Below are 72,089 nucleotides of genomic sequence, written 5' to 3' on the forward strand. Positions count from 1 at the left end.
TTCTTCCGTGAATAAATTGGAGAAATAAGTAACTATCTGGTTTTTCACAAGCTCCTTATCATGAATCCACTGGCCATCATCATCTTTAATAGCAGTAATTTTGTTGCACCAGTTTCGTATCACCGTACTCAAATGAAAAAATCTGGTATTACGATCGCCATTTTTTAACCATTTGACTCTTGATTTTTGAAACCAGAAAGTCTCCTCCTCTTGTAGAACTTCTTCTAACTCTCTTCTCAATTTAGATTCTAGTTTTAGGAGCCCTCGATGGAATGAAAACCCCATATTCTTTTGCACACCTTCAATTCGAGCTAATAATTGTTGTTTTCTCTGGAATATGTTACTGAAGACACTCCTATTCCATTCTTGCAACTCCTCAGATAATGCGTGCAAAGAGTTCATAATTGGCTGCGTGCGTTTCCACTTACTTTGCACAAATTCTTGAAACTTTTCATGGTGAAGCCACATTTCTTGAAAACGAAATGGTTTGTTCACAGAATAAAGAGGGACAAAACCATTAGGTGAAATGAGAAGGGGACAATGGTCAGATGCAATATCAGGGAGGTGTTCACTCTTGCTTGTGTAAAATGAATGCCCCAGTCCGGGTTGCAAAGGGCACGATCAAGTTGTGCGCATAGTCTGGTTTCAGGAGTTAAACCGCGTGACCAGGTGTGGCTAGCACCAACAAATTCGATTTCAAGCAAATCCATGTCATCTATCCATTCATTAAATCGAGCAGACCTTCTTGTAGTTTCATAACAAGAGGTGTTCCTCTCACTTGGGAACCTAGTCTCATTAAAGTCTCCCGCGATCATTCAAGGTTTGTTGTGCTGCGCAGCGAATTCCTTTAACTAACGCCATAGATGTGTCTACGAGTCGGGTCTGGACTCGCGTACACTGCAGTAAAATACCATGGTTAGTCACCACGTTTCTTAATCTCCATCGTGATATATTACTCATGTTTGCGGATAGGTTCTACTGTCACACTCTCATTGTGCCGATAAATCCAAATGCCACCACTGAATCGACAGGCATCAACTCTTGTATGGCCTGAAAACTTGAGAATTGAGGCAATTTGTCGAGCTCTATCTCCACCCATATGCGTTTCTAATAAAGCTAGTACCTCAGGTTTATGAATCTGAACAAGTTCCTTTAACGAAGCAGCAAAGGAATTACTTCCAGCACCTTGGACATTCCATATCATGAGGGAGATTGGATTGGAGGCCACAGGGAAATTCGGTAGACGTTCTTCCATTAATACTGGAACTGAAGGAAGGGTAGTCAAAAAGACTAGACTAACTAATCTCAACAAGCGTGAGATTTCATTGGGTATCATCAGATTCATTACCAACTCCGGTGGTTTCGGACTCGGATCGATCCGTGTGTGTTTCCATTCGGACTTCCAATACATGAGTCAGGGGGGTCACCACAATAAGGTAAGGATTCTCCAATGGTCGTCCCACAAACAAGGTTTTCTCGGTCGGAACTTGTAGAGTTATCACATTGGGTGGCTGCAGGGGAATGGGAAAGGGCATCATGATGGCTTAGAACAATTGGAGTTGTAGAATGCAGGGTTATGTATGGTGGATCTGGGTGAGGGACGTTTGCGTTAGCTTGTTTCGAGGGTGTTGGGGAAGTTGATGGAGTCACACAATTTCCTTTTCCTTGATGATGAACGCTTTGTTTGACTCCAGAATCTCTCGTATTGCCAAAATTAATATTAACTTCCTGCAATACTTGGTTACCTTTAGCAACTTTTTCTTTTTTTGGAGAGTTTTACTGAGAGACGTAGAAGGTTTAGGAATCTTAGATTGCTTACCTAAATTGAAGGGGTTCAAACGAGTAACAGGATAGCAATCAGTTGAGAAGCATCTCCGAGATTCACGGTTGTGATAGGGGATAAGTCACTTGAAGAGAGCACGAACTTATTATCTTTAATCACGCAAATATTATCGGCGTCGAGCATGATATTATTATTCTGATTCAAAAGTTCATATCTTGAACCCGCGCCAAGATTCTCGCCCATATTTTGCGCAACTGTTGACATCCCAACCTTAGGCTCCAGAATTTTCCGATTCACACCAACTCACGGATCTTCGATCTCGGAACTCACTACCGGAATGTTACCTTTCTCTACCCTTGGAGGTCTCTTTCGGACTGGTTTCTAAACTAACATCCAAGAGCCAAAATCCTCACTCTCTTCTGGATTTAGTTGCTTATTTACATTTATCTCAGCATTAAAGGACTGATGAGCCTGAAACAAACTTGCCGCTTCATGAACATGTTGATGTCGCGGGTAATCTGAGTCTTGGTGTCCAATTTTACCACAATGAAAGCAAACCAATCAAATGCTTTCATATTGGATGCGCCAAATTATTCCTCTCAACAAGAACTTGGAGAGAAGGGGTTTAGATAAATCAATCTCCACACTCAGACGTGTGAATTACCCACGTTCAGCTTGTGTAGTAGTTTTATCAATGCGAATTACTCTACCTATTTTGTTGTCAATTTTGTTTAGAAAGTTGATATCAAAATATTCAACAGCAAGGTTTGGAATTCTAACCCAAGTTGTAAGAAACCGCATAGAGCTATCATCAGGAATAAAATTTGGCACCCACTTTCTTATAGTAAGATAATTATCATCAATCATCCATGGTCCTCCCTGGGTAAGCACGTAGTGGTAATCATCTGGATTTGTGAATCGAGCAATGAAAAATTTGTCCTATATCAGTAAGAGATAAGTCACCTTTCAAGCTCCATTTCCTCTTCAATTTGCGCATTAAACCCATGTAGCCAACACTGCCACTAAACATCTTAATGATTAATGCGTGTTTCCAAGGTTGACGCATTCTCCTTTTCTCTGCCTTTGTAAGCAAAATGCAGGGGCATCTTTCATCTTACACTAGTTCTGTAGGAACTTCATCATCATCGGAAATATCATCATCGTCCTCCACCTGAAATTCCTCGTTAATTAAACCATTCTGGAAATTAGAATGATTTTTGACTAGATCACTGAATAAACGAGCGCCCTGGGCACCTGAATTTTTGTTTGGCCCTGCAGATTTGTTAAGAGTAAAAGCCCACATGTGAGTTAGAAATAATTGTCCCACATTGAAGAATTAGAGAGAGAATGACTAACATATAGATTGGTGGGTTACTCCACCTATCACTAATTGGTTTTAGGATGGAACCCTGCCAACCTTGTATGTGGTCACTCTCTCCTCCAACATGGGCCTGTGTGTGGGCCCAATGAAATTTGTCATGGTATCAGAGCGGACGATCTTGGCCCGTTATGAAATGCAAGATGGAAGGTGTTGAAGATTTGTTTTGAGCAAAATAAGCCCAACAGAATTGTAATGGCCCCAAGAAGGGGCCCAGTTGACCTCATGTTGGAAGTCCGGAGAGAGCCCAACGAGGATGTTGTGACCTATCCAAATTGCAAGATTAAAGGTGGCTCACATGTGAGGGGGAGTGTTAAGAGTAAAAGCCCACATGTGAGTTAGAAATAATTGTCCCAATTGAAGAATTAGAGAGAGAATGACTAACATATAGATTGGTGGGTTACTCCACCTATCACCAATTGGTTTTAGGATGGAACCCTACCAACCTTGTATGTGGCCACTCTCTCCTCCAACATGGGCCTGTGTGTGGGCCCAATGAAATTTGTCAAGATTGAAAACCCTTATTCTGATTTTGAGGAAGAACGTCTGCCATGACAACATCCTGATAATCATCCTGGGAGGAGTGATCAAAGATCCAGTTTGTGATTTTGCGTTTGGTTTTCTTGTTCGAGCGAATCAATTGATCTTTTTCTTCTAGAGATTGCGAATTCTCATTCAGATTGACAGTGGGGGGTCTTGGGGGGTTTCATGCGTAGAGAGCATTTTGTGGACTGCAACTTATTAGTAACAATAACTATCATATTATCATTTGATATGGGAAGTTTGGGGTTTGGGGTTTGGGGGGTAAACACTTGTTAATTCTAGCATATAGTATACAATGCAATCAAACCCAACACATTTGCACTCTATAATCCATTAATATGACATTAAAGCCACATAACAACTAGCTTTGAGAAATAACATACGCTTTAATTAAGAATCTTGCTCTTTGTTTCTTAATTGATGTGTATACAAAGTTTGAACTATAGATCATAGTGTATGTTTACTGAATTATGAAAGTTTTCAATAGTTTTTCCTGTGTGACAAAAACTATTGAGTCAGTCTACTCATTACACAACCGTGTCATTGTTAAGATTATCTATATCAAGACTAATATGATGTTGTATCCGGGCAAAAAAAATCACAAGTACTGATTCTACTGAACATCACTCTATGCTAGAGATGGCTTTTGACTTGTATGCAGCATATTAACGCACATTTGTTTACCATTATATGTTGTAGAAAAAAGATAGCACAACTCTTCTAACCTTAATGTTTCCGACGAGACTTTTGGCTAGGAAGCAATGACAAGTGTTTCATATGATGATAGTTTTTTAATCGGAGAAGAATGAAAATTTTCATACAGATATTTATGGAGCAGGTAAAAAAATTGTTGTAATTTTGAAAAGAAATTTGGTGAATTTGTACATTGCTTATTTCTTTTCTTATCAAATCAAAATACATGCTCCGGGTGTATATGATATACAGTACATGTTGAGATTCAGGTGGATAGATGTAGTTAGATTTCAAAGTCATATATATAAGGGATAAATATACTATCATTGTAATTAATTCGAATAATTTAGTTAGATTTCAAAGTCATATATATAGATATACTATCATTGTAATTAATTCGAATAATGTGTTGCTTTATAGTTGAATTTCCATCATAAGACAAGTTAATAGTTGGATAACAAAACAATAATACTTCGTGTTATATATGTGATCAATGAGAGAACCGGATATCCACTCCAAGGCACGTAAACTACGCTTTCCTATTAGTTTAATTTCGCCCCTCTAGGATCACCGGGTTAACACGAAATAACTAATGAGATACAATGGAGAGAAACAATCCACTTAGATGATCTTCTAAGTGAATCAACAAGAACTTGTGTTTTGTGTTTGTGAAGAACACTCAAGAGAAGATTGCAAGTTTTCTCTTAAGCTAAGCAAGAAGTATTTGAGAGAGTATAGAATAGAAAATTCTGATTTTCTTCTAACCCTTCACTCATAGGAATCCCAAGGTTTATATAGGAATATAAACCTTTCATTGACTAGGTAGTAACAATCCATAACCCCCATTTTAATCACCCATCAAAGGCCTTTAATCAGCTGATTTAAGGACCTTAAAGGTCATTAAAATGAGGCCATAACATCACAACGGACATAAAACCGTCAAGGCATCTTTTCGCATTCCAAGGCAGAAGACACGTCGCGACTCGCGAAGAAGCTCGCGAGTCGCGAGGCGCTGGTCGCGACCCGCGACGCCTGTCGCGACTCGCGACGGGCCACTGGTCGCGACTCGCGACAACCGTCGCGACTCGCGGCCAGTCTTCTGTCTCCCTTGGTTTATCAATGCGTTTTGCCACTTGATGCACTCTAGCCTTTTGCATACTAGACCTCCTCCTCTTCTAGTACATACCCTTATGAGTTTCAAACCCATTACCCTATAAATGTTCCAACAATCCTCCTCCCATTTATAGGGTAATGTTGAAAAGTTTTTCAACTTGCTATAAATCGCAAACACACATGTTCATGCATCATGGAAATATCTAACGATTGAATTTCCATTTAGTAAAAGTAATCTTTACAATAATTTAGATCATAATGATAGACAAAGCTTTGAATCATATAACCATTACAAATTATTGAAGTTACTAATACACACAAACATAAACTAGGTTCTTAAAACCTCCGACACCTATGAAGCCTTGGTGTCCATATCCATTCATAAGCAATTCCAAGTCAAGCCTAAGACTTGATGAAGCGGCCAAACTTCTAGCTTACATAGGTAAATCTTTCCGGACATGCTCCTACAATTGAGCACCTTATCAAAGATTTATTAAGAATAAAATTCAACCTCTTTATCATTGTAGCAACAAGCACTAACCTTGGGATGTATTAAACAAGTGCTCCCAACCTCTTAGAGAAGTACTATCCTCCTTGAATTTGAGATCTAACGTTGTATTAGACATCAAATAGAGTTTTCCTTCACCATAGGTTGATCAATAGGCTTAAGACCCATCCCTTTGTTCATTTTGTTCACTAGTTCCCTTGACAACGGTTTTGTAAACGTATCCGCCAAGTTCAAACTAGACCGAACAAAATTAATAGTTATACAACTATTCCTTATCATTTCCCGCACATAGCTATGTCTAACTCCAATGTGCCTTGACTTGCCATTGTAGACTTCACTATATGCTTTAGCTATGGTTGATGCACTATCACAATGGATAGCAAGAGGTGACATTGGTTTCACCCATAAGTCCACCTCACTCAACACATTCCTTAGCCATTCCGCTTCTTGGCAACAAGAAGCCAAAGCAATGAATTCCGATGCCATAGTGGAATCCGTTATACATGTTTGCTTCTTGGATGCCCATGAAATGGCACCTCCTCCAAGAAGAAACACCCAACCACTAGTGGATGAATAATCTTCCTTATTCGAAATCCAACTAGCATCCGAGTAACCTTCTAAGATAGAAGGTTCTTTATTGTATGTTATGACATAATCCAAGGTCTTATTCAAGTACCTTAACACTCTTCTCAATGCTTGCCAATGCAACATACTAGGATTACTAGTATACCTACTGAGCTTGCCAATAGCAAAGGCTATATCCGGCCGAGTGCTAGTCATAGCATACATCAAGCTTCCAATTAAGCTTGCATACTCCAATTGTGAAATTGGAGTACCACTACTCGGAACCAAGTGAATACTAGGATCCATAGGAGTAGCAAAATGAGTCGAATTTGACTCATTATACCTCTTGACCACTTTCTCAATATAATGAGATTGTGATAAAGAAAACGACCCTTTCCCTCTTATTATTCTAATACCTAGAATAACATCCGCTTCACCCAAATCTTTCATGGAGAAGCTAGAGGAAAGGAAGACTTTGGTCTTTTCCACTTGTTCCAAATCAGTCCCAAAAATAAGCATATCATCAACATATAAGCAAATTATAACTCCTTTACCGTTATTATCAAATTTGCTATATACACACTTATCGGACTGATTTATTTTGAACCCACTAGACAACACAACTTCATCAAATTTTTGATGCCATTGCTTAGGTGCTTGTTTAAGACCATACAAAGATCTAACTAATTTGCAAACTTTAGTTTCTTGACCTTTAACCACAAACCCTTCAGGTTGATTCATGTACACTTCCTCCTCCAATTCACCATTAAGAAAAGCAGTTTTTACATCCATTTGGTGAATTACTAGACCATGAATCGCAGCTAATGCTATCAATAGTCTAATAGTAGCTATTCTAGCTACTGGAGCATAAGTATCAAAGTAATCGATACCATATCTTTGCCTAAAACCTTGGACCACTAACCGGGCCTTATGTTTTAGTATGGTTCCATCGATTTTCTTTTTCCTTACAAAAATCCATTTACAACCTAGGGGTTTGCAACCGGGAGGTAAATTAGCTAAAATCCAAGTGTGATTACCCATTATAGAATCCATTTCATCATTCACTGCCTCTTTCCAGAAAGCAGAATCATGAGACTTCATAGCCTCATCAAAGGACCTAGGATCCTCCTCCATATTGTAACAATATGAAATTTGAGTCGAAATTGACTCCCTTGACCCTTCAACTAAATATAGTTGAAAATCCGGTCCAAAAGATTTCTCTTTTCTAATTCGTTTACTTTTCCTAATTTCCGGTGTTGTAGTATCATGATCATTTGAAATGTCATCTACAACATTGGAACTAGTACTAGGTATCATGTCCTTTGGTCTTGGAATCGATGAGAATCTAGTCTCATCAAATATTGCATCCCTTGACTCTATCACGGAGTGAATAGAGACAAAGTCATTGGGCTCAATGACATAAAACCTATAGGCTTTGCTATGTACCGCATAGCCTATAAAAATGCAATCAATTCCTTTTTCACCTAAAGTTTTCCTTTTAGGTTCCGTCAATTTGACAATTGCCCTACAACCCCATACCTTAAGGTAATTGAGATTAGGCTTTTTATTACACCAAAGTTCATAAGGGGTAGTCTTATTCCTTTTATTAGGAACTCGATTTAAATGTAACATGCAGTTAAAATTGCATCACCCCAAAAACCGTCATTAAGACCCGAATTAGAAAGCATGGTATTAACCATTTCTTTTAGGACCCTATTTTTCCTTTCCGCTATACCATTACTTTGAGGTGAGTATGGGGCGGTTGTTTCATGAATTACACCAATGGAACTAAAATAACTTGGATTATAATATTCACCACCCCTATCCGTTCGAAGTCTTTTAATCTTTTGATTAAGTTGGAGTTCCACTTCGATTTTAAAGGTCTTAAACTTTTCTAGTGCTTCATCTTTAGTAAATAAAAATATATGTAACAAAACCTTGAAAAATCATCAATAAAAGTTACAATATATTTTTTATTTCCTAAAGAAGGTGAACTATGAAAGTCACACAAGTCACTATGCACCAATTCAAGCAATACCGTTTGTCTAGTCACACTAGGATAAGGATTTTTTGTAATTTTATTTAGCACGCAAGTGTGACACTTCTCTAACTTTAAATCGAAAGGAGGTATCAACCCCATTTTAGACATGTCATATAATCTACGATAATTCACATGACATAAACGATTGTGCCATAGAGAAGAAACATCAAGCATGTAAATAGAACTAGTACCAATTTTATTATCAATACTAAATTTAAACATTCCATTACAAAAGAAACCTTGTCCAACAAAAATACCACCCTTGGAAAGTACAAATTTATCCGACTCAAAAACAACTTTAAAACCATACTTATTCAAGAGACCTCCTGACAAGATTCTTCCTAACTTCCGGTACATACACAACATCCCGGAGAGTTAAAGTCTTTCCCGAGGTTAACAACAATTCTACTTGGCCTATGCCTCTAGCCTTTACCGTAGAATCATTCCCCATATACAAGATTGGACCATCATCCAAATCTTTCAAAGACTTGAAGAAATCCTTGTTATTGCACACATGTCTAGAGGCTCCCGAATCTATCCACCAAGAATCATCAACCTGCACACACATAATTTCAGAAATCATAGCAACAAAATGCATTTCTTCAATTACATTAACATGTGCATTGTTACCTTGGTTTTGAACAACACTAGGTTGTGTGTTCTTTGTCTTCTTCTTGTTGTTAGAAGGACAATCCCTCTTAAGATGAGGACCATTGCATATCCAACAAGAGAGGGTCTTCCTCTTCTTGTTTGCAACATTGGTTTTGTTTGTTGTTGTTGTTGTTGTTGGATTTCTTGGTCTTACTAGACCCACCAACCTCTACCAAATTAACGGTAGATTTAGGAATACTAGGAGTAGTATCCTTAACCCCATCTTGAGCCCGGATCCCCTCTTCAATACGAAGATGAGTTCCTAATTGCTCCATGGACATGTCTTCCTTTTTATGTTTTAAAAGATGTTTTGTATCTTTCCAAGAATTTGGTAATTTGTCAATGATTGAGGCAACCGCAATTGCCTCATCCATCACCATACCATGTGATCTTATTTGGTTCAAAATATGATGAACCTCATGGAATTGCTCCATAATAGGCCGATCATTAGTCATTTTAAAAGAATTAAAATTACTAACAAGGAATTTCTTACTTGAAGCATCTTCCGAAATGTACTTGGCCTCAAGAGCGTCCCAAAGTTCCTTTGCACTCTCCACATTTTGGTAGAGATCAAACAACGGGTCGGTGAGAGAGTTGAGAATATGACCACGACAAATGTAGTCATCATTCTCCCACTTGATCCTCTTCCTAGTAGTCTCAAGAGGCTCTTCCTCTCCATCTTCCGGGAGTGGTGGCATAGGAGTTGATAACACATACACCACATTCAAGGCGGTCAACAAGAAGTGCATCTTCTTTTGCCACCTCCGATAGCCCACCCCCTCAAACTTATCCAACTTTTGGAAGTTCATAGTCATGTCCTTGAGTGATTGAGCCATATCCGAAAAGAAAGAAAATTAAACTAATAGATTGTTATATATGTGATCAATGAGAGAACCGGATATCCACTCCAAGGCACGGAAACTACGCTTTCCTATTAGTTTAATTTCGCCCCTCTAGGATCACCGGGTTAACACGAAATAACTAATGAGATACAATGGAGAGAAACAATCCACTTAGATGATCTTCTAAGTGAATCAACAAGAACTTGTGTTTTGTGTTTGTTAAGAACACTCAAGAGAAGATTGCAATTTTCTCTTAAGCTAAGCAAGAAGTATTGAGAGAGTATAGAATAGAAAATTCTGATTTTCTTCTAACCCTTCACTCATAGGAATCCCAAGGTTTATATAGGAATCATAAACCTTTCATTGACTAGAGTAGACAATCCATAACCCCCATTTTAATCACCCATCAAAGGCCTTTAATCAGCTGATTTAAGGACCTTAAAGGTCATTAAAATGAGGCCATAACATCACAACGGACATAAAACCGTCAAGGCATCTTTTCGCATTCCAAGGCAGAAGACGCGTCGCGACTCGCGAAGAAGCTCGCGAGTCGCGAGGCGCTGGTCGCGACCCGCGACGCCTGTCGCGACTCGCGACGGGCCACTGGTCGGACTCGCGACTCTGTCGCGACTCGCGGCCAGTCTTCTGTCCCCTTGGTTTATCAATGCGTTTTGCCACTTGATGCACTCTAGTCTTTTGCATACTAGACCTCCTCCTCTTCTAGTACATACCCTTATGAGTTTCAAACCCATTACCCTATAAATGTTCCAACACTTCGTATATGAATCTCAACTTTTAAAGGTTGAGATATTAAAATCTTAAGTCGAAAACAAAAAATCGCCTAAACATTAAATTTCTCAAAAGTGAAAGTATTGAGTCAGACCGTCTGACCCAATATGTTTCGTCGGACGAAACCGCGACAACAGTACCGCTGCTCCTTCTTCATCTTCTTCCTCCGCCGCCGCCGCCGCGCCGCTGGACAGCACTTGAAAACATTCTAGAGGTAAAACACGAGTATAACTACCTTTGAGAGGCCATGGAGATGTTTGTCAACAACAAGGGAGAAGAAAACCTTAACATTAGAAAAAGATCGAGCCATTGAATGTATATAGTTTTGTTATACTTTTTTTTTATCTAACAAAGAAGAAAGAAATCAGCTAAGAGGAATGAAGAAGAAGGAGAAAGTGAGAGGAAATCAGAAGTTAGTGTTTTTTTTTTAATATTAGTTAGTTGTTAAATGAAAGAATAATAAAACTAAGAATCCCAAGTTACTTTCATTTAGACCTAACTTACTTTCATTTAGACCTAAGTTACTTTCATTTAGACCTAACTTACTTCCATTTAGACCTAAGTTACTTTCATTTAGACCTAAGTTACTTTCAGTTAGACCTAAGTTACTTTTAGTTAGAGGTAACTTACTTTCAGTTAAACCTAAGTTACTTTCATTTAGACCTAAGTTACTTTCAGTTAGACCTAAGTTACTTTCATTTAGACCTAAGTTACTTTTATTTAGACTAACTGAAAAAAATGAAGACTAACTGAAAACAAATTAACACTAACTGAAAAACAATGAAGACTAACCGAAAAAATTAAGACTAACTGAAAAAAATTAAGACTAACTGAAAAAAAATTAAGACTAACTGAAAAAAATTTAAAACCAACTGAATTTTTTTTGAAACCAACTGAAAAAAAATTGAAACTACCTAAAAGTCGTCTGACCAAAGATTATGATCGGACGAGTCCGACACAATACGTTCTCTTCTCAAAATCAAAATAAATTATTTTGGAGCAAATGATAACCGTAAGAGGATGAAGGATTAGGAAGAGAGAAATTCAGCAAAATGAGGATAGATTGATTGGAAGAGAGAGAAATTGAAGGGGGAAGCAGTAGAAAATAATGTCAGTAATTAAGGGGAAAAATAAAAATGAAATATGAACAAAATGTCAAATTTCTTACAAAACGGAGGGATTTGTTTCTTAAATAATTAATGAAAGATTTTACTTTTGATTCCCTTCCTTCCCTTTCCCTCACCTAAAGCTAGCAATACTCTCGAATCTCACTCTCAACCCAAATGTAGCGTAAGAATTAACACCCAAAAATTTCCCTTCACTTTATTTATATTGTACCTATACGGAGTCTTCACCAAAAGGAAGTGGGAATTACTCATTTTATCGACAATCAGATTTCAAGCTCATCCAAACACACTATTAAAGTATTTAAAGATAATAAATTATGAACACTTTTGTTTAAAAAAAAAAAAAACTCACATGCAGTTAGACTCGGGTTGGGTTGGTGGATATAATTGATCAAAACAATCAAAATTCACCAACTTTGTATTTCTTCTTCTTGGGGGGTTTGATCTTCTTTATCCAATCAACTGCACTATTGAGATTTTGCAGATTCTCCCAAATCCCCATTTTCGTGGCTACAACAAAGAATATTTAATATAAGTATAAAATAAAAATTCATAACTAAATACGAATATATATATATATAGATGTATGTATTTTTAGTGAAACTAGTGCGGGTAACTTACTAGGTAAATCAGCACCACCAACTAGGCGACTACGGAACAGGGCCGTATTTGGGCCTGGGCGAGAGGGGCAGGTGTTCAGGGCCCAAAACACATAGCCCAAATAACTAAAGGTAAAACAGGATAAAAGGAAAAATAGAAAAAACTGGAAAATAAAAGATCACTACAAAACTGCAAATGCGGCCGATAATAAAGCTTACTGCGAATTAAGTTTCTTATTTCAATTCTCCCACTTGTTTTCCAATTCAATGCCAAAAGCTCAAATTTTTTGTGTAATTTCTCTCTTTTCTCTGCAATTTTTGTTCTTTATTAGATTTTTTTAGGTTTTGCAAATTCTGAATTTTATTACTTCATTTCTCGACCAACAATTATTGTAATTATTTGAGAATTTCGATGACACACTGTATTTTTTTCATAGTAACTAAGTATTATACATTAAATCAATTTAATTTTTCTGAAAACTTGAATAAGTTTTGTAAAATCAGATTGTTGCTGATTAGTTTTAATGAACGACTGAGCTCAAAAATAGATTGAGCAATAGAAGTAGACAGATTAGGCTATGAAAATATGTTTTTACTTTCATGTCATGTTGTTGCTGATTAATTTTGATGAACGACAGAGCTCAAAAATAGATTGAGCAATAGAAGTAGACAGATTAGGTCATGAAAATATGTTTTTTTTCATGTCAGGTTGTAGACGCTTAAAGGTTGTTAATGTATATAAATTTCAATCTTTCTTTAGTTTTTAGTGTTATACTCCCACTTGTATTTTCATTTAATAAATTTTTTTGATATTTGTATATTATAGAGCTGCATAGTGAATCGGGGTAATAAAATGATAAATTTAATTTTACCACTATTATTTTTTGTTCCGAATAAGTATAAAAGAACAGACCCTTGATCCATAATTTTTTTAATAAAATTTTGATATTATCTAATATAAATTGCAAAAAATTTGTTATCACCTTATTTCGGCTCAGGTTAAATTTTCCGCCCTAGGTCCTTCTATAATGCATGGTTGCAACTTTTTTTACTTTATTTGTAATTTTTTTATTAATCATTTAATTGTGCATCTTTTCAATTTCATTTTTTTTTGGGTTTTCTGATTTACATATTAAATGATCAAGTACTTACATCCTTATTTTTATCCCACTATAAAATGCAGATTTGATTATCTATATTTTTCAATAATAGTCATTTGTGCATTCTAAGAAAGGTTATAAAACGTTGATCGAGTGACACATATTTTTTAAAATACGAAACTAATAATTATTTGAATATACTCCTTCCGTCTTTTATTAGTTTATCCCTTTTGACTTTTGACACTATTCACATACATGACTTTGACTATCTTTTGTAAGTTGTATTTAAGGAAAAATATAGTCATGTGAGATCTTGTTGGATTCGTCTCAATGTATATTATCCAAATATCAACTTTTTGTAATTTTTGCTTATCGAAAATTAAAGATATTAAGGTTCAAATTAGTATCTCGGCAAATGTGCCCCAAAGAAAGGGGTAAACTAATAAAAGACGGAGGGAGTATCTACCTAACAAATACCGTGTAATTAGTATCTGGTTCTCCACATTCAAGTTGGCAAGTTAATCTGGTCATTTAGAGATCTTCAAAGGTGAAACAAAATATGAGTTTTATTTTTGAAATGAAGTCTAACTAAGTAGCTTAAAAAAAAGAATTGGTGATAGTTCAATTATTTTTCACCCATATTAATCTTATCAACAATTACTATATAAGAGCAACAAATTGACAACATTGGATACCACTATTTCCTTTTTTGGCTATTAAAAGTATTTTATCGTGCCTTGATGATTTGAATCAAAAAATTTCAACCTAATAAGAAAAAAAATCATTACATGAAATGCTATTGGTGTTTATTATAGGTATGTTTTTTTATTAAACTATATTGAGGTTGTGGTTCATGAAACATAGAACGGATATGATCATTAGTCCAGGAGTTTTGAAAGTGTCAACACTTTGATAGTTTGTCGTTATCTAGTTATTTAGAGATACAACGCAATAAGTATTCGTTGTTGAGATAATTACAAAATGAGAAGGTATTTAGTCAGATCGTCCGACCATAATATTTGGTGGGACGATTTTTTTCAGTTGGTTCAAAAAAAATTCAGTTGGTTTCAATTTTTGTTCAGTTGGTTTCAATTTTTTTTCAGTTGGTTTCAATTTTTGTTCAGTTGGTCTGACACAATGGAATAAAGGAACCAACTGAAAGAATAAAGGAACCAACTGAATGAATAAAATAACTAAATGAAAGAATAAGGTAACCAACTGAAAGAATAAACCAACCAACTGAAAGAATAGACCAACGAACTGAAAGAATACTTTGACTAACTGAAAAAAAAAATTCGACTAAATAAAAGAAAAATAAAACCAACTGAAAACAAAACTTAAGTAAATGAAATAAAATAAATTCTAAAGGAAAGCAACTTAGTTTTTAGTTACTTATATTATCGTTTCAGTTAGTTTTCTTATTCTTTCATTTAACAACTAACTAATCAGGATATGAAATATAACTTCAATAACAGCTAATATAGAAGATCTTGGGAAGCTTAGCAGCATGAAATATAGACAGTTGAAATAAACTTTCCTCTTCCTGCACATCAATGCAAATGTACAGCTAATATAGAAGATCTTGGGAAGCTTAGCAGCATATGAAATATAGATAGTAGAAATAAACTTTCCTCTTCTTGCTCTTCCTGTGCCTTCTCATCAATGCAAATGGATAATCTTTCCAATACCTTCGCATGTTTCAGGATAAACTGCATAAACTCCACCACTCGCTCGCCTCCTCTAAGTGGTTGCACGTCGACGATCTTCACCGTCAGCCCGTCTGACATTAAACACTACGTCAGACGGTCTGACCCAATACTTTCACTTACAAAATAATGCTTATAATTTATATATAATATGCAAAATTATGTATACAATAATATAAAAACACAATTGCAAAATTTTATCATCTCTTCATTCTTTTTTTTAAATTCTCTTGTCCTCTCATCTCCTCTGATACATCAATTCTATATTGTTTCACTCACCTCTCTATTCTCTCTAATATATAAAAATATAGCTATTAATAATAATATAAAAATAAACTTATATAGGAGTTATCTAAAAGCCAACAAACAAATTATTTGCGGTCTGGACCGAAAATCAAACTTCAAAAATTTCGGACCAAAAAATTATTTATTTTTTTGGGTCTAGACCGAAAAATAAAACATTCAAAAAAACTTAAACTTAATCAGGGCCCCAATGTGTAGCTTCGCTCCAAAATATGAGAAACGGGACTGCTACGGAAAGAAGATAGGACTTGCCGTTCTTTCTTTGCTTCACAAAGAGACTTCTCCTAAGATCAACTAATTAGTTGTCACATTATTTGTCAAGAACTAATACATTTCGAGTTAGTGTTTTCTTAAGAAAGGATCTTCTAATGGTTCATTCATTGTTTAATTTATTAGTAAGGGTTTAATTGTTTTGTGTACCCATATGTCTAGTTTGTTGAAAATCACCAAACTTTAATTTAGAAAACACTAAAATTAGTGTAGTTTAATTAATGTTTGTTAAAAGTAGTGAGAGGTTGGAAATGAGAAGAATCCTCATCCTCTACATGTTTAGCAAATTAGATATCTAATATTTTTATTTTCAATATAAGAGAGAAATAAGACATCCTTAAAGGTATTGCACAAACATCGGCATCGAAGGCATACTCGCCGCCATGTCTGGTTTTCACCATAGCGTTGTTCACCGAGTAAAAACGAATGAAAGTAACAAAAGAGAGAGAATGTGAACTGGTTATCCGTAAAATGCGGCGGATACTATATAGTATTAACAATTTTTAATTGAGGGTTTTTTTACCGATATTGCAACACCCGTTGATGTAGATATTGTGAGTAGGGTGACCCAATGGAACAAGGATTAGGATTAAAATTAAAGGGCCCAATAACCAGGTCCACTCGTTAGTATCTTTTTTTTATATATATAATTACCTCCTACTCACCTATCTTAGTTACATCATATTCACTATCAATTTTTCTTATTTAGTTCAATTGATTTATTTAAAGTATAGTTATTACCTTTTCAATGACTTAAATTTCTGTTTACCAAGAAAAACGAACATATGAAATACAACTATGTTTTCTTTCCTTTGTACTAAAAATGAGTTAAGTTAAATGGTTAAAAAAAAGCCATTTCAAAATAATAATTGTACATCATTGTATGTCTATATATTTACCTTGACAATCTAGTCCATTTTTAATCGTTGGAGAATATCCAACCGTAAAGAAAAAAGTGGTTTACCAAAGTTACAGACAAAAAGATTGTGCAGATTTATATATAAATAAAATTATAATTATACAATGGAGGGTAGTAATTAATTTTTTAATCATGCTTAATTTGAAAGTTGTAAGTAATACTTTGTATAAGCAGCAAAAGAGTTTGATGATAATAATAATTGTTGCTTGAGTGGACTAGACATAAGTTGCATAAAAATGTAACTAATGAATAAATATTTTATATAGAAATACATGTTAGTGATAATAATATGAGAATTTGTAATGTCAATGATTTATGATATCAAATGTTTCTTAAAATTCTCTTAATTAATGAAGAATAAATTTAAAAATATAACAAATTTTAATTAAAATAAAAAAGAATTGAAATGTTAGTATGTCACATTAACACCCAAAAATTCCCTTCACTCTATTTATATTGTACGAACTCTTCACCAAAAGAAGGTGGGAATTACCCATTTTATAGACAATCAAATTTCAAGCTCATCCAAACACAATATTAAAGTATTTAAAGATAATAAATTATGAACACTTTCAATTAAAAAAACTCACATGCAGTTAGACTCTGGTTGGGTAGGTGGATATAATTGATCAAAACAATCAAAATCCACCAACTTTGTATTTCTTCTTGGGGTTTAATCTGTTTTATCCAATCAATTGCATCTTGAGATTTTGCAGATTCTCCCAAATCTCCATTTCCGTGGCTACAACAAAGAATATTTTATATAACTATAAGATAAAAATTCATAACTATATATATATATATATATATATATATTCAGTGAAACTAGTGCGGGATAACTTACTGGGTAAATCAGCACTACCGACTACGGAAAGAAGATAGGACTTGCCGTCCTCTCTTTGATTCACAAATCACTAAGAGACTTCTCCTAAGATCTTTACCGATATATTCCTTATTTTTATGGGAAGAATACAGCAACGATGCAATCCCCCTAACAAATCTCTGAAAACTTCCCAAGCTCTCAAATAGTTTTTGTTGCCATAAAATTGGTAGAGCTCTACATTATTCATTAGGAAAACCCCAAGGGGAACCCTAATATCACTCCTCAAGGTGATAATTGAGCGTGTTGACTGCCCTGTACCATCCTCAGTTTCATATTCGAATCCCAGAACATGTGAAAACTTTGATGATGTTCTCGGCACTCGGTTGAACGACAATGCATCATCAATGTTTTCATAGCCCAAAAAAGTTGCACTAGTCTCCTCAACTTCATCTCCTAGATCCGTAATAACCTTCCCAGAAAAAATTTTCTTGTCATGCCAAGTTTCAATTTGGCATACAAGTTGCAAAGAATGAAACGTGCCCGGTTAAAAAACAACAATATGGTTAGTGTCTTTATTTTGCTAAATTAAAAAATGTTACTCTATTTAGAAAAAGAAAAAACTCAAAAAATAAATTAATAAATAGATAAAAGTAGCAGTCCGTTTATGAGATTTTAGAGGCCCAAGGGCGAACCTACATATTAGGGCCCTGATTAAATCTAAGTTTTTTGAATGTTTTATTTTTTGGTCTAGACCAAAATAATAAACAATTTTTTGGTGAAATTTTTTTGAAGTTTTTTTCGGTCCAGATCGAAAATAATTTTCTTTGTTGACTTTTAGATAACTCGTATATAAATTTATTTTTATATTATTATTAATAGCTATATTTTTATATATTAGATAAAATTGAGAGGTGAGAGAAACAAATATAGATTTGATGTATCAGAGGAGATGAGAGGACAAGAGAATTAAAAAAAATGAAGAGATGATTAAATTTTGCAGTTGTGTTTTTATAGGAAAGCAACTTAGTTTTTAGTTACTTATATTATCGTTTCAGTTAGTTTTCTTATTCTTTCATTTAACAACTAACTAATCAGGATATGAAATATAACTTCAATAACAGCTAATATAGAAGATCTTGGGAAGCTTAGCAGCATGAAATATAGACAGTTGAAATAAACTTTCCTCTTCCTGCACATCAATGCAAATGTACAGCTAATATAGAAGATCTTGGGAAGCTTAGCAGCATATGAAATATAGATAGTAGAAATAAACTTTCCTCTTCTTGCTCTTCATCTGCCTTCTCATCAATGCAAATGGATAATCTTTCCAATACCTTCGCATGTTTCAGGATAAACTGCATAAACTCCACCACTCGCTCGCCTCCTCTAAGTGGTTGCACGTCGACGATCTTCACCGTCAGCCCGTCTGACAGTAAACACTACGTCAGACGGTCTGACCCAATACTTTCACTTACAAAATAATGCTTATAATTTATATATAATATGCAAAATTATGTATACAATAATATAAAAACACAATTGCAAAATTTTATCATCTCTTCATTCTTTTTTTTAAATTCTCTTGTCCTCTCATCTCCTCTGATACATCAATTCTATATTGTTTCACTCACCTCTCTATTCTCTCTAATATATAAAAATATAGCTATTAATAATAATATAAAAATAAACTTATATAGGAGTTATCTAAAAGCCAACAAACAAATTATTTGCGGTCTGGACCGAAAATCAAACTTCAAAAATTTCGGACCAAAAAATTATTTATTTTTTTGGGTCTAGACCGAAAAATAAAACATTCAAAAAAACTTAAACTTAATCAGGGCCCCAATGTGTAGCTTCGCTCCAAAATATGAGAAACGAGACTGCTACGGAAAGAAGATAGGACTTGCCGTTCTTTCTTTGCTTCACAAAGAGACTTCTCCTAAGATCAACTAATTAGTTGTCACATTATTTGTCAAGAACTAATACATTTCGAGTTAGTGTTTTCTTAAGAAAGGATCTTCTAATGGTTCATTCATTGTTTAATTTATTAGTAAGGGTTTAATTGTTTTGTGTACCCATATGTCTAGTTTGTTGAAAATCACCAAACTTTAATTTAGAAAACACTAAAATTAGTGTAGTTTGATTAATGTTTGTTAAAAGTAGTGAGAGGTTGGAAATGAGAAGAATCTTCATCCTCTACATGTTTAGCAAATTAGATATCTAATATTTTTATTTTCAATATAAGAGAGAAATAAGACATCCTTAAAGGTATTGCACAAACATCGGCATCGAAGGCATACTCGCCGCCATGTCTGGTTTTCACCATAGCGTTGTTCACCGAGTAAAAACGAATGAAAGTAACAAAAGAGAGAGAATGTGAACTGTTTATCCGTAAAATGCGGCGGATACTATATAGTATTAACAATTTTTAATTGAGGGTTTTTTTACCGATATTGCAACACCCGTTGATCTAGATATTGTGAGTAGGGTGACCCAATGGAACAAGGATTAGGATTAAAATTAAAGGGCCCAATAACCAGGTCCACTCGTTAGTATCTCTTTTTTTTATATATAATTACCTCCTACTCACCTATCTTAGTTACATCATATTCACTATCAATTTTTCTTATTTAGTTCAATTGATTTATTTAAAGTATAGTTATTACCTTTTCAATGACTTAAATTTCTGTTTATCAAGAAAAACGAACATATGAAATACAACTATGTTTTCTTTCCTTTGTACTAAAAATGAGTTAAGTTAAATGGTTAAAAAAAAAGCCATTTCAAAATAATAATTGTACATCATTGTATGTCTATATATTTACCTTGACAATCTAGTCCATTTTTAATCGTTGGAAAATATCCAACCGTAAAGAAAAAAGTGGTTTACCAAAGTTACAGACAAAAAGATTGTGCAGATTTATATATAAATAAAATTATAATTATACAATGGAGGGTAGTAATTAATTTTTTAATCATGCTTAATTTGAAAGTTGTAAGTAATACTTTGTATAAGCAGCAAAAGAGTTTGATGATAATAATAATTGTTGCTTGAGTGGACTAGACATAAGTTGCATAAAAATGTAACTAATGAATAATATATTTTATATAGAAATACATGTTAGTGATAATAATATGAGAATTTGTAATGTCAATGATTTATGATATCAAATGTTTCTTAAAATTCTCTTAATTAATGAAGAATAAATTTAAAAATATAACAAATTTTAATTAAAATAAAAAAGAATTGAAATGTTAGTATGTCACATTAACACCCAAAAATTCCCTTCACTCTATTTATATGTACGAACTCTTCACCAAAAGAAGGTGGGAATTACCCATTTTATAGACAATCAAATTTCAAGCTCATCCAAACACAATATTAAAGTATTTAAAGATAATAAATTATGAACACTTTCAATTAAAAAAACTCACATGCAGTTAGACTCTGGTTGGGTTGGTGGATATAATTGATCAAAACAATCAAAATCCACCAACTTTGTATTTCTTCTTGGGGTTAATCTGTTTTATCCAATCAATTGCATCTTGAGATTTTGCAGATTCTCCCAAATCTCCATTTCCGTGGCTACAACAAAGAATATTTATATAACTATAAGATAAAAATTCATAACTATATATATATATATATATATATATATATATATATATATATATATATATATATATATATATATATATATATATATATTCAGTGAAACTAGTGCGGGATAACTTACTGGGTAAATCAGCACTACCGACTACGGAAAGAAGATAGACTTGCCGTCCTCTCTTTGATTCACAAATCACTAAGAGACTTCTCCTAAGATCTTTACCGATATATTCCTTATTTTTATGGGAAGAATACAGCAACGATGCAATCCCCCTAACAAAATCTCTGAAAACTTCCCAAGCTCTCAAATAGTTTTTGTTGCCATAAAATTGGTAGAGCTCTACATTATTCATTAGGAAAACCCCAAGGGAACCCTAATATCACTCCTCAAGGTGATAATTGAGCGTGTTGACTGCCCTGTACCATCCTCAGTTTCATATTCGAATCCCAGAACATGTGAAAACTTTGATGATGTTCTCGGCACTCGGTTGAACGACAATGCATCATCAATGTTTTCATAGCCCAGAAAAGTTGCACTAGTCTCCTCAACTTCATCTCCTAGATCCGTAATAACCTTCCCAGAAAAAAATTTCTTGTCATGCCAAGTTTCAATTTGGCATACAAGTTGCAAAGAATGAGACGTGCCCGCGTTAAAAAAACAACAATATGGTTAGTGTCTTTATTTTGCTAAATTAAAAAATGTTACTCTATTTAGAAAAAGAAAAAACTCAAAAATAAATTAATAAAAATAGTAAAAGTAGCAGTCCGTTTATGAGATTTTAGAGGCCCAAGGGCGAGCCTACATATTAGGGCCCTGAATTAAATCTAAGTTTTTTGAATGTTTTATTTTTTGTCTAGACCAAAATAATAAACAATTTTTTGGTGAAATTTTTTTGAAGTTTTTTTCGGTCCAGATCGAAAATAATTTTCTTTGTTGGCTTTTAGATAACTCGTATATAAATTTATTTTTATATTATTATTAATAGCTATATTTTTATATATTAGAGAAAATTGAGAGGTGAGAGAAACAAATATAGATTTGATGTATCAGAGGAGATGAGAGGACAAGAGAATTAAAAAAAATGAAGAGATGATTAAATTTTGCAGTTGTGTTTTTATATTATTGTATACATAATTAGTTTTGAATCCCGTACGTTGCACGCGTTGTTTTTTATATATATATTTTGTAATTTTTTTGTTAACATATTGGTTTTGTGTTACTGTAAAATGAGATTTTTCAATACGATTTTATTTACATACTTCATCTGCTAATTATCTATTTTGACCAATCAACTTTTAGAAAAAAAAAACAACTATAATTGTCAATATTACCTTTATTTTATGTTAATAAAATCATCATTAATTACTCATCAAATTGCCTCATAAAGTTGCGCTTATTTATTAAGGATTTACTTATCCCCTACACTTTTTAATTAAAGGAGTACCTCTATGATAAAGTACACATTTTTTTTCATTTTCTTAAAAATCATGTCCAAACCCATTATTGTAGTAGAAAAAGAATTGATAAAATATTTGTCATTATACCCTTATTTTTAGATTATCTTTAATTATATATTAATAAAGTTTATAAAAAGTTGATGTAAAGTTAGTATTGCAACGGTTGTTTCCATCTCTGAGTTCACTCATGGTACACCCGGGTGTACCATGCTCATGGTACACCCAAGGGTATTTTTGTAATAAATTAGAATTTCGATTGCTCATTTGACACCAAATTTGCTCATATGGGCATTTTGCTCATTTACTCATTTGCTCATTTTGCTCATTTGTAATAAAAGTGTTTGCTCATTTTCTTAAATGAGTAGAAATGTTTGCTCATTTGCTCATTTGTTCATCTTGCTCATTTGCTCATTCGCTTATTTTGCTCAGTTGGAGAAAATAGTCTCGGGTGTACCATGAGCATGGTACACCCAGGTGTACTATAAATATTCTCTCCATCTCTAATAAGTGAATGCATGTTGAACGGTATTGTCAACTAACATATCATTATATCACTATAATAAAAGTTTAAAAATAAAATAAAGTAGATATTGAGTGGCCACAAATGCATAGAAACTGTCATTGAAAATGTTGGCAACGTTAGTAGATTTGCAGCAGTTCATTAGATGTTATCGTATGGTTTACGCAAATCTCAAGAATCAATTTTTTTTTTTAATTTTGTGATTTTATATGTGAATCATAGTCGTAGATAGGGCTGGCAATGAGTTGAGACAGCTCGCGAGCTACTCGAACTCGGCTCGGTCAAAGCTCGGTCAAAGCTCGACTCGAGTGAGCTCAACTTGAGCTCGAACTCGACTCGGTAGGTTAACGAGTCGAGTCGAGCAACTCAATACTCGACTCGAGAAACTCGTGAGATACTCGATAAAAATTTATATATATATATACTTTTAATTTTTTTAAGAAATTTTAACTTTATTTTTTTCTATAAAAAATACTTGTACTTTTCTTTTCAAAAAAAAAATGAAAAAAAGTGTATAAAATGACAAAAAAGCAAAGCAAAAAATTTCTTCTATAAAAAATAGAACTATATCAAATGACCAAAAAGCTTGAAACGAGTTCGAGTTCGAACTTGAAACGAGTTCGAGCTGGAAACGAGTTCGAGTTCGAGTTTAGGTTTCGAGTTTGAGCTTGAAATTTTGAAACTCGCGAGTTTTCGAGTCGAGTCGAGTTTGAGTTTTCGAGTTCCAATCGAGTTTAGTTATGAGCATATATTGTAATACCATGCAATCACAAGATTTATAAGCATGAATTGAGCTTAGTTATGATCTGCTACTTGTTGATATCAAGAAATAAACTGCGAAAATAAATCCTACTAGAACTAAAGGTTCTAGTGTACGGTTATGTAGTGGTATTCAAGCATACTTGGAAATTATAATTCATCTAGTAGCTCCATTCTAACTTTTATTATAAAGGAAAGAATATGTCTACATAATGGAGAAGGCCAGCAAAAACAGGTCCACATTCCAATTTTGAAAGATTTTACCAATTTAACTAGTTGACATCTATGTAACAACTGTCCAGATTGTAAATGTAATATAGACGATTAGACGAGCACCGGAAAAACTATAACCAGGTTATTTATCTCAGTTGGTTAGCATAATGTCATTAGATTAAGATTACAAGAAGCATGATATATCATAGCTGCTCAAGATCCTATAATTTGCTAGAATCTGACATTTTGGTGTACTAGCGCCTACAAATAGTACTCAGTAAACAGATTTTTGGGCTTCTTCATAGTTGTATTCATGTTCTTCTCTTGTATTCCTCTTTCGCATGTGCTTGTAGTATACATACTGCATGATTATCTAGAAAGGAGGCTCTGTGAAGGCATAACAAACCGGTTTCCAAAGACTTAAATGCGTCTATAGATCTAAACCTTTAATCGATGTCTCAGTAGCAAAAACAGAGGCTGAAGATCAAAATCAAGGGAAGAAAAGGATACAAATAAGTCGAGCACGACGCAAACTACAGCATCCAGTAACCAAGGCATGTTAGCTTTGATTTCTGCCAATTCGGTACGCCTCACCACAATGCTGCATTTGTATAAAGGAGTTCAAGGTTAAGAATGATTAATCATAAATGAGAGAGAAAGTAATAGAAGTTATTAAGTAGGAGTTATGAAAAGACAAGATGAGCCAAGCTCGAGCTTGGGGTAGCTCGAAAGACAAGATGAGCTCAAGCTCATATGGCAGACGTTTCAGGCTCGGCTTGGCTTTAGCTCGACACGAGCTCACTCAAATCTGAGTCACAGGCTCCAACTAATAAAACATTTCAAGCTACAATATTCAAATCTCCGTCTATTTGCTAATAATGTGTACTTTGCTAGTTAATAGTGTTACTCATAAATCATACTTCCTCCGTTCCATAATAAGTGAAACACTTACTATTTTAAAACGTTTCAAAATAAGTGAAACATACTTTAAATGGATAAAAGAAAGTGACAAAATGACAAGAGTGCCCATCACAAACTTGTGTGGTTTGCTTTTCTCTCTCCTCCTTTTGATAATAAAAGGGTATTTTATGACTTTTTGGCTTTTGAAAGTGATGTTTATTAAATCTTGTGCCCAATCCCTGTGTTTCACTTATTATGGAACGGAGGAAGTATTCTATTTACATACTATCTCTGTTTTTATTTAGTTGCAACATTCACCTTTTTGCACAAACTTTAATAAATGAAAAAAGAGAGCATAATTGACACACTTGCCCCTGCTACTAGTACTATAATTAAATGAGGAGAGAGAGAAGTAAGGGTAATATAGTCAAATTATCCCAAAAGCTTTCCTAAAAAGGAAAATGTTGCAACTAATAAAAAACACCTAAAAGTAGAAATTGTTGCAACTAAATAAAAGCAGAGGTAGTATTTGACCCTACTCTGTTAAGATCACATGTAGAACCCATGTGAGTGGTCTCATAAGCTCAAGGGGTTACTCCTATAACCAACGATGATTGGTTTCAGGAAAGAGCCTCATTTGGACTGTAAATAGTCAAAAACTATTCTCTAATGATGAGTACTGCATAGACCTGTTTGACGAATTACCAAATATCACTATGACCCATTCGAATCGAGCTTTGTCGGGCTTAGCTCATTTAACTCCTGAACTAAGCTCAAACTCACTTGAGCTGAGCAATGGAGCAATCAATGTTCAAGTCAGCAGCAAGTAGGCTAGACACATTATCACCTCTTGTACCAAGCCAAAAATGAGAGAGAGTACCTTCCAACGTAGGCAACATTAGCGATAAGTGCAAATATGAACATAAGTGGATTCAGGCCCTACAAAAATAAATGACAGCAGAGTTTTCCATTATACAAACAAGATAGGACACTGATGTGGAACAGTGTCAATAAGGTCCCATGAAAAATATATTATTACCTCCACACTTCCTCTTTTTATCTGGTCAAAAAAAGACAGCAACTCTTGTTAGTATCAGAGATAGGAACAAAAAGAGATTAAGCAAAGATTAGATATTAACCAAAACATGATCTAATTTTAGAAACAAATTGATGACTTACATTCCATATGATCTGCGGAATTCGTCCCCCCATGTAAATCGCAGCCATCAACCACCCCAACCACTGACCGACTGCACTGTGCTCAGAGCCATGTTCCTGCACACGTAAATCAGTCTCGATAAGCTCTTATCTCCTCATATAGTACCATAAAATATATATGGTTAGAATTGCAAAATTTCTGAAGATGCAAAAGCATACGCTTAACATCCTCCTCCCAGTAAATCCCTTATAAGCTTCTAATAATGCATTGCCTCCGATTGGCAAGTTGACAGATACAGCAGCCACCATTGCTCCTCGAGCAGCCTGACCAAAAGATAGTGGGTGAAATTAGTACTATATGAATTAGACATTCTGAGCTTACTTGTGCAATTCATAGCTAAGATCAATTTCTTTTTCGTTTTAAGCAATGGTTAAAGATTCTTACAACTATGTGACTGTTGCCTTATTGAAGTAACAAACCTCATTATTTCCAGGAAGTATTATCTTTGAATTTCTCAGTCATTCTCTCATTTTGTCAATTAAGGTCCATGTTTGTTGTATTACTCTTTTGTTAGTGACTATCTCTAACATTGAGTTGCCTCATAAACTCGTATAATATGATCTTTGATGAAAGGTTTTATTTCTTCTCTCAAGTCTCAACCCGTTTAAGTCAAATAACACTCAAATCAGATGTCACATAGCTAATCCCTGATTGCAGAAGAGTCTTGCGGGTAAGAAATATCTCAGCAAATCTAGAAAAATGAAGTTCTTTAGAACCCTTTGAAGACATTGTGGGGTCCGTCAGAAATGAAATAAGACAACCTCCCATACATATCACCAGTGTGTTAGAAAGTTATGGGGACCAGTAGAATTAACTGTCAAGTTGTCCTAATAAATCTTGGACTACATATGACATAATCAACACAATCCGCTTATATATATATAATTCGACATGGAAAATAGATCACAACACTATCTTGATCTCTCATGCTTAAATACGTACAATTATAAAATGACTTAAACTAGAGGCACTTTAGTGGTAATCCGGTAAGGGATTTCCTTACCCTCCCCGTCCCCCCCCCCCCCCCCAAAAAAGGAGTGTGGGCCACTCATGATAGACTGAGAGACTCATGCAGGTGTTAGGTCCTTCGACTTAGGTACCCCAGATTTAACAATTACTCAGTTGATTTACATATACCACGATTACCAACTATGTATAGTAGTATTCTAGATGCAAATTACAAAGTGATCAAGATAATGAAAAAGACTTGTTTTACCCCTAAACTAGTTGAAAATGTGCACAAGAAAATATTCACAACTGGTAAATGATCAAATGTCACAAATTCTGAAAAAGAAGTGATAACTTACGGGGCGTGGAATCTGTCTGGGTAGGCTAGCGGTACCTCTCTTGGCAGGGATAGGAATGGGATTAGTCTCTTCATCGTCGGAAGACGAGTGGTAACCACGCACCAACGCTGAGGGACCACTCCTAGGGCCCGTCGTCAGATAAGATCGGAATGGGGGTGTGCCACTCCCAGCTAAAGACCTTGCTGACCTACAATTTTTAGTTTCATTGATAACAAACAAAACTATCTAGTCAGCTTATCTTCTTGTTCAATACATTCGGAATTGGATGCTTGCTGTTTTTTTTCCAGGATTATCTAGTACTTACGTGTAATATCTTCGTATTGGTGCTCTTACTGGGGCACTTGGAATGGGGATACCTGTCTGATCTGTTGGCTTTGGATTCAGGGGTTTCTTCTCTTCCTCAACCTATAGGATTATCACAAGTACTATATTAACAAAAAAAAATTGTATTTGGGCTTGAAAACGAAAGAAAAAAAAAAGAAAATTTATTGCATGACTGGAAAGTGGTATGTATATTAGTTACCTCTTCATGGACTCCATTATGACGACATTTTAACCATTGATAGAAGTAGTCGTAGTACACGCTCTGCAACACTAGCACTATTGTGCTCGTTGTGTATAGCTGCAAAAATATAATATATGATCACCATTATATATTAGAATTTCCTTATTAATTAACTGCAACATTTAATGCGTTTCAACAATAATGATAATTTGATGCACACATATGAGGAAGTAAGCTCAAGAGAACATAGCCTTACTTGGAACAATTACGGACTTCAACAGGAGCAATTTTGCCTTTTTTGCAAGGACATATCTTGAAATAAGAAATTGGTACTATTCGAACACTCTTCGGTACTGTCAAAGATATGACTATAGTACACTTTGATAAACTCTCTAGTACTAGAAAAACAAATTCTAGTACCAACAAACACATCCCACTACCAATCCAAGATTTATATTGTATCTTCTTTTTTGATGGGAAGATTTACAATTTTAAAATGGACTCCAAGTGTTAGAGGTTAGGAATTTCTAGCAGCGTATGAGCTTTGCCTATCGTAAGACTATCAACTACATTAGCTGACATCTATAATTTAAGAAGAATATAATCAATTAAGCTAAAAGTTAACCAGATAATTTCCGCAATTTAATTGACTGTCGAAGCTATCTATGTTTTCTTATTTTCTTAGAAAAGAGAATATGTGCTGAAATGAGAACTTGGCACATAAAATGATTCTCCGTTGAAGGAATATTATGAAAGTCCTATGGGATTTTACAAGCACAGCAAACATGAATAATGATAGAATGAATATATTCCAAGATTCACAATTTGTCTCTTTCATGGAGATATTAGAAGATCTTGGTAGTAGCTTTAAGAGTTAAATTCTTACCATCAGAGTGTGAAATTCTACATGGTAACCTTCAAGTTTAGACTTTTCTATGTGATGGCAAGGCAAAAATAATATTATACAAAGTGACACTGTACTATGACTAATTACATTTAGTGACCTTAATCCACTTAAAACTGACTAACCCATTACTAAAACCTAATTTACTAACCTACCCTCCTAGTTAATTACCATCTTCAAAATCCCTACCATTAGTCGTGAGTGTTGATCACAGTAATTCCTCAACTTCCCCTATCAATCACATCTTTCATTCATCATCTTTGCAACTCTTCTTTTCGATTCATTCTCCATAATTGAGATTGTATTGCGATGTTTTAATATTCTTTGTTGATTATCCATAATTTACAAGAGAAACAGATGCTCTTGGCATTCCTTTGGACCACTCTGTTCCTTTTGTGCTGCTTGTACCTATCACCTCGATATTCAAGAAGAACGGGCTTCAAGCTTTGGAAGCCAACCTTCCAAGCTTCAGCAATGTTGTTGACCAAGCGTGCTTGTTCTTTGTAAACTCATGGAATGCTAGCCCCATATATGCTATTCTTTGTTCTTAAAAGTGTTCCATCTCTTCGTTCATTAATCGAAAAATCGTCTCAAATCTTCTTGTTTTAATTAAGTGGCCAAAAAAAATTCACGAGCTAGTTACAGGGATGATAGGGAGAAATTTCAAATAAGGAGAACTTGAATGCTAAATTTACCTCTGTATATTCAGTGTCAGCATCTCCAAACTTGTCTAACCTAGTTAGCATGAGCTTATCTCTGGTGGTCATTGAACAAATTAATGGATAATCAACAATGAATATTAAAACATCGCAATGCAATCTCAAATATGGGGAATGGAGCGAAAAGAAGAGCTGCAGAGATTATTGAATGGAAGGAGATGTGATTGACAGGGGGAATTGACGAGTTAATGTGATCAAAACTCACTGACTAACAGGAGGGGTTTTCCAAATGGATAATTAACTAGGAGGGTAAGTTAGTAAATAAGGTTTTAGTAATGAGTTAGTCAGTTTTAAGTGGATGAAGGCCATTAAATGTAATTAGTTATAGTATAGTGTCACTTTGTATAATATTATTTTTGTCTTGCCACCACATAGAAAAGTCTAAACTTGAAGGCTGCCATGTAGAATTTCCCTTTTTTAATTTAAAGTAATACGAGAGAGAACTAAACATTAAGCTCTTTAGACAAGTTGAACACCTTAACGAATTTTTAGCACTATAAAAGTTACATATTTAGATGATCTTTTTCCTAAATATAAGGGTATTAAAGAAATCTCACGAAAAACTCGAAAACACAATTATTAAGTTCAACAAAGAAACAAAATGCCTAAATTCAACAATCAACTATTAATTAGTCTGTTTAACGGAACGAGATAACTTGCAAGATACTCGAGATTGACTTAGATCAAAACAGAACTTGATCAAAGATCGACTCAAGATACTAGTGAAGTAGTGAGTCAAGTTGAACTACGCCAAACTCGAGTTTAACTCGCACAATACGCACCCCTACCTAAACAATTCATGTTTTTTTGTAGTACTAATGGCCTGTTCTTTTCGGCATAAAATAGCTGAACTGAACTAAACTGAATTGAACTGAAATGAATAGTGATATGTAAGAGTAAAAGTATTGTCAAGAGTTTAACTGAACTGAACTGGATTGAACTGGTCTGAACTGAATTGAACTGAAAATAAGCTTGGGAGAACAGACGCTTACGAGGAGTATTAAATATGAAGAAACGATTAAATATAAGATACTTACAAAAGCTGTGTAGAGCTGGGTTGGCAGCTGCAATATCACATACAAACAAAACAAACCCAAAAAAGAAGTTAATTATATTGAAGATCCTAACTAAAACAAAAGCAGCGAATAATTTAGCCATAATAAGGCGTAAAGCCAAACATGGTGCTGAGCAGGCTCTATCTTCCATGAATTAAGAAATCAAACAATATTACTTAACAAAAATTAATGATTATTTTTGGGAAAGGAGGAAATAACGGGAGGAAGCAGATAGTGGTCCAATAAGAGATATACATGCCAAAAATGGTGGATGGTTGTAGTTTAGCCGTTTAGGTGTAACTGTCTTCTGTCAAAGCCTAGTTGCTAACATGCATGAAATGAAATGACCACTTCTCGCTTCATCATGTTTGGCTTTTTTCCCCCAAAAAACTGCTCTTTTTTCTCTAATTTGTTACATTCTCTCTAAATTTTCTCAACTTGCTAGACAGCTACTATTCGAATTCATAAATAACTGTCTACTTTACCATTTGTCACTAAAGCAAGATTTTTGAGCGACGTCTCGATTAGCAAGCCAATCAGCAGCGCGATTGTGTTCGCTACATATATGTAGTTATGTACCACTTGTATGGTCCATTTCGGATAATTTTGGAACATGAAGCATCTCATTTACCACTAGATGTAAGTCTAATGACCCATGCTTGTGATTTGTATATGAGTCTCAACTCTCAGGCTTTGCTAACTATTTTTTTTCAAAAATAGATTTTAACCCTCTATATATGACGACACTATGAAGCAATAGTATGAGGCAATCTTTCTAGTTTACCTAAACATCACTAGAAAAAATAAACCTTTCAAGTACAGTAATAAATAATAAAAATCACTATAGGAAAAAGGGCAAAAAAATGAAAGTGAAGCTCACGGTTTTAACCGAGACTACTACGGTTTTTAATGCAAGAAATTCTAGGATATCGAGTGTCAAAACTCATATACGATTGACATTACTCACCGTAGCAGGCTCTAGAAGGCAACCGACTAGATTAAAAATATCACTGAAAAAAAAAAAAAAGAATTTGTTAGATTCACTTATATAAAATGTCACTCAAAACATGTAGTATATCATATCTTAAATGGGTATATAATTATCCTAAAATACCAAGTTTGAATAGGATTATTAGTACTAAAAAAAAGAGTGGGAGAGAATATAAAAGAATGAATGAATTTACCCAAAAAACCAACCAAGGAGGAAGAGAAGAGAAACGCCATGGCTAGACTTAGTGCGGAAATTGGTGATAATTTGAGGGACTTCAGCAACACCCCAAGCTAATAAACTAACAATTCCAAAAGCGAAAGAAAAATGATCTCTTAAATTGCAAAGACAATCTTTAAAATACTTGTTAGCCCACCACGCACAAGGTTTCTTCTCTCTCCAGCAGTATGACACTTTATTTTGGAATGCCATCTGCATATACGACTTCGTCATCTCTATTCTCTCTCTTCTTTTCTCTTCTTTCTCTCTCTTTACCTAGTACGTCTATGCTAACTTACAAATTTAAGTAGAAGCCTAGGAGGGTGTGGGTGCAATTTTATAGTACTGGACAGTGGACACTATTATACTAGTAGGATATTTTTATAGATGAAGTATTTTTGAGTCGAGGATAATTTTTTTTGTAAATTTATGTGTTTTTCCTGTTTTATATTAATTGATACAATTACTATGGGTACATAAATTTAGTTGGATCTTATGATATTAGATATTTAGGGTCTGTTCTCTTCGGCATAAAACAGTTAAACTGAACTGAACTGAACTGATCTGAACTGAATTGAACTGAACTGAACTGAACTGATTTGAACTGAACTGAATAGTGATATGTGAGAGTAAAAGTATTGTCAAGAGCTGACCTGAACTGAACTAGTATGAACTGAACTGAACTGAAAATAAGTTGGGGAGAACAGGCCCTTAGTTGGACCTTATGACATGTCGTAGAATTACATGTCAATTGATATAAACAATGTTTAGTTATTGTTTAATATTTTCATTTTAAACATTTTTCTTACTTATTTTATTTGTCCCATAGTAATGGATGTAATTTCTAATATTGTGAGGTCCAACTAAATCTTATATTGTTTATCTCTATTTGCAAAAGGCCCTAGATAATACTCATAGTAAAAGATTACATAGATTATCATACTCATCCTTAAAAAAAATGTAAATTTCATAATTTACTCAACATAATGGACAAAAAAACTTTCAACCACTAGCAATAAAAAAGAAGTCAAATAAAAACTCTAAATTTATATATGAGTCAAAATGTAACGATTGATATAGGACACATGGATTATTCGGGTGCTTTTAAGTCATCACATCTAAGGTCGATAGTGTTCAACGTAACTAAGGTAATGTCTTTATAGTTGGTTTCAACTTTCACTTCTGTTGGAGTCGTGTGGTGATTAGGTCATGTTGATTAGATATCGTCGGTTTCCATTTGAGTCTTGGTCTAGTTGGGACAATATGTATGGGATTTGTTGTAGCCCAAAAATCAAGGGCTATCAAGATGACAAGTGGTCTCATCGGAGCCCTACACGTGGCAGGTGCTCATAAAGGTAAAGTACAAAGGGCCAGAAAGCTGCAGGGCTAAAAGTATATCTCCTGAAGAAAGTGTACTAATAAAGTCCCTCTCTTGGCCCAAAGGTTGTACTTAGGCCCAGCAAAAGTAGTCTGCACCTTTGTATGAAAGTGAGGTGTACTGACCAATCAATTACTGCCACGTATCACCATTTTATTGATTAGCCAATCAGATGCTCCCAAATTAGGGTGACATCAAGGTACAACAGTCATTTCAAACAGTATAAATAGTCCTTGATTTCAGGGTGAAAGGTACGTTTTTCAGAGCATAGTACTGTTATTCTGTCATAAATTCTTCTCTCTCTCTCTACTTTCTCTCTCTAAAAGTTCCTTCACATCCCTGTTATCTGACTTAAGCATCGGAGGGAGAAATACCACCCAAACCTCCAGGGTGGGTCCCTTTTTTGCAGGTTGCTGGTCAGAAGATTGCATAGGGAATTGGGTCAATCATTGCTGCACAAGTCTCCAGTTTTAGAACCTATCTTTGGGAGTTGTGATATTTAATTACTAGTTTCATACTACGTAACAGGATTCATGTTAATCTGGTTTATATTTGAATAGTTTGTGCAAAATTAATTAAGGTTAAGGTCAAGATTCAAAATTGTTATTCTAGGATTTAGGTTATGTGAATTGGGTTGTTGTCAATTTCAATTAAGTTCAATATAGGTCTTTGTGATTAGATTAATATAGGTCAAGTGGGTTTTTCTCTATGTAATCCACATATAATAAAATAAGAAATTAGAAATTGCATGGTATAAAATTTGATTCCGTGAATACAGACTTATGTACTAAATTTTAAACCACTAAAACAAGTGATATTCATTTGATCATTTTAACGTAAATCATTTGTATATACGCAAATACAATTACCTAAAGCATAGTGTGGGCTTAAAAACTACTCCCTCCGTTTTTTTTAATCTACACACTTTCCTTTTTAGTCCGTTTCTTTTTAATCTACACACTATTGCTTTTTCTATATTTGGTAACATATCACATCTACTTTCTCCTCTTTTTCCACCCATGTCATTCACTTTTTAATATTTTAACCCACTCTTTTGTTTCTTTCTCTCACTTTTCAGTTTCTCTTTCATACTTTTGTACTTCCTTCTTGGTTCTCCCCCAAAATGAATTGAGTAAATTAATATGAAACTGGAGGAGTAATTTATATACATGATTTCAATTAATTAGATCATGATTCAAATAAGATGAAGTTGCGGTCATTGGTGAGTGACAATGTGGATGACCGACTATGAAATAAGATGTGTTGATGGTCAATTTTATTCTAACGAGATCAATTTGATCCTGGGTGTTCTAAAACGAAACAGAGTTGTAGCATACCAATTACCACCTTGCGCGAAATTGGGAAAATGATCATGACTGTTTAAAACGAAGTTGATTGATCTCATTTCATATATACGAATATATTTTAATTAGCATATGAAACTAATGTATCACTACTCTTCAACACTAGGGCTCTCCGTTTAGATATGAGCATGAATATGACCACAATTCATGACAAAGTTCCAAGCTAGAAGATACTAAAGTGACCAATTTACATTAGATCTGATCAATGATGTAATGCCTCGTGCTGACTCGTGCATGGATGTATCTGAATCATAATAGCGTCACTATGAAACGATATCACATCTTAACATTGTACAAGTACAAAGTTTAAATATTACTTAGGCTATGTTTAGTTCACCTGAAATTTTTTGATTTGAACTTATCTAAATTTATTTTTTCTGATCTGAACTTATCTGATCTGAATTGAAATTATTTTTTCTGATCTGATCTTATTTTTTCTAATCTGATTTACAAGATCATATTTTATAAAATATATTATTACTATTATATTATTACTTTGTAATTCATTATTATGCAATACATTATAAGATCTTATTTATAGTATTACTATTATTATCATTTTATTTTTATCACAATTTTTACACAACTTTTAATAATAATAATAATTATTATTATTATCATTATTATTATAATAACAACGACAATAATTATAATCATAATAATTATTATTATTACTAAAAATAATTCTATAACTCAAGTCATTAATTTATAAGAGCACTTCTAAAATGTTTCACACTTGAGAAGTCGGCAGACTCAACTTATTTTTTTATATATAAAATAAAATAAGATATACAAACAACTATGAAATTTTACTTAAGTACTACTACTAATTTCTCTTTTATGTTACACACCACGCAACCTCCCCTAGTCCCCTCATTTGCTTTGTGAACATTGATATTTTCATTTTTTTCTACATCCCCCTATGGGTATGAATTAGTAGAAAATTAAAGTTTGTTTTAATGCAACTATAATACAAGAAAAAATATTTAAATTCTCATTTTTTTTAACAAGAAAATACTATTTGGTAGATGCTGGATATCCAAATACTATTGGATACTTGAGTCCATTTAAAGATAGAAATATAAGATATCAAATTCCCAAATTTCAAGATGGCCCCCCTCCAGAAGGCATGCAAGAAAACTTTAATTATGGTCACTCATCTCTCTGTACTACAATTGAAAGATGTTTTGGAACCCTTAAAAAGAGATGGAAAATATTGTCAAACATGCCGAACATGGATATCCCATATCAATTGGCTATATATTATGGTTTTTGCATTCACACTCCAAAATTTCATCCGATTGTATGAGTTGGATAACTGATTTCAACGACCGTAAATGTTGCACCAAGTAGAGCAGATTGTGATATGTTCAATGACTTGCGCAAGAAAGAAATGGATAGGGTGCAACTTCAAATAGCTAGAGAGATTTGGAATTCGGTAGGAAGAGGTATACCAAATCTAAATTTATAATTTGTATCTCGCACTTAGCTTATTTTAAAATGTAATATGAACTTAGTAGTTTCGTTGCCATGAATTTGAGCTATCATATTTTATATATTTCTTAGTTTTGCACCAATCTTATGTTCTTAACATTATTTAATAACAATAAAATAACTTAAAATAATGATAACAATGACACTTATAATGATAAAAACGAGATTAATAATTACCAATATTAATAATTAATAAGTACAATAGCAATAATAATAATCCTTTTGAACAAATGTACTAGTAAATAATAGTAATATTGAGTTTTTAAATATAAGCATGATCTGATCTAAACTTATCTAATCTGAACTTATTTTTTCTGATTTGATTTGATCTGATCTGATCTGATTTGAAATGAGCAAAAATAAGGTGAACTGAACATAGCCTTAATCTATTACCAACATATCACCTTGAAAACAGAAATTTTTTAGGATTTTTTAAACTAAAATAATACAAAATTTTTACCAATCTTTCACAATAATAGAAATTTTTGATTATTTTAAATAATGCAAACTTTTGCCCCACTAGGGCAAGATGACTTCCAATTGAATAACAAGTAAAAAAAAACAACTTTATTCTTTCTCCATCCTCCTCACCCTCTACCTGAACCACCCCACAGCCCTTCACCCAACGCACGACACTAGCGAAACCACCCCCCACCGCATGACCATCAGCGACCACTAGTACCCTCACCGGCCGAATTCTCACCAACAGTACCCCCCACACCTCTTTCTCTCTCCTCCTCCTAATTTTCTCCCCCAACCACCTTAAACCACAAAATCTTGGGTTTCCTCTACCACATAACCATGAAACCACCACAAAAGAGCAATCCTCATTATCCATTGCCGACGTCGACGAGCTCAATGTGAGGTCGAGGCTTTGGAAAGATAAAAGTCGCAATCGGAGGCAAAAATCGTCGACCACGAGAGCGAGATCGAGTCTCTAAGGAGAAAGAAACACGCATCACCGTAATACCTCAAGGCGACATAATCCATTCCTAAGCGAGCTTTCGAGCTCAAAGGCCATGTTAGGCGTCCTTTTCTTTGCGCTGAACAAAGGCGAGGAGTTGAATCGCAAAAATCATGAGTTGAAGGTGGGTACGTGGTTGTGGTGGAGGGGATGGGTAAGTGGTTTCGTGGTGAGGGAGGGTGCGTAGTGGTTTCGATGTGGCTAAAGTGGTTTCAGGGTGGGGAAGATAAGTGCAAAAAACATTAAGTGCAAAGAACATTAACTAATCCAAACTAAAGATCAAAAAGTTTCAATTGACCTTAATTAGTTATTATAGAAAAACACTAACTAATGTGATTAATAAGTGAAGTAAAAATAATGTAAGTCCACATATAAATTTCGAGCTCTAAACTATTAGGTTAAAATACCTAACTAACTTGTCTATATTATTAACTAATATGCAAAAAATATTAACTAATATATCATGATTAGAGTCTAAGTGTGAAAGAGCATCAACTAACCACAACAACCAACAACTAATCCACAACAAGCAACAACTAATCGACAACCAATAGTGTAAGTCCAAATATAAATTTCGAGCTCTAAACTATTGGGTTAAAATACCTAACTAATTCACCAAAATTATTAACTTATATAATAGAGTCTAAGTAGAGGTGATCATGGCCGGGCCGGGTTCGCCGGGCCGCAGCCAAAAAATTTGCCTACTCAACGGGTTGGGCCAGGCCTAATTTCGGGCCGATTTTTTGTGCCCAAAGCCCGCTATTTTGGGCCAAAAACGGGCCGGGCCAAAAAAATAGATGAAAAAGTCGTTTTAGGCTAGCCCGAAACCCAAAAAAATTCGGGTCGGGCCCGGCCGCTGGCCGAAAGATTCTGCCCAAAACCCGGCCCAAAAATGGGTCAGGGCGGGCCAAAATGATCAGCTCTTAGTCTTAGTGAGATTCCATTGATTATTTTACTGTTTCCTAACACAATCTCTACCGGAAAATTCCTGTCGTTCATGTTCCAACGGTAGTAATCCATGGTGCTAAATTTATCACCGACATCGTATTTGGACCGTCATTACGAATAGAAGATGATGCGAATACACCTTTTGAAACGACACCGTAAGATTCGATTGCAATCGGGTCAAAATAATACGGGGAGGAGATTTCGTTTCCTCTACCAATTGAGATAGATATAACATCAACACCATCATTAACAGCAGCAGCAAAAGCAGCTAAAAAATTGGAATCGAAACAACCTGAACTCTTCCAACATACTTTATAAACAGCTAGCCTTGCTTTCGGAGCAACCCCTTTTGCAACCCCCCGGTGCATACCCGGTCATATTTGCGTTAAACGAGAACCTACCTATAGCAGTTGACGTCGTGTGGGTCCCATGACCATCGGCATCTCTCGGAAAGTATGAAACCGACGTTGTATTACCGACTCCAAACCTTGGTTTTAGACGGACTCCCTCAGTCCAATGTTAAACTTAGGGTTAACATGAGATTGTCTTTTATAACATTTTGCGATAAATAAAACTAACGCATATGATAAAAAGGAACCAAAGATAATAATTCAACAATTATAACATGAAAATCCATTTCTTAATCAAACTAGACAAAGCCCACAACTACAACATTTGTATTTGACATAATAAGTTTTATGTGAAATCAGAAAATACAAATAAGATCTAAAAAATATATACAGATGATATCTAAAACAATACAAATTTATTTAGTTCACCATAAAGCTAAAATGCAGTTTCAAAGATTCAATTACATCTACAAAATTAACAAAAAATTAGATAAAAAATACAGATTCAAAGGTGAGGACAACTAGCCACAACTACGTAGAAGTTTGAGAACGAGCCACAATTGATTCGCGTACTTGTGCATCATCCATAAATTAATACACATCCATAAATTAATTATTAAATATCAAAATAATATGTTTGTGCATCAGGAATAAAACAAAACTTTTATGCAATTTCTATTCTAAAATATATGACATATTTACTATTTTAGGTCGAAAAGTTATTTTATATGGTATTTAGGCTATGTTTAGTTCACCTGAAATTTTCTGATATGAACTTATCTGATCTGAACTTATTTTTTCTGATCTGATCTGATCTGAACTTATTTTTTCTGAACTGATCTGATTACAAGATCTTATCTTTTAGATTTCTCTCAATATATAAGAAAAAATATAGTCATGTGGGGTCTTGTTTGATTCGTCTCAATGAATACTTTATTAATATTCAATTATTATAATTTTTACTAATAGGTAATGAAAGATATTTAATAGTAAAAATGAGTTTAAAAACTGACAGATCTGATCTGATCTGATCTGAACTTATTTTTTTTGATCTGATCTGATCTGATCTGATTAGATCTGAAATAAGCAAAAATAAGGTGAACTGAACATAGCCTTACTCGTGTTTATCTATCTTCTCATTATACAAGTCCTTTTTTTTCTATCTATATTTTTAATCACACATTTTTTTAACCAATATAATAATATCTTGACTTAATAATTAAGATTAAGATAATGTGAATAATAGATCACATAGTTTGAATCTTTCGTCTCAAAACATTGTTGCCCATCCAAAGCAAGTTTATTGGATGAGAACGGTGACATGATATGAAGGATGGAGGAATGAGGATAAATAAAGAAAATGCCTAAAAGAGAAACGGTAGAGCTAAAGAAAAAGGTGATAGCTGAGTTGCTAGTGAAGACGACGCGTGGCATAAGCGGCCTCGGTTCGCTGCAATCTGTACTTTTGCAATCAGCCTGTCTCATCTTTCATGTCATCATGTGTTAGTGTTTCGAACGCCTTTTGCTTCTCTCCATTTAAAGCATTCTTACTTCTTAGCAAGTTAAGTAGCAACCATGCTGCTAACTTAGCATTTGTCAGTTGTCACCACCACCAGACCAAACATATACTCCACTCATCAACTTGACAAAAATAGGACGAAAAAAGCCAAAAAAGAAAATTACACACCTTGAATTTTCATTGATTGGCTTAGGATTCATATTTTATTCTAAATTTAAGCTTACGTTTTTTAGTACTTTCTCAATTTTTTTTAAAAAATTTACTCACTTTTCTTTCTACAATAATAAGAATTCTAATAAGCGAATAATTCTCAGATATGTTTCGGTAATACTTCATCTGTTTCATATTACTCGCTATACTTCTCAATTCACGGACTTTTAGGTGATTTTTGAAGAAGAAAGAGGTAGAGAGTAAAAAGAAAAGAGATCCATGCGAGAGGAGAGAGATAAAGAGAGTTTATTGTCCAAAAAGAAAGTGTAGCAAGTAATGTGAAACTTCCCACAATGAAAAGTGTAGCGAGTATTATGTTTTAATTACGAAAGTATAATGTTTTGATCACATTAGGTCTCCTAATTATTGAAGTGTGATGTCATTGATCATAAATTATATATATACTAGCCTTCATATGCACGCGATGCGTGCGTTAATTTTAAAATTTATTATTCTCTTAGATACTCCATTCGTACTTTATTTATGATTAAACTTAAATGTGAAAAATTAACAGTTAGATGAATTTAGATATATTAATTCTCTAATGTTAAAAAACAAAAAGGTTGTAAGTGATTGTTGACATTAATTTTTTGTGAATGAATATTGAACAGAAAGAACAAAAATAATGAGTTGGTTTAACTGAATTAAAGAGTATCAAAGATAGTGAATGTTCAGACTTTTCATGTGCACGTTATGTATGCTCTCTTTTTTTATAAGGTATAAGTATTTTGTCCATTTAATTTTTGATTGTATTATTTGATGCATATACCATTTTAAACTTGTTTTAAATGGCAAGTTGGAATGAGAATTTTTAAATGATTTGCTTTTGTAATTTTTTTCATTCCATTAGTTAGATTATTAAGGGTATTTTAGTCACTTCAAAAGAGGACACCACACCTCCTCCCTTGACTTACAAAGTGCTGATTAGATATTGAAAAAAAGAGATATTAAGCAAAAGTATAATCAAAAGCTAAAGAAATGGTAGATTAGAAATTAGGTGATTTGATTAGTTAATTTTATCGAGACTCTCTGACACGAAATTGACAAACACTTTTTTTTGTGAGGATTAGGAAGGACATGTGTTAGTCAATCTATCTAACTTAGTTTATTAGAGAGAAAGACAGAGAATCATTTTTCACCAAATTTCCGAAAGGAATTGCTAACAATTATCTAAAAATTCTTAGCAATTAGCTAAATTGCATAAGTGCTTGTGTTAGTGTGAGAACTTGGCTTTGCCAAGTCAATTTGTTCTTTAGAGCTAATTTGTTAAGCAAAGAAGGGTGAAGCTACACTACGATACGTGTGGAAAAAAAGGAGATATTAGACGTGCCAAAATAAGAAATAGCATTTGGCTAACAATATAGAATTATTGGTTTAAAATAGAGTTAGTTAGAGAAATATAAGTCACACTCTTAACCAATTTCCAGCTTAGATCGCATTAGTCATAACCATACAAGTTGGGATCTCGTAAGTTTGTAAGAGCATTGCCAATAGTGATAGGTTTGATCACCAAATTTCCCTACTTATTCATGTTTTGATCATTTCATGAACAAATGTATCACCTCCACTCCACTCATGAACAAAAAAATTTATCAAACTCCACTTTATCTCTCCTACTTTTCACTACCCCACCTCAACTTTCTCTCTCCTATTTCTCTTTCCTACTTCAATTAATAATATAATTTACATGTTAAAAATAAAAATGAATCATCTCATGATTACTTAAAGAGAACGTATTGTGTCGGACTCGTCCGACCATAATCTTTGGTCGGACGACTTTCAGGTGGTTCCAATTTGTTTTCAGTCAGTCTTAATTTTTTTTCAGGTAGTCTTCATTTTTTTCAGGTAGTCTTCATTTTTTTTCAGTTAGTCCATTATTTCTTTTAGTTGGCCCATTATTTCTTTCAGTTGGTCCATTTTTTGTTTCAGTTGGTCCATTATTTGTTTAAGTTGATATACATATTACGAAACAAAGTCCAACTGAAAGAAAACAAAGTCCAACTGAAAGAAAACAAAGTCCAACTGAAAGAAAACAAAGCACTAACCTCTGCTTTCTCTCATTTTCTCCTTCTTCCTCATTATTAAACAACAAGCTGAGATAGAATTTGTAGGAAAGAGAGAAGGAGAATTTTATTCACTGAATCATCTGAATCTCACAGCAAGCTGAGAAATATATGCAGAGAGTAACTCCATTTCTTCTTTTTCTTATGAAGGACCTCACATTCACATTACATTCTGAAGAATAAACCCATCTCTTTTTCTTCTTCTTCTTGATAGTTCCATCTTCCTTCGCCCCATTTTCTTCTGCAGCAATATGCGCTTCTCTTTCTTCTCAGATCTGGCATCTCCATGATCTTCTTCCATGTCTTCATCTTTCTTCTTCTCCATGTTTTCTCTTTTAACTTTCGATGTCGGATGCTATGAAGGACCTCACATTCAGCCATGAAACTCTTAGAAGCTCCGTGACTGTGAAGATTAAATATCTTGATGGCAACTATTGATCCAGCCATGAAACATACTTTTAAAAATAGCCCGCGCGTTTTGATGGGCTCAGCCCGTCCGACGGAAGGTATTGGGTCAGACGGTCTGACCCAATACTTTCACTTACTTAAAATTATAATAATTAATTACCAAAAATTAATTATCATTATTGGACATTAGTAAAATATATCAATATGAATTTTGGTATTTTTAGAGAGAGAAAGGTGAGAATGAGAAGTGTTTTTTTTGTTCTGAAATATATCAATATGGGTATCATTTTATAGAGGAGAAAAAAAATATGAATTTTGGTATTTTTTTTTGAAATAGGAATTTTCTGGGAAATTCCGTGGAAATTTCCACAAAATTTCCCATTAATACACTGCAGCAGCCACGTGGCAGCTTGCCACTGGCTGGCTGTGTGTAACATTACTCTTTTTCTTAAATTTACACGGTTCATGAGGTGATGAGTTTGTTCACCATGTGAACAATGACATATTTTGTCATTTGGTTATGAATTTTATGTCACCAATGAAATTCGTGTTTTTTTTCAATTCAAATTTTCTGATTTTGGTGATGGGTTTGATCACCATTGAGATTGCTCTAAGTTGTAACCCACACCAAATTTCTAAACTTCTCTTTGGTCCAAATTAAGATCGGCAAATAACATCCATTCTGATTGTGAGGCCTTGGCCGAGCAAATGGTTCGTGGATCGGTGGATGCCCAAGGGGCTAAGATAATATGATTAATATCTGGACATTTGGATCTTCCTTTTTTTTCCGAATCAAAATTAATTTAGTTACTACTCTTTTTGAAAATTATATGAAATTACTTGTGTTTTATGCCATTTTAAGATGTCAAAAAAGAAAATTTGGTTCTTCAGGTTCCCACTTCTATATTAGGTAATTGGCAACTTGTAAAACGTAATTGAATTTATAGAGGCAAATAGTTCAATATAAGGGTCTGTTCTTCACAACTTATTTTCAGTTCAGTTTAGTTCAGTTCAGTTCCGTTCAGCTCAATTCAGTCCAGTTCAGTCCAATTCAGTTCAGTTTCCTGAATAATACCTTTACTCTCACATATTACTATTCATTTCAATTCAGTCAATTCAATTCATTTCAATTCAACTATTTTACGTCAAAGAGAGCAGACCCTAACTCATCATCACATCCTACATATTCTTTCAAAATTTTCATTTGCATAAGCTTTTATAGTTGTATTAGAGATACAAAATTTCCAGAAAGAAAGTTAAACAGAAACAACCTCTGATATGTAATGGAATTTTCAACAAAATATTATTGTGGGTTGTAGAGGATATAGCTAGGAGCTAGGACTATTTACCTCTATAATGCTGTCTTTGTTAAGTTTATTTACGTTTTACAAATATGCAAATACTTGCGACATCCAGACAGGCGTATTAACGTGTATTATTCCTCAAAGATGGCCTAAAATACAAAGTTACCTCATAAATTTTTTATATTTAATACTTCTACCATTTTGCTGACATACTTCACTTTGAATTTTTTTTAGGGAAGTTTGGCATATTTCTTTTTACTAATACTATATTTAAAGAAATTTGTATGGTAAAATGTTATAACTCTGTCTAGCTCGAGGTGTACTTCTAAGTAACAACTTCTTTTAGTAAATTTCACCAGTCAATTGTTAGATATATTAATGGTGAAAAATGTGTGTTAGCAAATATAACAGGTCAAATTGTAGAAGTAAAAAGAAGTCAAATTCGTAGAAGTAAAAAGTAGTAGAGGGAGTATTACATGACTATTACCATATAAAATATATTACTAAATTTTCTTTGCAATGAGATCAAGACTAACTAAAAATGAATACTCCACTATAATTTTAACATGTGCATAGATGCTATCCAAATATAATATTATTCGCATATTTTGTGTTTGTTTGTTTCCGTTCTTTCTTTTTTATCTTTCTCTTATAACATGCGACATGCTTTCTATCTAACTCTTAAATTTTTATTATTTATTGTGCAACTTTAATTCTTAAGCGTAATGTGGAAAAAAAATAGAATATTATTAATCAATTAATCTATAAGTTCATTAGGTAGACTGCTAACTTGCTTTTTTCAAGTGAAACCTTGTAAACTTGGATCATAAATTGTGAGCAATGTATAATAATAAAATATAGTGATGTATTGATGTGAATCTTATCAAATGCGTCTTAATAATCAAGGACGACGGAAACAATAACCACTTTCAACCATCATACCAACTCCAACTGTTCCTTGGTTCACTTGGATTGCAGAGGCTTTCTCCTCAAAGGCTAACATATGACACAACTTGTTAGAGGAAGTACTATATATAAAGACTTAATGAGGTTTTGTTATTTTGGGTTCAACTCAATTGAAATATATATGTAGAACAAATTAGCTAAACTAAAATAAATTGAACTAAACTAAAATTATGCCCAAAAGAATACGAAATTTCTCTACTTGCATTAGAGATTGCTTTATATGAAGTGCTGTAATTTTTTTAGTCATCTTAGTTCTTAGTTTTTCCGATATTTCATACCAGAACAACGAAAGAAATAGGAGGGAGGTGGGAAAACAATACTGTTAGTTCTTAGTTATATGCCTTGAATCTGGGCTAAGAAGACGAGTCGTTTGCTCGCCCGGTCAATTAGACAGTCTTGCCCGACTGTGCGTCTAGAATGGCCCGACCGGGGGGTGTCCAACCGAGTTGGGTTTATCTTCGTGGAAATTTCGGATCTCGTTCCCGATCAGGCGACGAAGTTTAACGCGGATTTTTTGCGGGTTATGATATATTTTAACCCTATGTCATTAGTGTATAATCAATTATGTAATTATGGAATTACTCGAGATCAATAAAGATTTTTTCTCGTCCGCCTGTGGATGTAGCTAACACATTGTTGGTCCACATTAAATCTGTGTGTGATTTTCTTGCTTTTACATTTGTAATCTCACTACTACAAAAGGCATACATTGGGGACGCTCTTTCCTCGACGCTTAATTTCAGTACGAGTATTTTATAAGTTAGTAATCAAATAGAAAACATTAGTGTTAGTGCTCTTTAAGAACGATTTATACGTTATGTAGTCGTAACTTATTTAACGTTCTCGTGACTAATTTATGGTTATATATATATATATATATATATATATTATATATATATATATATATATATATATATATATATATATATATATATATATATGGTTCATAGGAATCTTTTATATACTTGTTCATAAACATAATTTGAAATCAAATTAAAAGTATTATTTATCCTGTAGTCATATTACTATATTATAAGCTTATTAATAGTTGCATTCATGAGAGTGAGTTACTTATTAAAATTATAAGTGACTATGTAAGGAAAGTACCTACTACAAACATTCATTGCCTAATTACCCATAAATTATTATCATTAATCTAATGACCACTAATATATTATGATACTTATGAATTAAATATAAACTCATTTCGCAAACTAAAATGTTCCTAGTATTTCATTAAAAAGATTCAAATTATAAAGACTAGAAGGTAATTAGCTTAACATTGTTATGTAATAATTATGTATGGAATAATGATAGGTGGATGTCCAACCTTTTGCATTACCTAACCTTTGACATCCCCTCGTGACTTTTCGCATTACGTACCTTCTCCCATTATGTGTATATATATATATGTGTACCCCATGAGGTGAATAAGATAACCTTCTCTATCATCTTTCTTCTCAATACTCTATAATACTCTCAATTTTATAACACGTTATCAGCACCATTGTCTAGTTAGAGCTATTCGTTTTGCTCGATCAGTGTTACTCAGTAATTATAACTAGCTGCAAAAGGTACGCTATATTTCCGATCAAATTTTCGATTGAAATTCGGATGGTTGTTGTCTCCTATCTGCTTGTTGTTCTTTATATTTATCCAAATATTAAGTTTATCAAGCTCATTATCATGGCGACTACATGATTGTTTCAATTTCTGTTTAATTGTTTGATGAAACCATACGTGTTTAAAATTTAGACTAATTACGAGAATGTTTGTTATTCTTATAATCGTAAGATGAAAAAACAAATTGACTATTGAGTTCTTATATTAATCACGACCCTTTCAATCATACAAGATTATTGATTATTGTCCAATTTGTGCTTGATTGCGTTTTCTTGATTGGTGGTTTCTACACCTTTTAATCATCAAGTCTTTGTGCTCGGTTATATTTAATTTCGTGTTGCTATGATCTGGGTAGCATTTTAACTTAAAAGCACCCGTTTTTGGCATAATTAAGTGTAATAAGTGAAACTCCTTATGATAGCAAGCAAGGATTTGTTTATTACAAGTCTATGAATGAAAACAATTGGAACATATACAGAGCTAAATGTCAGAGCTAAATAGTCATAAGTTCTTAGAGCTTTGCAACTCACTGACTCAGAGCTAAATGTCATGAAATCCATGAATGCTACTCTTTGACTGTTACTAATTTACTTATATCAGTTTATCCTTTTCTACATTAGTAGTTTCTATCATCATACTATTAAAGTCCAGAGAACATGTATTTTATTCTACTTTATCTTTAAATGGTTGGAGTGTTTGTGCGCTGCTACAATATTGTATGTTTAAATTCTATTACTAATCTCAACCATAATTGTAATTGGGTATTAGTGAGTAGGTTTGATTCATTAATAGTGGTTTTCCATATAGTATATGTTTATTGGATCCTATTTAATTTCATCTTGCAATAATATTATTTTGTATAGTGAATTATGTCAAATCTTGCGAAACTTGAATTTGTGGCTCTTGATATTACTGGAAAGAACTATTTATCATGGATATTAGATGCTGAAATCCATTTGGCTGCAAAGGGTCTTGGTAATACTATCAAGGCCGGAAATAATGAATCGGATCAAGATAAGGCCAAAGCTATGATATTCCTTCGCCATCACCTTCATGAGGCTCTAAAGAATGAATATTTAACTGTTAAAGACCCAGAGGTGCTTTGGAGTAATTTAAAGGAAAGATATGACCACCAGAAAACTGTGATACTTCCCTCAGCTCGTTATGAATGGCTAAATTTAAGACTGCAAGATTATAAATCTATTAGTGACTACAACTCAGCCATGTTCAGAATAACCTCTAAACTGAAACTATGTGGGGAAAAAATAACTGATGATGAGATGTTGGAAAAGACTTACACCACCTTTCATAAAGATAACCTCCTTCTAAGCAAACAATATCATGAAAAGGGTTTCCAGAAATACTCTGAACTCATATCTTGTCTACTTGTGGCTGAACAAAATGATGAGCTATTATTAAAAAACCACGAGTTACGACCTACTGGTTCTGCACCATTCCCTGAAGCGAATGCTGCATCCCATGATGGAAAGACAATACATAATAAAGACCATGCCAGTAGCAGGGGTCAAGGTCGTGGTAGAGGTCGTGGCGGTGGAAGAGGATATAGGTCGAGGTGGTTATGGACCTAGTGGAGGTCGAGGTGGTTACTCCAAGAACTCCTATTCTCACCAGAAGTGGGACAATAAAAATGGTACGAAACACGAGAAGGATAATGCGACCAATGTGTGCTATCGTTGTGGAGGAAACGGTCACTAGTCTCGTGTATGTCGTACCCCAAAACATCTTATTGATCTCTACCAGCAATCATTGAAGCAAAAAGGAAAGAAGGTAGAGACAAATCTTGTGTTCGAGGATGGTGAAGGTGATTTTGATCATGACAATGCAACGCACTTGGAAGTTGCTGATTTCTTCACCACCCCCGAAGGGAATAATTGAGATTTGAGAGACATGAACTTTGATCTTTTATGAATAAAACTCTAATAGTTTACGTTTATTAATCTATTTGCATTATGGACTTTACTATCATCTTTTGACATCAATTTATGACTTTATGGACTTTGTTTGGTTTAAACTTCTCAATAAGTTTTTTTATTATTAGTTTGTGATTTTATTTTATTTTATTTGAAGATCATGAGTACTCAAGCTCAATTAGCATTAAGAGTGAAGATATGTGCTTAGCAGACAGTGCCACTACTCATACTATACTTAAAAGCAAGAGATATTTTTCTCAATTGATAATGAAAAGCATAAGTGTGAGTACTATATCTGGTAGTACAAAAATTATTGAAGGCTCCGGAAGAGCAAATATATTAATGCCTATGGGAACAAAATTTGAAATTGTTGATGCATTATACTCCCCTAAGTCTCAAAGGAATTTATTGAGCTTTAAAGACATCCGTCATAACGGATATCATATTGAGACAATAAATGAAGGGAATGATGAATATCTTCAAATCACAAGCATATCCCAAGGCACCAAAAATGTTTTAGAGAAATTGCCTGCATTATCTACTGATTGTACTACACAACGATAAGTGCAATTGAAGCACATTCTATACTAAACCAGAAGTTTACTGATGACTTTACAATTTGGCATGACCGGTTAGGCCATCCCGGTTCTGTGATGATGCGAAAAATCATTGAAAATTCATGTGGACATTCTTTGAAGAGCCAGCAGATTCTTCAAAGTCATTCTTGTGCTGCTTGCTCACAAGGCAAGTTAATTATTCGGCCATCACCAGCCAAGATAAATTATGAATCTATTAATTTCTTAGAGCGTATACAAGGAGATATTTGTGGGCCAATACACCCACCATGTGTACCATTTAGATATTTTATGGTTTTAATTGATGCATCCACTAGATGGTCACATGTATCATTGTTATCAACTCGTAACATGACGTTTGCGAGACTACTTGCCCAATTGATCAGATTACAGGCACATTTTCCAGATTATCCCATCAAGACTATTCGTCTTGACAATGCTGGTGAATTTACTTCTGAGGCCTTTTATAATTATTGCATGTCAATTGGAATAAGTGTTGAACTCCTGTAGCGCATGTTCACACACAAAATGGTCTTGCAGAGTCATTATTAAGCGACTTCAGTTCATTGCTAGACCATTGCTCATGAAATCTAAACTTCCCATTTCTGCTTGGGGACATGCCATATTACATGCAGCACACTCATTCGCATGAGGCCAACAAGTCATCATAAGTTCTCCCCATCACAATTGGTTTTGGGTCAGGAACCAAATATCTCCCATCTAAGAATTTTTGGATGTGCTGTATATGTTTCCAATTGCTCCACCACATCATACTAAGATGGGTCCTCAAAGGAGGTTAGGAATATATGTTGGGTATGAATCCCCATCAATAATCAAATATTTAGAGCCGACAACAAGGGATCTGTTCACGGCTCGTTTTGCAGATTGTCACTTTAACGAGTCGGTTTTCCCAATATTAGGGGGAGAAAACAAACAGCTGGTAAAGGAAATCAGTTGGAATGAATTATCATTATCTCATCTTGATCCTCGTACTAGACAATGTGAAATAGAAGTTCAAAAGATAATTCATTTACAGAACTTAGCAAATCAACTGCCAGATGCATTCTCTGACCCAAATAGAGTGACTAAGTCACATATACCAGCTGTGAATGCTCCTATAAAAATTGATGTCCCAGAAGGACAACATCAAGTTGCTAATGATTCAAAACCACGCTTAAAACGTGGTAGACCAGTTGGTTCCAAAGATAAGAATCCTCGAAAAAGAAAAGGAGCAACAATTGACAATGGCCAATTTGAGGATCTGACACATTCTGGTGGATCTCCAGAAGAGATCGTGGACATAACAAAGAATATTATTCCAGAAGAAATTCAGGTACCTGAAAATGAAGAGATCTCAACAAATTATGTCATATCTGGAATAACATGGAACCGAAATAAAATCGACGTCGATAATGTTTTTGTATATAATATAGCACTTGATGATGAATGATGAAGAGGATCAAGAACCAAGATCCATGGATCAGTGTAGACAAAGAGATGATTGCCAAAATGGAAAGAAGCAATGATGCAGAATTAAAATCTCTGGCAAAGAGAGAAGTGTTTGGACCAGTAGTCGCACACCTGCAGGTGTTAAACCAGTGGGATATAAATGGGTCTTTGTGCGCAAGAGGAATGAAAAGGGCGAAATTGTAAGATATAAAGCACGTTTAGTTGCACAAGGATTTTCACAAAGACCTGGGATTGATTATGAGGAGACCTACTCCCCTGTGGTGGATGCGACTACTTTTAGATTCTTGATCAGTCTGGCAGTAAGAGAAGGACTTGATTTACGCTTATTAGATGTAGTCACAGCTTATTTATATGGCCCACTGGATAATGAGATATATATGAGACTTCCGGAAGGATTTAGGTTGCCAGAAGCAGCAAGTTCAGGATCTCGAGGACAATATTCTATTAAATTGAATAGATCCCTGTATGGTTTGAAACAATCTGGGCGCATGTGGTACAATCGCCTTAGTGAATATTTGTTGAAAGAAAATTATAAGAATGACCCTATTAACCCATGCATTTTTATAAAGAGATTTGGGTCAGGTTTTGTCATTGTTGCTGTATATGTTGACGATCTAAATATCATCGGAACTCCGGAAGAGATTTCGGTGACAATAGAATACTTGAAGAGGAATTTGAGATGAAAGACCTTGGAAAAACAAAATTTTGTCTAGGACTGCAAATTGAGCACCTGAAAGATGGAATCCTTGTGCATCAAACATCATACACAGACAAGGTGCTTAAGAGATTTTATATGGATAAAGCACATCCGTTGACCAGTCCGATGGTAGTTAGATCACTTGATGTAAATAATGATCCATTTGTCCTCGGGAAAGTAATGAGGACATCCTTGGTCCTGATTACCATATCTAAGTGCAATAGGAGCACTGATGTACCTTGCTAGTCATACACGGCCTGACATATCATTTTCTGTTAATTTATTAGCAAGGTTTAGCTCATGCTCTACCCGAAGGCATTGGAATGGAATTAAGCACATATTTCGTTACCTCCAAGGTACAAAGGATAAGGGCTTATTCTTTTCTAACCTATCGAAAGAAGCAATGATTGGTTTTGCAGATGCAGGGTATTTATCTGATCCTCACAATGCTCGATCACAAACTGGATATGTGTTTACACAGGTGGTACTGCCATCTCTTGGCGCTCAATGAAGCAAACCATTGTAGCTACTTCTTCCAACCATGCAGAAATTCTAGCAATTCATGAGGCTAGTCGTGAATGTGTGTGGTTAAGATCTCTAATCCAGAATATACAAGAAGATTGTGGTCTATCATCTGAGAGGTTGACTCCAACAGTTTTGTATGAGGACAATACAGCATGTATTGCACAGCTCTCGGAAGGATACATCAAGGGCGATAGGACAAAACATATCTCACCAAAATTCTTCTTCACTCATGAACTCCAGAAAAGTGGCGATATTGATGTTCAACAAGTTCGTTCAAGTGAAAATTTGGCAGATCTATTTACTAAGGCACTTCCAACCGCTACTTTTAAGAGGCTGGTTCGACAAATTGGAATGCGTTCTCTCAAAGAACTTCACTGATATTTTTATGAGGGGGAGTTAATGCGCGCTGTACTCTTTTTTCCTTAACCATGGTTTTTTCCCACTGGGTTTTTCCTGGTAAGGTTTTTAATGAGGCAGCATCATCTTATGCTCATTGTAAGACATATTTTATATGTTGGACATCCAAGGGGGAGTGTTATGTAATAATTATGTATGGAATAATTATAGGTTGATGTCCAACCTTTTGCATTACCTAACCTTTGACATCCCCTCGTGACTTTTCGCATTACATAACTTCTCCCATTATGTGTATATATATGTGTACCCCATGAGGTGAATAAGATAACCTTCTCTATCATCTTTCTTCTCAATACTCTATAATACTCTCAATTTTATAACAAACATAATATTTTTAACTAATCTTTAACATAATTATTAACCCAACTAGTTAAAGGTTTAATCTAAACCAAGTGATTTAGTTAAACCCAACAAATCAGTCCACTTAACCCAATATAACAAAGCAACTAAATTAACTTGGATGACTTAACAAATCAGTTTATAAGCCCACATTATGTTTACTTTAATAAATTAAACTAACATGGCTTAACAAGGTACTAAATCAGCTTCAATTCAACTCCATTAGCCAAACATTTAATAAATAACTTAGCTAATACTAAAAGAAATCATATCTGAGCCCAATTAATAAACATGCAACCATTGAATTGGCTTAACTAAACAAATTTGGGCCTAAATTAGTTTATAAAGTGAACTTGGGCTAACTTTAAAGTTAAAGTTCTGAATTTAAAGGGAGGAAAAACTAATTTATAAAGGGGTGGGTTTCCTTTACCTCTGCTACATAGAGCAAGGAAGTACGAGCAGGAAGGGGAAACAGAGCTTCGGCAGAGTGACCGACGAGTCTTTGTAGTCGACGACGAGCAGCGTGAAATAACGGCGACGTTCGTCGGTGCAACACGCGCGTCCCAGCCACGTCAGCAACAACGAGCAACGAACGAAAACAGAGGAGTGAGCGAAGAAAAGAGGAGAGAGAGTAGCGAAGGGCTGCGAGGTAGGGCGAGGGTCGCCAGCGAGCAACTAACGAAATTTCGTCGGTCAGTGGGTGGTGCGCAAGGTGGTGGTGGCTCGGTGGTGCCGAGAAGAGAAGGAGGGAGAAGAAATTTTGTGATTTTTATGGTTTGATTTTTCTGATTTTTAAGATCAGTTCCTCTTGGTATTTATGGGCAAATTTCTGAAAACAAACATGGAGGTGGTAGATGATGAATGGTGGTTCATCATAGAGGAGGTAGTGTAGGGAACAAGGAGGGAGTAGGGGGAGGTGGTCGGTTGACCATGGTTCCCTTAGAGGGTTTCCTCCTATTTTCTTTCTTGTTTTCTTTGGAGCTTTGAAGGCTCAAAAATCTGATTTAGGTTTCTTTTACTTGTTTGGGCTCATAGAATAGGGCATTGAGCCATCAAATTCTTGTTATTAACACTTAGTCTTACACTCAAATTCTTCCAAGGTTGACTACAAGACTTTAGTGATTTAATTTATACACTTCATTAACCATAAATTATTAGACAAGATACTTAACATTAACTTAGTGATTTTTAATTACTAAATTTGGATTACATTTAGTTCAATAATTAAGATTAGTTATTGTTTAAATAGTATTAAAACTTGGGGATATTACAAGGACCCAGGTCAGTTCGGAAGAGTCGGAGACTAGTAGAGACTAAGTGTTAAAGGAGTCGGGGTTTAGGGTGTCACCATAGATCTGGAGGAGGATCTAGTCCCTCTAGGATCTAGTCCCTCTAGGATCAACAATTGTTGATTTTCCGCTTCTCTTCACCACCAGTCTTCGTGGGATTCTGCATTCCATTCAGGAGTCTCTGTCCCTTCTCTACACCAAGATTTAGGGTGTTGAAGTCAGGGTAGCCAGAGTTGATCTTCATTAGGAGCAAACCCTAGCAGCTGTCAAGCGAGGAGAAACTGTTGTGAGAGGAAGATTGACATTGTTGTCTCTTCTTTCTCTGTTCACCCCAACCCATAATCCCCTTTCCTCCCGTTCAATCTATTAAAACAATATTACTTTGATTTTTGGGTTGTATTTTAAACAATGGTGGTTTGTCTCTACTTTTAATTTTCTTCTATCTTTGGATGTGTTTCTCACAGCATTTTCTAATTATCTTTTATCTTTTCACTTTCTTTCATCTCTTAATATTTCTCTTCTATTGTTTATCTTTTTCCTTTTTGTGCTTCTTTCTTTCATTTTTCTTTGAACTCATCTTGTGCATACTCATGTCTCAATGCTTTATCTTGCTATTGCATGTTCATTACAATGTCTGGATGCACTAGTAGAAAAAGGACGATTTGCGTCCCCTGATTTGCGTTGCACAGACACGGAAACGACGCACAGTTAGGATTTGCGTCGCATGTAGGAAGCTGTGCGACGCAAATCACAAAGAATATGCGTCGCACCATCCTCACGTGCGATGCAAATTAACAATGTGCGTCGCTTGTTGCGTATGTGCGACGCATATTCCTTGCACCAGTTGGAGAGATTGGTTCCCAATGTGCGTCGCACAATATAAAGATGCGTTGCAAAAGGCTAATGTGCGTCGGACCCATTGGTCCATCCGACGCACAGAAGCCCACCAACTCATTTATAGAGCCACGTCTAATAGCCCACCAGTTCACCCTCTTAACCTAAAATTCCCTCATTTCTCAAAATTAAACCGCCGCTCTTCTTCCTTCCTCAAAAGCCTCATCTTCTTTCTCTCTCCTCCACCTAAAAATTTTCATTTCTAAAAATTCGAACGAACGAAGCTAACGAACGAAGAAGATGTTGCCTTAGTCATCTTGATCGTCTTTCATCTTCAGTTGACGAACGACGAAGATGTTGCTCCTGATTGGACTATGAACATCGAAATTTTGATTTTCGCAAATCTAGTCACTGGTAACTTTTTTTCTCAATTTCTTCTTGTTTCTATTGATTTTTTTCTTAATTTTTTCGCTTGACTTTTGATTTTTGGAAGCATTTTGAATTTTCGCCTTTTTTTTAACTTAGAATTACGAGTTATGGAGGTTTAATATTGAATGTTCGGTTTTTTTGTTTTCATTTTTTAGATCTGATTTTTTTTTCTTTATTTTTTTCATTCTCAGATCTAGGATTATCGAAGCGAAAATTTGCCGGTGAAGCCATGAAACGTCGACGGAATCCCTCATTTCAAGATCTGAGTAGTATTTTTATTTGGCTCTGTTTGGCAATACTACCTGAAATGTAGCTGAAACTGATAAGGTAGCTGAAACTGATAAGGTACAACTGAAACTGTTAAGGTGCTGAAACTGATAAGGTAGCTGATTAGTTTAAATGTTTGGCAGAACTAGTTGCATAAGTTGATTCATTATTTAGATTTTGTAATTCTTTTATTATATATATATATATATATATATATATATATATATATATATATATCAACACTAATTTATTTCAATGTAATTGAATAATAAAAAACAATATAAATATTAAAAATCGTAACTCACTTGAACAAAAAATATTTTGCTAATTCTCCATAAGCAATTATGCAACACATTTCTCTAAATTTATACTATCATATTATGCGTAGAAATTGTCATAATACAAAAAAAATACGATACTTGTAAAATATAATAACAGGTTACAAGCATCACAATTCACAAACCACAAAACATTGTATTATATGCATAATGCTTATATACATTGGAAGTCAAGAGGAATGCATGAGTTGTCCTAGATTGATTCAATTAGCTGGCAAATATAAACTCAGGAGATTCTTTCCCCCTACCCTGATTCCGGACGTCGGCTACCTACACTACACTCCTACTCCATAATACACTTTATCTTCTAGAGTTTCTGGAAGGAAAAAAAATAATATAATTTTTAACAATGAAAAACTTAATATCCATATAATCCTATATAGAAACTCTAGAAGAGAAATATTATTTGCTAATTTCACCCATAGCTACCCGCTACTTGTGTATCTAACTCTCTCCTAAGCTTATTTTCCCTAATTTCACCCTCACCAAGGTTCGTCGCTACTCCTCCAAATTTCAATTGAATGTTTTCTCCTCTTTACATCAAATACATGAATTACAAGAGAAAATAAACCAAAATCATTCAAAAAAAAAACCAGAGAAAAACAGCGAGATTTGCATAAAATTGCAATAAATTCATATAAATATTCCAAGGAGATGAATTGGATGATACCTGATGCAGAAATTGAGAAGCAACGCAGTACAAGATTGAAGCCAATAATCCGCTGTAGAGAAGACGAGAGAGAATGAGAGAGAATTTTGGTGTGAGCCGTAATATTCTGTAATTTAACGTTATATTCCAAGATTTTAGGTACCTGATTTTCAAACGTTATATTTTTTACCTTGTCAAAATCAGTCATTTTAGGAACTGAAATTTTATTTTAGGTATTTCCCAAACACACCTAATTCATTTTAGCACCTAAAAGTTTTAAGAACTTATCATTTTAGGCACCTAAAATACCTCCCCAAACAGAGCCATTATGTAATTTTCTCTTTTATGATTTTTATGTAATTTTCTCATTTTAATTTTATGTAATTTTCTCTTTTTAGTTTCTGTAATTTATGTATTTTCTTTTTGTAATTAGTGTTTGTAAAAAACGCCCCTTCTACCTCAGTTAAACACTACTTCTACTTTTTTTTTTTTTTAACTACTGGTTAATTTGTTTGAGTTGAAATTCCAATATGCTATCATCATCAATTATGAAGGTAATAATACATAGGACTGTTTCCAGTCATGAAAATGAATTGCGATGGTATATAGCTACATTTAGTATAGCAACTTTAACAAGTATAGGAATGTGCGTCGCACATTGTGTATGGTGCGACGTACAGTGAATTTTTTTTTTAATATTAAAATAGGAATTTGCGTCGCACGTAGCCCGAGGTGCGACGCAAATCACTAATGTGCGTCGCACCCTAATGTGCGATGCACATTACCCTCTGCGTTACTCTGAATTGGGCTGGGATAGCCATCTGCGTCGCACCGTATACGAGTGCGACACAAATAGTTGTACCATCTGCGTCGTTTCCGCATACGACGCAGATCATTTATGAGTCATTTGCGTCGAGGGCTTTGGCGTCGCACCAAAGTCCGACGCAAATAGGCGCCTCACATCCGACGCAAATTGCCTTTTCTGTACTAGTGATGGCTAGTATTATTAGATCACATGTTTGGGTAACTCTTCATCTGGTATTGTTGTCTTTGATACAATATTAGAGTATTGTTGGCTGCTTAGATGTTTTTGATGATGACAAGAGGGGGAAGTAAAGTGGCACATAAAAAAGATTCTTGTCTCCCTAGTTTATGTGGTGATGGTTTTGGACTTTCCTTGCCTTGTTTTCAAACCGATTAGTCTTAGTTAGTTAGTTATAGATTTTGTTTTATGTTAGAAGTCTTAGCTCTTAACTCTTTTGGTTTGTTGTACTTCCTTTTGTTAATTTTTGTTGATTTCATATTTTTATATGCCTTAAATTTGCCATCATCAAAAAGGGAGAATATTGTTGTATTTCATGTTTTAATGATGCCAAATAGTTAGATATTGTATAGTTTTTATTTTGAAAAATATAGAATTCCAAAAATATTGTCAAGTGAATTTTTATATATCTTGTGGACAAAAGAATAATTATTTAATCTAGTCAAGATTCTTTTTTCGAAACTTTGATTTATATTTTATGGTATGATTAATAAATCTAGTATTTGAGAATCTTTTGGGAAAAAGTTTTGCTGTTATTAGATGCATAATTGTTTGCATGGCGCGTGCAATAGGTTGAATAAATCATGGCTACAAAGAAGGAGTTAGGGAGAGATTTTCTCTAACAAATTTAGAAATTGTTGGCGCACAGCAGCTAAGAGATCAGTTAAACTTGTTGCAAGAGTAGTGGAGTTTGTGCAGCATGTAAAGGGCCATTATGCCTAGGTTTTAGCAAACACACAACATGGACATCGTGGAGTAAAATGAAAGAAGCCACTGCAACTATTTAAGGAAGAATATACTTATTCGAAAAACAACAACTTTCAAGCGTACAAAGTTCATCTTTACTAAGAAAGTTTTTCTATATTTTCTTCTTCTCCTTTAATCACATATCATTGTAATACTCTTAGTGTTTGGGCGAGAGAAAATTCTTGTAATCAAGAGAGAGAAAGAAAGAGAGAAAATAGAAGGCTTTGATTGAAGTCAAGCGAGTATCATCAGTTCAAGGGGAACTGACTGGGAATAAGTTCCTAGAGAAATAGAGAAGGGTCCAATAATAGGTTGTAAATAGAGTCTTTTGGCCTATCATATTGATAGAAGTATTAGGTCAAAATCCTTTGAGGTCAAGGTTTTTCTTCCTATTGAGCCTATGAAATTTTCCTTGTAAAAATCTTGTGTGCATTTTCTCTTTCATTCTAAGTAATTTATATTCCGCAATTTAAAGTCGAAAATTTTCCCTCAGCTACAATTCACCCACCTTTTGTAACTGGTCTAGTGTTCGTACTTGAATAACAAAAGTGAATAGCAATAAGCTTTAAACTTGTGCATGTTTGAAGTGTTGGACTTGTATGAGTTGGAGTAAATGGTAGTAGCCCATTGATTTTCTTAGGACCTGAGTAATTACCGTCTCATATTTTATTTAATTAGTACCTCGATATCATTGCTCGCGGGAGTACGGGAGTCGCATTTGTACTTTGTCTTTTAAGCTGAAGATTAGTTTGGTTTGGACAATTCTATCAATTGTCTATTCAATTTAATTATAACTAGAATATTTTGCACGCGATGCGTGCTTAAATTTTTTCGAAACAGAAACTCGAATTTTTCTTCGGCGTAAGAGTCAAAATTTGAACATTAGACATACGAAGTATAATTGTTTTTAGTTGCAAAATTTGATTGGTTTAGTTTCTGTCACTTAATTCTCTCACCATTCTTTTTATTTTTTTTACTTGGGAAATTCCCACTGGTAACACTGTACTATGGAACAATTGCAATGGTAAACCGTTTTTCTTTTGAATTTCAAAAATAACCCTATACTTAGTAATATTATACAACTGTGACATTAATAATTGGTTTAATCGTTATTTCAACCATTAGTATTATTGGTTTACCTAACCCAGATTAACCAACATTAACTAATACAAATAAAATGTTCTTCAATACTTCATCGTAGTGAAGAAAAATCTAATAATACTAATGGTTGAAGTAATGATTAAACCATCATTAATATCACAGTTGTATAATATTACTAAGTATAGGGTTATTTTTGAAACTCAAAAAAAAAACGGTTTACCATTGCAATTGTTCCATAGTACAGGGTTACCAGTGGGAATTTCCCTTTTTACTTTTCAAAGTTAAATTCTATGAACAAAATAGAAATTTTATTGAATTTATTAATGATTTCTAATATTATAATTTTTTAGTTGATTTTTGAATTATGTATAGTACTTCATATATTGTAAAGAAAGCGGACACTTTGATTTCAAGTCAATTTTTTCGTAGGTTGTAGTTTGTAAGTGAATTTTTAAGTTTTTGTAAAGTTTCCTCATCATTTTAGTGATTTGCATAACGTAAATTATGCAATTTTATTATTTTAGTTGACTTGTGAGCGATTGTTATAATTATATTTTGGGTATATTTGTTTGAAGCCCCCTTTGATTTGTAAGTGAATTTGTAATTTAGAATTGGAAGGGGGTAACATAGTCTCTTCATTCGGGGACACCATAGCTCCCATTTCCTTATATAATAGAGATATGTTGTACTTTAATTCTTGAATGATATTTTACATAAACATTTTTACCTTGATAATTAATCTCTATTATATAATAGAAAAAGATAAGTCCTGCAAATATATGTAAACGTTTCATTATATATAGGAAACACTATAAAAAAGTAAATAATTTTTTTCCTTGTCTAACTTCTAAATTTCGATTTCACTACAAATACAACTCTATTTTTTTTATCATGACCCACCATTAATTGTGAATTGTTCTTGAGAATAGTGATTTGTAAGTAAATTTTTGTAAATATTTTTGTATATATTAACATTCTAGATTATTAGTTTTAGTTTGTATGTTAATTTTAAGTTTTAATAAAGTTTCCTGATTATTTGAGTGATTTGCGTGATTTTTAGAACGTGATTTTCTCAATTGTATGAGTGATCTGTAAAGTTTCTTCTTTTAATTGATTTGTGAGTGGTGTTGTAAATTAATTTTCGACAGTTTTCTTTGAGTGCCATTTTGATTTTGACATTCCTTTTGTAATTTAAAAAGGGAAGGGGGCAAAATAGGCATTTCAAAAGAGGACACCATTACTCTCCCCTTCCCTTATATAATAGAGATTAACTAATTGATTGTGGAGTCAAGTTCAGTGTAGTCAATTTGTTATGTTATTATATTATTATTTATCTTTGTTTTAATGTTTATTAGTATTATGTTAGTTTTATAGTTTATTTACTATGTAGTACTCAGCTTTGTTGATTACGTGCCTTCGTGTATGTCGATCATGGATTTGCCTTATGAATAATGTGATGACCTATTTGGTGAACAGTCTCTTAGGATCAATAAAGCATCGACCATTCCAGGTCTGAAGATGCATGATGCATCGTGGGTTCAGGGTTCGTGGAGAGCTTGTGTTTAGTTTTCATACTTTTATAATTCGATTTTTAGTTATGGTTCGAATATTTGATTTTTGAGTTCGTTGACTTTTGTTTTGGCTTGGAGTTGACTTTATGGTTGACTAAGTTATTAAGTTTTCAAAGTTTATATATTTGTTTTTACTGCAAAATTCTTAATAAGTCGATACGTCATCACACGGGCGATAATGCTTTGATAATTCTCTTAGAAAATAGAAAATAGAGATATTTTAGAAAATAAAGAATTGTCGGGGTGTTACATCGGTACACATCCGGTTGTAGGGAGAATCTGGCCACTGTTCTAAATGAATCCAGTTATTTGGTTCATTGTGACAAGATTCAAGTTAAGGTGGAGATTTGTTAGTTATATGCCTTGAATTTGGGCTGAGAAGACAAGTCGTTGCTCGTCCGGTCAACCAGAAACTCTGTCCCGATCGGACGTCTGGAATGGCCCGACCGGGCAAGCTGGGTTTATCTTCGTGGGGATTTAAGCTCTCGCTCCCGATCGGGCGATTTGGGCCCGACAGATGGAGTTTAACGCGGGTTTTTTTGCGAGTTATGATATAGAAGTATTTAACAGTAGGTCTTTAAGCTGTCATTAGTGTATAATCAATTTTGTAATTATGGAATTCCTTAAGATGAATAAAGCTTTTCTCTCGTCTGCCTATGGATGTAGCAAAAATATTGTTGGTGAACTACGTTAAATCTGTGTGTGATTTTATTGTTTTTACATTCGTAATTTGTTCTTTTTTCACATTCGTTATAATAAACACCTATTCTGAAACTCTTTTGGGAGAAATATTTTCACTTTTTTAATATAACTAGTATTTGGTCCCGGGCGTTATCCCGGATTGGTATTGTGTTTTCGAACTTGATATGCATTTTTTTTCCATTTCCATTAAAATATACTTCCTCCGTTTCTAAATAAGTGCAACATTTGCATAGTGTTTACTATTCACAGTTTAAACTTCAATTAGCTTTAGTGATTTGCATTTTAGGAAAAACATAGTCATGTGGGATCTTGTTAGATTCGTCTAAATGTGAATTTTTTTAATATCAACTTTTTATAATTTTTACTTATTGATAATTGAAGATATTACTGGTTAAAATAATGCATTGGCAAACGTGAAAACAAGAAATGTTGCACTTATTTAGAAACGGAGGAAGTATTAAGGAAAACTCAACAATTAAAAGGTACAAATATAATAATGTGGACACTTAAAGTATGATTAATAGTTGATTGAAATGATAATCGTATTATGTATAATGACAAGAGGTTACGTGTTCAAATCTTGTTGCAACATGTATTCAATCATCGGCTTCGCAACCAAGTAAGCTAATTCTAATTTCTGCGTGTGGATCGTGATTTTTTTAAATTTCAATATCTATATATATATTTAAAGTAGAATCCTTGAGGCCACGTGTCGCAAAGTTAGAGCTTTCAAGCCCACGTGGCATGATGTGGCATGCTCCGTTGATCAGTATTTTCTCAAAGCTCAATGAGAGTGTCCACGTGTCACACGAATCAAAGGATATCAAATTCCCATAATCACCCATATCCTTTCCCTTAATCACGCATATAATTGATTCAGTAATCTATATAATTGATGTCAATTACGGATTTTAATTGATACGTAATCTATATAATTAAGGAAACTGTTATTCCAATAACGTAATCTATGTAATTGATACACTTAAATTGCCTAATCACGCATATAATTTTGGCATCATTATCATCAAATCTTTATATACATAATCAATACTAAATCATTGCCAAATTAGATTAATTTGATTGATACGAAAATCTTCATGATGGCCTCAATCATGCGATTAGATTGATACTAGAATGGATCAAAATTAGGAAACTTTATGGATGAAAATCAATTCTCTTTGAATTATAACTTGCACTATATATATTGAAGCTAATGTTAAGAAATTATGTTGGTTTATTTTATAAGCCACGATTAATCAGTCTGAGCAAAAAAAATCCACCAATCTCTCCAACATCCAACACAGTACACTCTGAATCCACCGGTGGTCGGCTTACCTATGCCTTCTCTTCCACCTTCCTATGGTGCACTGGTGCTTCCGATGAACAGCGGTATACCAGAAGAGCAGAAGGACAGACTGTCGAAGAAGGAGGGTTGGACCAAATTTTGGGTTTCTTAATCTAATAATCTAAACAAAAAGAAAAGGAATAACTTAGTTACAAATTGAGATAGATGGAAAAGGTTGGATTTGTTTCATAGCATTTTCTGTAACATGAAAATTAGGAATGAGGGTGGTTAATGATTGAGGATATGAAAATTAATTATTTTGGCTAATCTTGAGCTTCCCTGTATTGGGTCTGTTTTTTTTTTGTTTTGGTTTCAAGTTTGCAGGTTTAATGGCGGGTGGCGGAGATGAGATACAAAAATATAATTCCTTGTGAAATCAGATGATGATAATTGATAACGATGATTAATGATGATGAGATTAGTTTTAGGAAAAAAAAAATGAAATCAGATAATTCTTGATGAGCGATCGACGATCGAGGGTAACAATGCTTGATGATGATGATAAAACGATGCTTAGTGAATTGTGATTTTTTGTTTTTGTATTTGAAGTGAGGAAAAAATAGTTTTATTATCCAGGGCTAATCATAGCCTCTGCCTCTCATACATTCAGGCTTCAAAGAGCCATACTTCGCTTTTAAAAATTTTGATCAACTCAGTATGACTATCATGGATCTCTTACTCAGGGAATCAGGGGTGCTTACCCTTACGAATACAAAACAGGCAAAATGAAATCAAATAGTTTTTTATTCAAAATCAAAAGTCAATAGTTTTATTAAAGATTATTATAATTTCTTAAAATCATAATTAAAAGTACGGTACTTATTAAGGGGAAAAAATAGTTATTGTTTTTGTATTTGAAGTGAGGAAAAAAAAGGAGCCAAATTTGCAGACCTATAAGCAAGAATTGTAATGTTGTGAATTTTGAATTTTTTTTTTTTAAATACTTCTATAGTGAATTGTGATTTTTTTTTTGTATAATTTTGTTGTGAATTGTGATTTTTTTTTTGTGTATTTGTGTTATAAGCAAGACACTTTTGTAACTTTTTTAATTTTGGTGTTGTTAATTGTTTGGTTGGTTAAACAAAATATGAAAAGTGAGATTTTCTAGGAAGTAGAAGAAGCCAAAGTTTATTGTTTGGTTGAAAAAAATATGAAATTAAACTTAGAACTTTCTGTAAAATGGAGAAATTTACTTATTCTTTTGGGAAGTTAAAGATAAGGTTATACACTTTCTAGAAAATACAAGTTCATGTGAAAACTAAAATTTTGGAAAAAAACTACTTCAGATGTTGGACTAAACAAGCACTTAATTTGTACTTCAATAGTTTTTTTTTTGTAACGGGTACTATCATAATAAATATTACGCTTTCCCTCATTCAAATTCTTGGATCCGCCCTTAATCCTCGAGATTGTAGACCAACTTTTGACTTTTGGTTTTGAACTTTTGTGGAACAAAGGTCGAGCTATTGTAATTGATATAACAAATAATAAAAGAGAGAAGAGAAAATATAAACAAGTATCAAAAGAGCATTATAGCTATTGTAATTGATAGATCTCAACCATTGATAAGGTTGACTTTAGATTTATCAAACATATAATACTACGATCGATAAATTTTCAAAATTTGAATTAGTATAAACATCAATATCATCTTCTGATCAATAATCAAATCTCTCCCCGAATTTGAAGGACATTAATCATCCGTCGCTTTATTTTGTTTGGCAATTATTAATGGAGGTTGAAATGTGATTGTAGGAATCACAATTCACAAAAAGAAGAAACTAACTAATATCGGCTCTCTACAGTGATAAGCAAAACAATTTGTAATTAGGTAGATCAAGAGAGAGAAAAAATCATGGAAATTAGTTATACTGTTGAAGTAAATTAGATCTACAAAAAATTACAATAAAAATGGAAGGTATAAATCTAAGACTTTAAATGGATGGTTGATGATGGTTAGGATATGTTCTCCCCAACTTATTTTCAGTTCAGTTCGATTCAGTTCAATTTGGTTGTAAATAGTTCAGTTCTAATCAGATCAGATCGATTCCTACGTTATCATCTAATCATCTAATTTAGTTAACTTTATAGATTAGGCTGCATTTAGGACTTGGTATACACTCTAATGCACCTTCTAAATTGAGTATTTACAAATTTATAATAAATGATATTGTGAGATATGCATAACTATATTAGTACTCAATTTTTTCCCCATTAGTCAAATTAACACATATGCTATCACATTATATGAGGCATTGATTAAGTTATTACAATTGTATAAATCTCTACAACATTTGGTGAATCATTCATATTTTGTTGCTTCATTATCAGTCTATTACCCCATTCCAGAAAAATTTTGTGTCAACATTTCATAGTTTGTTGCTTTTTTATCTTCACATTCCTATTCCATAAATCAAGTATAAAATAATGAAAAATAACCCTTAGAATCTATCATTCCTTTCCAATAAGATAAGTATATTTTAGAAATGATAGTAATTGCATATCAATTTTGATAACGATATTGAGTGGCTCTCCTACACTTCATCATCTGTAAATAAACGTGAGTATAATATATGAAAAAGAATTGGTATAAAAAATTCTAGGTTATGTAATATGCAAGTTGCAATATCAAGAACTAAACACAACATAATATGCCTAAAAGTTTCGATATAATGTTTAACAAAGTATTACCATCAAGACGTGATTAGTAGATACGAACGCAAAAACCCTTTGAATGAATGAAATGTACTCTACAGAATTCCTATATACGATCATATTTTTGGGCGGTTACAGAATCATAGTACAACATTGAAAGTTCATACAATGATCGTATATAGGAATTCAAGTATGGATGACACATACTTCAATGTTAAATGTGTTTTGGTGAAGAGAAGTTCAGTTAGGTTTAGGAGAATTCAGGTTGATGAGAGAACGCACCCTAAATTTTAAAGCATTTATGATATGGTGAATCATATGATACATTATCAATCACAAAAATCATGAAAATTATCATGAAAGATGACCATAAATTTTTGGGGTGAGAGTTCATGTTGCAGAGAGAAAACACTTGGAAAGTGTATTATGTATATTATACATATACATATTTTCATGGGTAAAAGTATCGTTATGTACTTATGTCTTACAATTATATAATCCAGAAAATATTATATGTTAATTAATCTTCTATAAAAAAGAAATGAATATATTAAATGTTCATATAATAAAATTGGGTTAAATCATATTGAGCAGTGAATAAAATGTGTGTGTGTGTGTGGTGGGTGGGGGGGGGGGTTAATCGACTCTGACTAAAATTTCGGGTCTAAGTTGCATAATTTGTAAAAGAGGGAGAGCTTAACTTGCCATATGAAAGATTGTCGTTAAATTTGTTTGGTGAAAGTTAACATTATGATACGAAAAAAGGTGGGAATGTAAGTATGCATATTTTTTGTAGGTAAAGTATAGTTATATGTAATACAATAATTATAATTTTTTCTTATTTTTTGTAGGTAAAGTCCATAGATAACTTATTTTCACTTTCATTATAATTGATCACATTTATAAATATAATAGATTATTGTGTTACATTTCCTTCATCTACTCATAATTTTGAAAATCGTGATTGTTGGTTGAAATGGATGTTAATAATGACTGTCAAAATTTATTAAATTTGTACACAACCATTAAATAAAGTATGTATTTAATTTTTTTTAATTATAATATCTCTATATCTAAAACAAAATCCTTGAAGCCACATGGTATGAAGTTAGAGAATTTTTCAATGAAGCTAAAAAATTGAGTCATCAAACAAAATGGTAGATATCACTTGGTGAAGGAACACAAAAGATTATGAAGATAATTTTAGTCAAAAAAACAAAAAAGATCAAAGGAAGTTTCAGTTGATAACATCATAACATTATGGTTCAGATTTAAGGAATTCTTTAGATCTCAATGAGAAGAAAAATAGGTAACTATTTGATAACTTAAATAAAGTTCATAGATGATTAGGAGATTTCATTTATGCAATTATGATATATTAAAGAATGAAAAAGTTAGAAAACTCTTTATATCTCAATAAATATATGTTAAGATATAACATAATTAAAATTAGTTTCATCATAAGTGGAGCATAATCACGTAGAACTAATGCATAACCAAGATCGAACTAGATCTATTCATCACATGAAAATTTTAAATGTAAAGAAATGGGTTGTTATTTTATTGATACACTTATCGAATCGTATTAATCATACTAAAGTTTAAATATTGACAAATCCAAACTTGACGTGTTAAATTTATTTAACACCTATATATTCATATCATGATTTTTATAGTGGAACTAAATAAATGTCTATAATACCCCTTTGTTCTAGAGATAACGATAGGTGATGTCAAGTATAAATTGAAGTCAATATTTTTGTTCAATTTGAAGTTTATTGTATGATTAGTGGGGTGGCTATGGGAATAAAATTAAAGGGATGAGGGTGGTTTCTATTTAAGGTTGGTTTACATTAGTAGGGCAAAACAATATGAAAAATAGTATATGCTAAATTCTAATTTTACTAAGTTGCATAATAGAGGTGTGGTTTAGTGTGCATTTTGGTCGAGTAGGACCACTTTCTATTAGTAAATTATGATAGTTATGGTAATCATAATTCTTTATGTTATTCTCTTATAATTCTTTAAAGAAAAACCATAATTTTGTTTGAGTAAAATTAATGACTTTAAATAACATGGATTATACAAATAATGACATCAACGTGATGTATTTATCTCATGCCGTTTGAGTTTTTTTTATTGCACGGGCTATCTCATCCCGTGCATTTTTATTAAACGTAAATTATGAATTATTTAATTTTCTACAAAACAAGTCATATTTTCTACCAATGGGTAGCGTATTCTTTCTTCTACTAAATTTGGTTAATTGTGGTACATGGATAATCGAACATTCATTTCGAGGTCATAGACATGTTCAAGCTAAGGGGCTCCAAATAAAAGGAGACTACACTACTAAAATGAGAATAAAAAGAAAGAAAAACAACCAATCAGGCGGTGGTAAGGACACGGGGTGGCTCAAGGAGCCAGCAACAAGAAAATCAATCACGTTACTTTTTTAGCTGGGGAAAGGGAAATGATCCTATATCAACTATATATAGTAGAAAACATATATTTGGTATTTTCTAGAGAATCATTTAAAGGGGGTCTGAGTATGTCAAGGAAAGGGGAGTAGTATGGTATTTATACCCCGTATGACACTCATTCTGTCAAATGGAAAAAAATTTCCCTTGAATTGTGTTTTGCAATGATTATAAATAAAAGTCAAATATATCCCTATCACATATGGGTTTGTATCTCCCAAGTTCGGTTTTCAGCCATAGCCAATTTTATGTGGTCATTTTTAAAGTCACGGGTAGAAAGTGTATAATAATACTGATTGTGAGAAAGAACATGATATGTCTAATATTACAGCTAATGACATATATAATTAAGTCTTCTACAACCTAAGAGTGTCATGTATTTGCAAAACAACTTTATAATTAACATAAAGGAGCATTTTTTGTCTTTCTGTGTAAAGTGCATCATTGATGCTTTGTTTTTGTTAAATATGTATAGGATTATTCTGTATTTCAATACATCGTTCAAAGTTTATTAATTTAATATGGTATAGAGGTTAAACTCATTTGAGTTTCGAGCAATACATAAGCTTATATTAAATCGAGTAGACGTAGAGAATCTTTTATATGCTTTTACTGTAGTTGGTATATAAACACGCTTATTAAACAAAAAAGTTCCCGTGCATTTTTGCACGGGTTCAAAAGCTAGTAATAAAAATAAAACAATGTGAAACACAGCTCACAGTCCATCATTTCGTCTCCTTTCCTTAACATTTTCATCAAGCTAATCTTATTTTCTGCGTGAATCTTGCTTTATTTTATTTAATTAATTTTTGAGCGTTGGTGAAACTAGGTGGCAACTCCTGACATATCACTTTTATATTATTTCATGATTAAGTCTACAAAGACTCACTCTGTCGGAGCATTTGGTATGAGGGATTGAGAGTTTGAGGATTATAGGATGGATTGGGAATGGGAGTTAAAAGGTGGGAATTCATTAAATATATCTCAATCCCTTGTTTGGTATGTTAGTGGGATTATGTTGGGAATATTATTATCCCATGTTTGGTATAAGGTACTTAAGTAGGGAATATATTGCTAAATTATAAATTTACCCATTTTAATGAAGGATAGCAAAAGAAGAGCAAATAATATTGGTGAAGTATATTTTAATGAAGGGTAAATTTGCCTTTTAACATAACTAGAAATAATCAACCTCCTTAATACCTGCCCCTTCCCATGTCTTATTTTGGTGGGATAAGAGGGTGTTTAATCCCATTCGGAAAAATTGACAATAGAGGTCTGAAATTTGGGTGATAATTTTTAAAAGGTCTGAACTATTGATTAACCTGTGTAGGTCCCAACTTTAGGGGATCTTAACTTTTAGCGGGCCTCGACGACTTAAAACTGAAGATTTTTTTTAAAAATCTCACCTAGTTCTACATCCTCCCTCAATTAACCTTTCTGATGTGACCCAAGTTTTACAAGTGATGACTATTAAGCCAGTTTTAAGTCACTAAGGCCCTAAAAGTTAGGACCCCCTAAAGTTGGGACCTACACAGGTTAATCAATAGTTCAGACCTTTTAAAAATTATCACCCAAAGTTCAGACCTCTATTGTCAATTTTTCCATCCCATTTCCCTTCACATGGGAATTTAAATATCCCCTCAAACAAACATGGGATATCTACCCATGGGAATATAATATCCCATTCCCACCCCCTAATCCCCTAAACAAACACCCCCTATAAATAACTAAATAAGTTTATGTTCTTAAAAAAAATATATAATCAAATATGTGTTCTTCTTTTTATCTCTAATCTATTTTTTCTTATGTGAAGGCCAGTATCACCGCTCTGATCTTCTGCTCTCCATTTCTGCAAACTTTTAGGTAACAAAACTACGTTTATTTGGTTCTTTGTCAATTATCTCGTATTCCAATTTTTCTTTTATACATGTCCTTCATTTCAATTTAGTTATGACACTTTCTATTTTCTATTTCAGGAAGTTTCAATTCAGGTATAAGTTGTGATACTCTAATTTTGGGTAATAACTTCTCTCTATCTCTTATATTACATGATACCCTTTTATTTTCTTTCTCTATCTTTCTCATCTCCAAAAATTACTTAAAAGTCCGTGATTTTTAAAAGTGTCACAATTAAATTGAAACGGATGTAGTAGAGTTATTGATTTTGGATTATGGCTTGTTATCATTTCACAAACCAGTATAGTTATTTTGAAATCTTAGCTATGTGTTATTTTTTATGGTCGGTTTTAGGTTAGAGATATCTAGATGAATGCGTGAGGTGATGACAGCTTAAAATGGATGTTTATTCATGATCTATTATGATTTTTTTTTGGGATGCCATGATCATATGCTTAGTTGAAGCTGTATAGTATGTGTTACCTGATAAATAGTGTTGCATTATACTCTTATTTTTCTAACAACTTCTAGCATTTGACTGAGACACTGAGGGAGGAACAATGAACATGGTGTTTAGACGTGAAAACTTAAGTTCCTATTTGCTGTTTAATTTTGACAAGTAATAAAATGCAAATGATTATTAATGAATGTAGTAAGAAGCTACCTAGTTGAAGGATTTATGTCCTCGACTTAAATGCAATTACTAATATATAATGGATCGTATTATAGAGATAATAAGTTCGTTATATTGGGTCATCTATACGTCTTGCTAGAGAAAGCTATAGAACTTCGGATTAGTAAATAAATAAACCCGAAGCCCAATGTAACGGATCCTACAAGGTCACACATTAAACTTGGATCAACAAAAGAAACCTAGAGCCCAAGAGGGCCCTAGGGTGGCCGGCCAAGAGATAGGAAAAGGGGAGAGAAATCTGACCTAAATACTTTTTATATATTTGGGTTAGGCAGAAAAGAAAACAATCAGTTTATTCTCTTATTATTTTCTCTCTCCTATTCTCTCTCTTCAAAAGTCACGTTATACTCCAATAAAACAAAAGAAGAAGTTTGCTTCCTTTCCAACTAGCATTGGTGGAGTGTTGATCTGGGTTGGTGGACTAAGTAGAGGAATCACATATGAGATTCTCAATCCGGGTTATTCAAGCTTTGTGGAAATCACGCTACAAAGGTTATTTCTAAACTTGTATGTGATCCTTAATTGTATATGCATGTGATCCTGATTTAAGTGCTTATGAATTTGATTCATGAAATTCCGCTTTATAGTTTATTTACCTGGTATCAGGTTTAGCCTCTTGCATATAGAATTTTGGTCATAAAGTTTAGTTTATGTATGATTAATTTTAATTTGATTAAGGGGAGGAATTAAATTATGGATTGAATAATTAATTGAAATTTGTTAAAATGAGTTTTAATTACTTTCTTTCTCAATATTTAATAGCCGAAATTTTTCACCTCCTCAACCCTAATTTTCGAAATTTATAAAATTCTGATTTTAGATCTCTAAATTTCGAAAATAAATTCATGTTATTAATAAAACTTTCATGCTTAAAATCGTTTATGTATGAAAATAAATTCATGTAAAAGATGTTTTATATGAATAAGTGGTTAATTATATGAATAAATCTGAAAATTAATTAAAATAGAGATTTTAAATTTAATTTTCTGTATTAAACATAAATAGTTATGTTTAATTTAATCAAGATCACCTAATTAAAATTTACAATAGGTTGTAATTTTAATATCCCTCAAGAAAAGAAAAGAAAATTGAAAGGGAGAAGAGGAGCAGCCACCGTGGCTGCTCCGGTGGTCTGCCGGCCAGAAGCCGGGGTAAGGGCGACGCAAGGCTGCCGGCGAGCAGTCGCGTCGGACAGGAGAGGTGGCGCAGCCACACTCAACGCACGTTCGACGTGCGGAGTGGCTGTTTTGCTGCCGCAGGTGAAGCGCCGGCATCCGACGTTGGCTCTCGAAAGAAACAACCGGCGAGTTGCCGGTGAGAGGGATCGAAAAGGTCGCCGAAAAATTTTGGTTTCACGTCCTTCTGGGCTTGATG

The 72,089-nt window shown here is 33.7% G+C and overlaps 2 protein-coding genes across 3 annotated transcripts; one reads left to right on the forward strand and one right to left on the reverse strand.

Annotated features, from left to right (window-relative positions):
• Positions 1-24,430: 24,430 nt before the first annotated feature.
• LOC104895967 (uncharacterized) lies at positions 24,431-32,484 on the reverse strand. Of its 2 annotated transcripts, XM_010682623.4 has the most exons (12): positions 32,106-32,484; positions 31,889-31,931; positions 30,904-30,930; positions 28,262-28,360; positions 28,043-28,143; positions 27,739-27,925; positions 26,590-26,694; positions 26,392-26,487; positions 26,252-26,272; positions 26,093-26,151; positions 24,823-24,913; positions 24,431-24,685 (listed from the first exon to the last, which is right to left on the reverse strand). In XM_010682623.4, exons 1-12 carry the CDS (start codon positions 32,360-32,362, stop codon positions 24,587-24,589), a joined length of 1,185 nt encoding a protein of 394 aa, XP_010680925.1. In that variant the 5' UTR covers positions 32,363-32,484; the 3' UTR covers positions 24,431-24,586. The 2 variants fall into 2 exon arrangements, with proteins under 2 accessions (XP_010680925.1, XP_048501776.1); XM_048645819.2 differs by lacking the exon at positions 26,093-26,151.
• A 15,104-nt stretch (positions 32,485-47,588) lies between these two features.
• LOC104896173 (uncharacterized) lies at positions 47,589-48,308 on the forward strand. Its single transcript, XM_010682891.1, has one exon. It carries the CDS (start codon positions 47,589-47,591, stop codon positions 48,306-48,308), a length of 720 nt encoding a protein of 239 aa, XP_010681193.1.
• The last annotated feature ends 23,781 nt before the right edge of the window (positions 48,309-72,089 follow it).

The sequence above is a fragment of the Beta vulgaris genome, chromosome 6, assembly GCF_026745355.1.
Source record: "Beta vulgaris subsp. vulgaris cultivar EL10 chromosome 6, EL10.2, whole genome shotgun sequence".
Lineage (NCBI taxonomy): Eukaryota > Viridiplantae > Streptophyta > Magnoliopsida > Caryophyllales > Amaranthaceae > Beta > Beta vulgaris.

What these genes read in the sequence shown, in the direction of transcription:
- LOC104896173 (XM_010682891.1), top strand. Translation starts at nt 47,589, where the DNA reads ATGTCAAATCTTGCGAAACTTGAATTTGTGGCTCTTGATATTACTGGA.
- LOC104895967 (XM_010682623.4), bottom strand. Translation starts at nt 32,362, where the DNA reads ATGACGAAGTCGTATATGCAGATGGCATTCCAAAATAAAGTGTCATAC. An exon ending in ATAATGGAGTCCATGAAGAG is followed by an intron (nt 28,144 to 28,261) that starts GTAACTAATATA and finishes ATAATCCTATAG; the next exon opens with GTTGAGGAAGAGAAGAAACC. An exon ending in CCAGACAGATTCCACGCCCC is followed by an intron (nt 26,695 to 27,738) that starts GTAAGTTATCAC and finishes TCTTTTGGTCAG; the next exon opens with GCTGCTCGAGGAGCAATGGT.